Here is a 72089-nt window from a genome sequence, read left to right on the forward strand (position 1 = left end):
AAGGTCAAGCCCTTGCTGATTTCTTGGTCGAGTGCACCGCCCGGGATACTCGACCCCCTGAGGTTGCGGATCCCGAGGCTGAGTGGTGGTCGTTGGCTACTGACGGGTCGAGTAGCAAGAAAGGAGCAGGAGGAGGAGTGGTGGTCACGAGCCCGGAAGGATTCAAAGTTTATTTTGCTCTTATGTATCAGTTCCATCCGACCAACAATGAAGCCGAGTACGAAGCCTTTGTCAATGGCTTACAGTGCGCTCGGGACTTGGGGGCTGAATACATTCGAGCTCAAATAGATTCCGCGCTCGTGGTCGGGCAGGTTCTCAGAGATTATGAAGTCAATGGAGAGCGTCTACAACTATACCGAGACCTAGCCATGGAGAAGCTTGCTCAGTTCCGGGGGTATACCGTCCGGCATATACCCCGACTGGATAATGCCGATGCGGACATCTTGTCTAAGTTGGCTCAAGACGCCCCGGAACACATGTCAAAGATAGCTCGGATTCTGGTGATCCCGAGACACAGCATCCATCGCCTACCGGTCAATCCAATCCAGCCGGTAGAAGACAACTGGATCACCGATTTGAAGGAGTTCCTTGAGCACGGTCGACTTCTGGACGACCCCCAACGTGCTCGGAAGGCCAAGCTTAGAGCCCCGAGGTTCCAAGTCTTGGACGGTCGTCTTTACAGGCGATCGTACGGAGGCCCTCTTATGCGTTGCTTGACCGCATTTGAGGCCGATTTGGTTATGAAGGAATTGCATTCGGGTATTTGTTCTTCACACCAAGGAGGCCGATCGCTAGCCCGTTGTATCATGCTGATCGGGTACTATTGGCTGTCCCTCCAGCTAGACTGTGAAAAGTTAGCTCGGGAATGTGAGACGTGCCAACTATTTGCCCGGATGCTTGGACGACCGGCAACCTTCTATCAGCTGGTCACGACTGCAATTCCCTTTGCTAGGTGGGGGGTAGACATCTTGGGCCCCTTCCCTCAGCTCTCCGGTCGGAGAAAGTTCGTGATTGTCGCCATCGATTACTTCTCCAAGTGGATAGAAGCCGAGCCCTTAGCCACGATCACCTCTCAGCAGTGTGCTCGGTTCCTTTGGCGCAATGTGATTTCCCGCTTTGATGTGCCCGTGCATCTCATCAGCGACAACGACCGCCAATTCGTAAGCCAATATTTCCAAAACTTCTTGGCACGATCGGGACGACTCACGTCCGGTCGTCGGTGGCTTACCCGCAGGGGAATGGGCAGGTTGAAAATGCTAACCGGACGATTTTAGAAGGTCTAAAAAAGAAGCTACACTCGGCTGGTCGTAGTTGGGCCGATGAGTTGCCATATGTATTGTGGACTTATCGGGACGACCCCGAGGGAGGCTACCTTGGAGACCCCTTTCGCCCTGGTTTATGGAGCAGAAGCCCGACTCCCGATCGAGGCTTGGATCCCGACCGATCAAGAAAGAACTTACAACGCGGAGGAGAACGAACTTGCGATGGTCGTGGATCTCGATGGGGTCGAAGAGAAGAGAGAGCTAGCCGCTCGGCGTATGGCCGAGTATCAGAAGCGAGTCAAGAGTTCAAAGGACGTCCGGGTCAACCCTCGTTACTTTCAGGTGGGAGATTATGTCCTAAGACGAAGGGAGGCTAGTCAACCTTTGGAAGGCGGGAAGCTAGCTCAAAATTGGGAAGGGCCGTACATCATCAGTGCTATCATACGGCCGGGGACATACCGACTAGAGACGACAACCGGTTGGGTGATCGAGGGGACTTGGAATTCCGAGCACCTCGTTATGTTTAGGCACTAGCCTATTTTTTGTACTTTTTGGACGAAGTGGGGGCTGGACCTACGAGTTAGCCCCGGTCGTCATTTGTAATTAAATTTATTGTTGTAAATATTTATTTAACCGCCTGCGAGCGGGAAGGTTCAATGTATATACGATCGGTGATTGCTCGACCGTTTGCATACAGCGGCCCGGTCGGTTATTTTCTTTACCTTCATTGCACGCAGATCAATTCATCGTCAAGTTACATCGACTGGGCGAGTCTATCGACCGGTCAAATGCGCTCCTCTTCGGCAGACATTTGGGTCACGCCACCGATCGGGAAAGCCAGAGCTCTCTGCACAATTCCTCGATTCGTCCGACTTCTTTCCACTATCGCACCCACTCGTGCCTCGAGGGCACAATAGTGTGGGGGCTGGGATGAAGGAAGCATCTATAGGCCCGTCGCTCGGGAAAATCTCGACCGTAGAGGCCTACTTATTTTCAAAATTTTGACAAGGCCAGGAGATCGGATAAACTCGATCGGATAGGCCAGTTTGATGTCGAAATCTTGGATGCACGACCGGGCCATAAGGCCATAAGGTCGGGTGTCGGACGAGTCGAGTAGTGCATGACCGGGCCAAAAGGCCATGAGGTCGAGCATTAAGGGTCGGCACATGCATGACTAAAAATAAAAGTGCGAAAAAAGAGAACGAGCACAACAAGTTTGACAAAAAACGAATTTTATTAATTAAGAGAGAGTGCCCGGTACAAACTCGGGACCGGGCTCCCGATCAGCGTCGTTTTACAAAAAGAAGAAGTACTATTTCTACTTCTTCGCTTCCCGGGCTCCACCCTTCTCGGAAGGATCTTTCCCGCTTGAGGTGGCCGCCGTGGATCCGCTTGGTTCAGCCACCTTGTCTTTCGGGGCGAAGGGAGAGGGACCGGGGTCGGCCAAGTCCGGAGGAAGCGCAGAAAGAACCAGCTGGAGGTCGTCCCCTTCCAGGGCCTGCTCCATCCGATTCCGGGCCCGCTCGAGCATCTTCCTCCGCCCGGCTTTAAAGGCCCACCTACCGAACGATAGGATCAGGTCCTCCCCAACCTTCGTTCCCCGGGCCGCCGTAAGGAATGCTGAGCCCGTCTCGTTGTCCTTAAAGACGGACTGGACCAGCTCGTTCGGGTTATCGAGTCGGGCTTTCAGCTCTTTGGCCTCCCCGATCGCCCGTTGGGCGACCTTCTCGGCCAGGACCCGGTCTTCCTCGCTCTTTTTAAGGTCCTTTTGGACCTTCTCCAGCTCCGCCTGGACGTCCCGGACCTCTTGAAGGAGCTGAGCCGCTCGGGAGATCTGCAATAATCAAGGATGGTCAGAGTTACTCCGATCAAAGACACTTGTATGAAAAATCAAGTGGAGAATAAGCTTACCTCGGCCAAGTCAAGGCCGATCTTCTCGACCACCTGAGTCGGGGTCAATTTGCTTAGATCTTCCCGAGCTGGCCCTGCATTGCCGATTCGGGCAAGGACGGACGAACCATCCTTACTTCCCCTGGTTGAAGGGCTCGGGCTACGTTGCTCCCTGCGGCGTTTCATGCCGCCAACCTCGGCCACGCCCTTTTCGGGCACTTTCTCCTTTCCCCGGGCGACCTCCACCCGGGTGACCAAGACATCGGTCGGCTCGACCACGAAGCCCTCGGCCGTCGTGATGGTCGAGGTCCCGAGGAGTCGGGCCACCGGGACTTCCTTTTGCCCAGTTGGTTTGGCTTTTGGCTTCTTCTTGCCAAGCGAGATCTTAGCGGGCGGGGGAAGATGAGCATCGTCATCTCCGAACTCTGCCATGGCTGCAAACAAAGAAGAAATTTAGTTAGGTCGGGAAATTAAAGCAATGCTCGGGGAGTTACGGTCGGGAGGAGTTAGCTGGTGTTAGACCTTTCTTCTTCCGTTTGGACTGCTTGGCGACCGTCACGCCCATCGGCACGGGCAGATATTTTTCTGGCAGGTCGTACACATGGGGCGGGAGCCTAGCCGCCTCGAGACTCTCGGCCGTCCGAAAAATCGTATACTCGTGCAGTTCGCTCGAGATTCGAGCGACAGTGTCCTTGAGCGACTGCGTCTCGCCCGGCACAACTTGTTTCCGGTAGTGAGTGCTCCAAGCACGGTCGACCGGGAGGATCCAAGGATCGTACTTGATGGAGAAGATCCGGTTCTTCCATCCCCTGTTGTTCCCGGGCAGCCCTTCAATCGCGCACTTGTCTGCTCGGGACTGCAACATCAGAAAGCCGCCTCCGTAGCTGGCCGGGAGAACCTTTACTTGATAGATGTAGTTGAATAACTCCATCGTGCAAGCTGCTTCATGCCGAGCGCAGATTTGGGGGAAGCAAGCAATGATCCTGTGCGAGTTGGGGCATATCTGAGCCGGAACGACCCAGTAGTACCCCAAGAAGGCTGTCAGGAGAGGGGGGAAGGGAATAGCAATCGGGGCCATCAGGGAGTCGTAGTGCATCCCGATCCATTTGCCCCGATGCCGGTCGATGACATTCCCGAGCCTCCGGCTTGTGTCGAACTCTACCCGACCCCTGAGCCTCTCGGCGATCCTGGCCGCCTCTCCTTTGGTCAGTCGGCTCATTTGCTGTTCGACATTCTCGCTGTTCAAGAATTCAAACTCCTCGGCTGCTGGTGCGGCCGGCCCGGCTGTATCTTCCTCGGTCGGCTCGGGAATGTTCTCTCGGTCGTCTCCTCGAGGAACGGCTTCCGGGTGATCCCCAATCACCCAGGTTGGCGTTTCCCTAACGCCTTCGGTCGGGGAATCTCGTCCGCCTATCGAGGCTTCCTCTTCTTCTCCGCTGGAACTCCCCGACCCGCTTGAGCTGGAGCTCGATGACCCGGATGAGCTTGATGCTTCTCTTCGCTCGGGGGCCCGCTCGGGGGCTTGTACCGGTCGGTGGACGACCTCGGGTGAGTAGGACATGATGTCAACTTCTTCATCACTGAAGTGCTCGATTTCTTCGTCGTAGTCCGCGATCGAGGCGTTTTGGCTGTCAGAGTCTGTCATTTTGATCTACCTAAAGGTCGGTCGGGTTAGTATGGGACTCGAGACGTCCGGGACAGTTAGTTGCGACCTATCAGTTCTACGTATGAATATAAATGCTAAGTAAGAGAGGGGGCTGAGAACTTACCGATTAAAGGTGCTTGTGAGGAGAGTCTTGAAATCCTTTGCTCGATTGCCTTGCTAAAGTGCTCTGCTCGGGACTCTCTGAGGGTACCGATCGAAGCAGTAGATTGGAGAAAGTTCAAATGAGGGCCTCAAGGGCCTATTTATAGGAGGACATTTAGGCGGGAAACGAGTCCACTTGCATGACACGACCCGCGCTGATTCCGAGGCGACCGTTGCAGTCGCAGAGGCCGGCAGTAGCCGACACGTGGCGAGGGAAGGAATGACAGCTGGCTGGTCGGTTTGATGGCTGACGGTTGGGCTTCTTCATCCCGTCCCGTTTTTTCCCGGACGGTCAAAAAGGCCCGGGCTGGGGGGCTCTTGGTAGGGAATATCCCGACCGACATAGCTTTGCCCCGACCGGCGTGCCTTCGTCCTTTTCTCCTTGTCTTTGCAGGTAACAGGTCGGGTTTCTTGTGAATAACCCGGTCGGACCCCGACCGGGAGTTGCCCGAGCGGCAGTGTCAACCACCGAGCGGTAGCCCTTGGGCGAGAGAGCTGACAAAGGACACGTGGCGGCTCCTTGCGACGACAGACAGGGCGCCCGGGAGGATGACACGTGGTGGCTACGTGGAGAGCATGCCGAACGACCGGATTTGTGTCTCCGGCGCAGCGGCTATAAATACCCACGATAGCTACAGTGTGGGGGACTTTTGGACGATCGATAGGTTGTTGTTAGAGAATCCCAACTGCAGTCAGTCGGTACCCAGAGCAACCAAGTAGATTGTACTTAGAGCCTTCACCGTGATCAATAAAGATATTTACTTGCTTTAATTGGTCTCATATTTGCTTAATTATTGCTTACGTGGTAATTAGCAGTATCAATATATATCCTTGAAAATCACAGTTAACAAACGGTCAAATAGACATAGGACCAAATTGTGTTAAAATTACAAAGTTAAGGACTTAATTGGTTGAAATTGAAAGTCGAGGACCAAATTGTGAATTTAGCTATAATCGAGGGACCATTTTGGGTATTTACTCTATTAATAATGTAAATTACTTGCACTTGTAAAAAATAGTTGCACTTGTAAGTTAAAATAGTTGCACTTGTAAGTGAATTTACTTGCACTTTTTACTTTTAAAGGAGCATCAGTTATTTGACTTGTAACACATTTAATTGCACCAAAATTTGAATTATTTACAAATATGTCACCGTGTCATTTTTTAAAAATTATATTTGATTCATTGATCTGGACACGTGAACGGTTACGAGTGGTTCTTATTTTTCTCATGGACAATCGTTCTTATTTCTCTCATGGACAACATTGTTATATCGGCTTTTGAGTCTTGGTAAAAACAACGTACCTTCTCGATCATATCCTTTGCTGCATTTGTCGGCCACTCATCTGCATAGTTCACTGAAGGGCAGGATGGAATTCATTCTTAGAGAGAGAATTTTGATGAAAAGATCACAGCAGCTTTGGTGATTTAGCGTTGAGTTTTTATTTTTTAGTTTTTCAATTTATTTTTTAATTCTGGTTCGTATGATGACAATTGCAATGACTTAAGTGGAAGGAATTTGGTCTAAAAATATATGACAAAAGTCGAGATCGAATTAAAAGAAAGAAAGAAAATTTTATGGTATTATACGATTTTTGACAAGACTTAACTTAACAATAAAAAGAAAATTAACTAACGTCTGAGATTCTTACAACAGTATAGTTAATATAATGATTGAGAACACATACTACAATTACTGTACCAAATTAAATTAAAGCCCCCTATCTAACGTAACCAGTATAATACATACATCATGAAAACATACTAGCTAACTAGCTGCTATAACATCATATATTCATATCATCAATTATCATATCCGATCCGATCCAAAGGGACAATGTTTTCAACAAAATTGTACAAAAGAGGATCCCTGTATGGCTGCATCTTAATTGCGGTTATAAGTTCAAACGTCTTCAAATCATAACAGAAAAAGTAAGTAGGGATGCGAGGACAGGGAATATCCTTGCAGTTTAGTATGAGCTTGCCATTACCTGTGACGCCCATTGTTTCCACGTAATAAAGATCTGGTAATGTTAATCTCTTCTCAACCCAATTAACGTTATTGTTATCGTCTTCCGAAATCCAAATTCGGAGTTGGCTGACGAGCTCATAGATTCCGACGACAAGACTTAATTTCCCTCCCAAGTCGACTATATCCGTATTAAAGGTAATGCCCTCTATCCTTTGTGGAATAGCGACTTGTCCGAATTTTTCCTCCTTCAAATGGAAGAATGTTATAACCCTCTCCGCTACGTATCTGAAATAGATTCTGCCATTAATGGAAGCCATACCTCCGTGTCCGAATCCTTGAAAAATGAAACCTTCCCGAATCTTCCCTAACCCTAAGTCAACATCTGTAGCTGCGCTTCCTCGTACCTGCCTCCAGGTTTCGCTTCCCAACGTGAGCACCTCGTAAGCCCCTACTTCGCAATGGTAGTGTAGAATTTTGTACTTTTTTGAGACCGGATCGAACCCTAGATAGAATCTGCTGCTACGGTGGAGATTAGTTGTTGGTTTAGCAGCCAATTCCAAGCTTGGCGGCACTGGGAGGGCTTTCTTCTCCGTGGTCGTAAGATTGGGCACCCAAATACAAGGATGCAAGTGCCTGGAGAAGACGACTAAACACACGCAAACAAGGCCGTTGACAACGTTGGAGCAAGGTTGAAAATCTTCGCCAAAAGTATGCGACGGAAGTTGAGCGCTTAAACAAAGATCCTCGTTGGTGGCCGGGAAAATTGTCTTTATTCGTTCGACGGAGAATCTCAAGAAGCAGGCTAACAGAAGTTGGGAGGCGTCGGAGCGATGAGTTCGAGCGTGATTCAAGTGAGACTCTGCGAAGGAAGAGTCGCGTATTAGGTTAAGCCAATATTTCGAAACGCACTTCAATTTCATCAGGGTTTTTGCTGGGAGCCTTTTGAGAATTTCCAGGAGCATATCGGCAGGAAAATTTGATAGTGGAGGTGGATCAGAAACCACGGCCGTCAACCTCCCTCCGTCCATGGTGGCTCGGGCGACGTACGGCGGCAGAAAGCTAAGTATATATAGTTATGTACTTCAATTCGTAAGCTAATCAGCACATTGCGTAATGCCATATATAGGTATTATTGAATCAGATGATGGCATTCCTATTATTAATCTAACTAGGAAATTTAATTATAATTTGTCTCCTGGCATAGCTAGGGATGGAAGTAGGCTAGTTAAGCTGGACTTACTATAGAAATTTAAGGCACGAGTTTGTATGTATCAGGGAGTTGATCTGATAGAGTCAGGGTCAATGTTGCAAAAAACGTTAGGCGCCAAGGGGGCGCTTAGCGCCTAGGGCGCTTAGGCGCCGATTAGGCGTCGATTTTCTTTTTATTTTTTTTAATTAAAAATAAAATTAAAAATTAAAAATTTTTAAAATTTAGTAATAAAACATAAGGTTTGCATAGTTATTTCTTACAAACTATTTACGTAAGTGGTTGTAAAAGTGTTCAAAAGATTGTTTAAACTATCTAAATACATACAAAACTAAAATTAAGAGCAAAAGAAGCATTTTTTTTGAGAAATTAGTGGACCAAACTGCCTTCGGACAACCGACAAAAGTTATGCCTTCCCGAACTTTTCGCAATTTAAAACGCAAAAAAAAAATAAAAAAAATAAAAAATAAAAAATAAAGCGCCGATTCAGCCGGCTAGGAGGTCTAGGCGGCCGCGGAGGAGGCCGATTCCGGCCTTCTTCGCGGCGGCGGTCGGGCGCCTAGCGCCTAGGCGCTGATTAATCGGCGCCTAGGCATGATTTTTGAGGATCGGAGGAAGAACTTGTTGGGTAATAAGATGAAAAATTCCAAAAATAATAACCCTACGAAAAGATTATTATTATATGGGAAAATAGAAAACGTTCTTTTCCTTAAAATTAAAGTGTTAGGAGCGTTGTACCAACAATCCGCAACCGGCACACGAGATTAAGCTTGAGTAAACCCCTTTTTCAATTTGATTTGCACCCCCTATGCACGAGAGAGAGCCTATATGTTATACAATTCAATAAGTTTAAAAAGAGTTCTTGTATAAATAGTGGGACAAATCCACTTCCAAAACCAATGTGGGACAAAAACTTCACTTTTTCCCTTCTTTTTCCAATTCAAATGGGTCTACTTTGATAATCAATATCTCATTCACCTATTATCCGTTTTAAGCTATTTTTTCCAACAATCCCCACATGAATGAAAAATTGATTTTCAGAGTATTTTGAAATCGGAAACAATTGTGTTCAACGGTCGATCCCTACATAGGATAGGTAGGGTCACACCCTTTGAACCTTCCCTCGTGAAGATACATTTACTCTACTGGCTTGTACGGTAGAATGCGATGTCTTTGAACCGGCTGCCGTTTGTGTAGACAATGACATATCTCACACAGAAACCTCCCAACCATGCTCTGTGCTTCGTACTCACCACCTCTATCGCTTCTAACCTTCTTAATCTTACGATTAAGTTGGGTTTCAACTTCATTCTTATAAAGAATGAATTTTTCCTTGGCTTCGTCTTTGCTTTTAAGCAAATACACATAGCAATAACGTGTACTATCATCGATAAATGTGATAAAATATTTATTACCACCTCTCGTTTGTATCGATCTAAAATCGCACAAATCACTATGGATTAATTCTAGTAGTTCAATTTCCCTTTCAATTGATTTGAAAGGTACTTTCGTTAGTTTTGCCTCAACACAAATTTCACACTTGTTATTTGTGTTAATTTGAAAATTAGGAATATGGTTCATGTTAATTAATCTACGTATAGAATTAAAATTAACATGACCTAGTCTACCATGCCACAAATTGAAAGACTCAAGCAAGTAAACAGAAGTAACTTTGCTTTTATTCATGACAATAGGCATTACATTGAGTTTAAAAAGCCCATCAGTTACATAACCTTTGCCTACAAACATTCCTAACTTAGACAAAACAACCTTGTCTGACTCGAAAACCATGCGGAATCTATGCTTGTTCAGCAGCGAGCCAGACACCAGATTCTTCCTCAACTCTGGAACATATATACAGCACGTTGTTCAACGTCAATTCCTTCCCCGAAGTCATCTTCAGAACCACCTTGCCCACGCCTTCCACAGAAGACTGAGCAGAGTTTCTCATCCAAACCTTCTCGCCCTCAACGGTCTCAAAGGTGTTGAACATCTCTCGGTTGCAACACAAATTCCTTGTTGCACCAGTATCGATGAACCACTCTCGTGGGTTAGAGTCCACGAGGTTCACCTCGGTCACCATAGCCGAAAGTAAAATGACAGTTTTAGTCCACATGTTTAATTCTTATTCCACGACTATTGTTTTAGTACCAATTTTTATCCACAACAAATTTTTTAGTGCCAAAATTCATCACGTCAGCCATCCCTTCGTTTAATACATGCCGAAATATGAAATTATTAAGGAAATTTTCGTCTTTTATAAATTGAGATCTCAATTTGAACATAAATAAAGGGATTTAAGCCTTAAGATCGATCCTAGTTCACAAATATTCTCCTCAAATTAAGGTAGGATGAGGAGGAGAACGGCGAATTGAGATCGATCTTAGGGCTTAAATCCTTTATTCATGCTCAAATTGGGAAGTTTAAAAGGACTAAAATATCCTTAAAATTTTAAGATTTCAACATGTCTTAAATGGATGGGTTACCAACGTGATAAATTTTGGCACTAAAACAATAGTCGTGGATGAAAATTGGTACTAAAACAATAGTCGTGGATGAAAATTGGTACTAAAACAATAGTCGTGGATGAAAATTGGTAGGAATTAAACATGTGGATCAAAACTGTCATTTTGCTAATATTCGTGGGACTAAAATTGGTATTTGCTCTTTTTTTTTTAGATCTTACTTGCTAATCTCTGTCTTATTTGCGTGCTGTCAACGAACCGAGCTTTCGGTAAACTTCTCGTGGTTATGTTTGGTAAGTGTTCATTTAATAAGATAAGATCAACGAACATAAATGAACAAATTTTAGAGCTCGGTTCATAAATGAACAAAGTCTGAATGGTTGTAGGTTCGTTTGCTAAAAGCTCGTGAACAAGTTTGTTTATGTTCGCTTAATAATGTTCACGAACAAACTCATTTAGTATTCGTTTAACTTTACGGATACGTTCACACACATATATATAGTTGTTGTGATGTTTGTTTGGTTATTATTTGTGAATATAGATTATTTATTGTTCACAAACAAATTGTAATCATGAACATACATATTCTTTATTCTCTTCGTCTTCTACTTCTTTATTCATTTCACTGCTTCATCATCTTCATCTTTATTTATTTCACTGCTTCATCATCTTCATCTTTATTTATTTCACTTATTTATTATTATTGTTATTGTTATTATTATTATTATTATTATTATTATTATTATTATTATTATTATTATTATTATTATTAAATATGAGTTTGGAGTGATGGGGGTGCGATAAAAACTGGTGAGTATGGAGTAACGACGGTGGTGGAGCGACGGTCAGGATGTAATGAAGACGGTGGTGTGACGACGCCGGTGAAGTAAATGGGGTTGAGTGACGACACTGATGTGGTGAGGATGGAGTGGTTCTTATTCAGATCTGAGTTCGGAGCGATAGTGGCGGAGCGATTGTTTTCAGTCAAGTGGATGTTTTTGTTTTTGTTGTTGTTGTTGTTATTGACGTTGGCAAAGGTGGCGTTCCTAGGCGCAAATAGAATGCCAAAGGAGAAGCCTCGGACCTCTACACCTTCATATCGGCAAACGGCAAGTATACGCAGGGGCGGAGCCAGGATTTGTTGGTGCGGGGGCCGAGTTCACTGCGGTTGTCGTCGTCAACTGAGGAAACGAAAGAGAGGATTTAGGCATTTAGCTACCATTTAACTACAATATCTAAACTTTTTGTTGTTGTGAGGACGGATGAATCTGTCTCCAATAAAGAATAATTCATAACAAAAATTCAAAGATTTAAAGAATAAAAAAGAAATGAAAAATTACCTATAAACTTGCAGGTTGAAAATTGAAGAAAATCTACTGTCTACGTACTGCGTTTCAGGTTTGCAAGTTGGAATTTGGACGATTTGAGTGTAAAACTTACCCTATGTGGAGGTTATGTGACATTCCTTGGGAAAATTACACAACATGAACCAAACATGAGAATTATATTCCCAAATAAATATAACATTAATTATCTTATATAACTTTAACCAAACACCCCCTAATATATTGGTAAGGGCAGGGCCAGCCCAGGGGCATGGGCCGCCTGGGCACCTGCCCAGGGCCCATAGCTCATATATTAATATTATATATATATATATATATATATATATATATATATATATATATATATATATATATATATATATTATAATACTTCGTATTTAGTACTCCGTATATATTAAAAATAACGAAGAACAGATGAAAAGAGTGCAAAACGGGAAGACGGAACGAGTGGAAGACGGGAAGACGGAACGCGAAGAAGAGATGCAGTCCTCTGCCTCGCCGGTCGCACCTACACCACAGTCCACAGCAACCATTCAATTCTTACACCACAGTCCACAGCAACCAATCTCGCGCCCTCGCCTTCGACCTTCGCCACTCCCTAGTTCGGCCTAATCTCAGTAATCAACAATTACAAAGGTATTTTATGATTTGGGAATTTAGGATTTAGGAATTGCATATTACATTCTCAAAAAAAAAAAAAAAAAAAAAAAAAAAAAGTGAATTGCAGATTAGGTTTAAGATTGCAGATTAGGCAGATTACTAGATTAGAAATTGTTCATTTTGAAAAGGAATTTTTTGAGAAGAATTTGTTGAGAATGCAATCTGAATTTATGAATTGTTATTTGTAAATGAAATTAGGAATTGCTATTTGTTAATTGTTAGGATTTAAGAATTGCTGATTACATTCTCACAAAGATAAAATAAAGAATTGCAGATTACATTCTTAGAAAAAAAAAAAAAAAAAAAGGAATTGCATATTAGGCAGATTAATTGTTCATTTTGAAAAGGAATTTTTTGAGAATGTAATATGAATTTATGAATTGTTATTTGTGAATGAAATTAGGAATTGTTATTTGTTAGGACTTAGGAATTGCAGATTACATTCTTAACAAAAAAATATGAATTTTGCAGATTATGTTTAAGATTGCAAATTAGGAATTGCTCTTTTTTTTTTTTTTTTTGAAAGGAGGAATTGTTCATTTTGAAATTAGAAATTATTGATTTGTTGTTTAAGAGTTGAGAATTAAGAATTTTATTTGTCTTTTAATTCTATTTCTTAGGATTCTTATGTATAATGAAATTGTAAGTTTATTAGGTTTATTATATGAAGATTGAGTTTGTCAAAGTTGCAGATTGCTACCCAATGGTTTTTATTGCTTATCGAATGTTATTGACAATGCTTATCGAATGTTATTGACAATACCTATGACTGTGGCATTACAAGAAGTTATTCAAAATTGAAGTTATTGAAAACCTACTTGAGATCTTCAATGTCACAAGAAAGATTGAATGGTTTGGCGATTTTGTGTATTGAGAAAGATATGCTAGAGAATATTAATCTTGATACAATTATCGATGATTTTGCATCGAGTAAAACACTTAGAAATTTTTTGTCATGATTTTTTTTTTTTTTTGTATTTAAAAAATTGTTGAAAATTTTCTAATCTTATTTCTTGTTATTTGATATTCTTATTTTTTTAGTATTATTAAATTTAAATTTTAGTTTTCCATATAGGGGCCATTTTTTAAAATTTCGCCCCGGGCCTATAAAATGTTTGAACCGGCCCTAGGTAAGGGTACCACAAAATCTTTATCTTTTCTTTTTCTTTATCTTTATCTTATTATGTGTATTTATATTTTATAAATTATATTTTATTATTATAGCTCTATCTCTCTCTCTCTCTCTCTCTCTCTCTCTCTATATATATATATATATATATATATATATATATATATATATATATATATATATATATATATAGGGTCCGGATCAGGTGAGGACCTAATCTTAGGTGAGGACGTGAGGACTAATCTAGACCATTAAATCAGAATGATGTATGACTGAGATTAAAAGAAACAAATCACACGGATTAAGAAAACAAATCCCTTTAAAATATTAAAATATATAAATTTAGGGTAAATCAGTCTTATTAAAAGATGTGCATTCCTATACAAATGTTGTGCATTCCTATACTGAATGTTGTGCATTCCTATACTGAATGTTGTGCATTCCTATACTGAATGTTGTGCATCAATAACTTCATTGTTGTGCATTCAAACCCCGCCAAAAAATCATACAGTGAACATCCAATGTTCTACGATGCATAGAGCTATGTGTTATAATGCACAACTCCCTAGCCTATAGTGCACAACTTACAACACTAGGTTGCACAATCAGCACACACGAATGCACAATCGTACTACCCAGGCATTTATACATATACACGACAATCCAAATATAGACAATATTATATTCAAAAGAACAAGCGAAAAAAAATAAAAAATACTGATTAGTTTGAATGGGCGAACACTCAATCAATGATGAAGAAATCGCGGCTCCAAATTGCAACGGTGATGATCCAAGAAAATAGGAAACCAATTTGGCCAAGGATTATACATGCGTTCACACTTAAAAAAAAATTAGAAAAAGACACTATTATCCCACTTTAACAAAAAAATCAATCTATGTCATCTCAAAAACTCAAATCTGGACCATCCAAATAAAAAAACAAACGCACAAGATTAGTCTTCACGTCCTCACCTAAGATTAGGTCCTGATCCGGATTCTATATATATATATATATATATATATATATATATATATATATATATATATATATATATATATATATATATATATATATTAAGGATTAGGTGAGGACATATCCTTAGGTGAGGACGTGAAGACTTATCTGATCCTTTCATTTAATTAAGCCAACGGCTGTGATTTAATTATATGCAATGAATTTAATTTTTCGTACTCATTTTGTTGTGCATTCGTACTCAGTTTGTTGTGCATTCATTCTCAGTTTGTTGTACATTCTGTCTCAGTTTGTTGTGCATTCATAGTGTGATTGTTGTGCATCTATCCCACTTTTTTGTCCAGCGCGTTTTTGTTTTGTCGTAGCCTTCAGATCACTCAAAATGGATGATCTGGATTAGTCCTCACCTAAAGATAGGCCCTCACCTGATCTGGAACACATATATATATATATATATATATATATATATATATATATATATATATATATATATATATATATATATATATATATATATATATATATATATATATATATATAAGCATAATGAAGTATGAAAAAAAAAATTATTGTGTTCAAATTTATTGGTAAAGTTTTATATTTAATATAATTTGTGTATATATTCATTTAAACCTCAATTGTAATTAATTTGACTCCACATATATAAAGAGGAGAAATTAGATATAAAATAAATATAGTTCTTACATAAATAATCTTTTTCAAATGAATAAGTTTTTGGTGGAGATTTTTGACAAATATCGCCTGTTATTTTATTTATTTACAAGTTTTATTTAAATACGTTAGTTATATAATTAAAGTAGTTATTTCAAATTCAAATTCCTTTCACAAAAATTCAAATTCAAATTCCTTTCAAAAAAAAATTCAAATTCAAATAATAATCTAAGTAACAATAAATTTTAAAATCAACATAATAATAGCATAATTAAACTGTTAAAAATATTAAATATTACATTGTATAGTTATACTTACATTTTTAATCAAAATAATTCTAAGGTCAATAACTCAAGTACGTTTTTCTGTTTCCACAACCATTACTTTCTTTACTAATTCAAAAAATATTTTCTTTTGGGAGGCAAAGGCCGCCTGCTACTATAAGGTGCCTCCGCCCCTGACTACGTCAAAAGTTATAGCTCACAGTGAATCATATATCGCCACCACTTCTGGGCTTGGCCCTTCACCAGACTACTCCCAACAATCTGCTTGCCACCACCTCTGAACTTGGTCCTTCACCAACCTCCGCCCAACAATCCTCTAACCACTAATTATTGTTAGACTTGGCTCTTTATAGGCCACCGTCCCATAGTCCTAGTATAGTAGTATACATGTAGTTGACCACTTGTTAAGAGTAATAGACTTCAACGATTGAAATGCCTAGTGTGCAGACAGAGTAAGAAAAAGCCTTGAAAATGGCTAAAGAGATCTTTATGACAATATGATTATCTCTTAGCACGTATATTTCTGAAAGCAACAGCATGTAGGGTTGTTAATGAACCCAACATAAATGAATGGAAATTGTTCGTGTTCGTTTGTTAAGATTTTTGAAAATTCTATTTGTGTTCGTTTGTTAGGCGTTTATTAATGTTTGTTAACGTTCAAGAACGTGTTCGTTATCGTTAACGAACACGTTCAAGAACATGTTCATTAGCATTTGCAAACACGTCGTGAACACTTAATAACCAAACACATGCTTATGTTCATGATTACAATTCGTTCGTGAACAATAAATAATCTATATTCACAAATAATAACCAAACAAACAACACAACAACTATATATATATGTGTGTGAACATGTTCGTAAACATTATTAAACGAATACTAAACGAGTTTGTTCGTGAATATTATTAAACGAACACAAACAAGCCTGACGAACGAACCTACTGTTCAGACTCTGTTCATTTATGAACCGAACTCTAAAATTTGTTCATTTATGTTCATTGATCTTATTCAATGAACACTTACCGAGCACAACCACGAGTAATTTATCGAAAGCTTTGTTCGTTGACAGCATGCAGATAAGACATAGATTAGCAAGTAAGATCTTAAAAAAAAAAAAAAAATACCTCCAAATGTCAATTTAGATTCCATCTTTAGCCTAAAGAGAAGTTAATTACTCTAGTTGAGATAAAAAGTTGAACCTCAGAAAGCTTTTCAAACTAAACCTGACAGACCAGATCTTCCAAAAAATGCAATCAAATACAGTAATTGAAAACTCAGAAAGCTAAGGGATGAGTTATAGAGACCTCTGATTGGCAGCATTCAAGTTCTTCCTCCTCAGAATAAGACCATCTTATTTGTCTCCTCCTCCCCTGACTCTATCAACTCCCTGACTCCCAAATTCCCAAACTTCTCCGCCACCTTTTCCTCCTCTTCAGTCTGTTTCTTCTTCGCCATCGCCTCAGCAGTTAATCTCTCATAGTATTTCCCCAATATATGCTCAGAGGTGTACCCATCTACGTCATCGAACAACATGATACTGCCGTGCCAGTCCCAGACCCGGAAACCCGGCTCAGATCGATCGCAAAACCAAACGCAAATTTTGTGCTCGCCGATGGTCGCGGCCCAACCGGAATTGGGTCTGAGAGAGTCCGTCTTGCCACTCAGTGTTCTGATTCTTTCCTGCTCCTGGCTGCATTCTCCCCTCTCTGGAATGGAAGAGTTTTGTGTGGTGGGGGTCACATTTCCTCTCCCCTGAACTGTGGAACCGTGAGGAGGTGTTTCCATTACTGGTGCTGTAGGCCTATTGAGGCGGAATAACTCCATCATTTCAGCCCTCATGTCTGTCAAGGCTTTCATCATAGTATCTGAGTTTGTTCTTGCTTCTTGTCTAGAGGCGTGCACTTCCTGTATTGTGGCCTCCAACCTTTCATCAAACTCTGTTTGTTTTTCTTGTAGTGCTCTGAATCTATCTTCGTTGGTCACCATTTCTGCTCAGGAAAGGGGCTCTGATACCAATATGTGAGAACCTGGGGACTAATAGTAGAGTGACAGAGAGAAAAGAGATGAGGATTTGCAGAAAAGAGGTAAAGATGAAGAATTGCAGAGAGAATGAAGAAAGAAAAATGATTTCATTCATGTCATAGCCCTGCCAATCCTTCACAGTATCACTTAAAAGCTGATAAATAACAAACTCCTAAAAATAAGGAACTATTGATAGAATTTAACAGCTGTAGAAAACAACAAAACTGCAACAGAAAACAACAAAAGGGAAATAACAAAAGGAAAATAACTCTAAATAACCATATTGCTCAGATTAACCTCCTTGGTTCATAACACTCAGGATGATCCGGATGATTTCTTTCTTAAGCCGTGACGCTTCCCTAGCGAAGTAATCGAAATTGGGGGTGGCGATGAAGTTGAAGGAGGAGGTCATGGTGTGTTAGCGCCCAGCGGGTTTGAAAGATCCGATTGTATTGAATAAAATAATTACATATGTACATCACAAATATATATATAATGAGAGAATTACAGGAAGATTACGATAGAGAGTCCTAACTTAACTTAAATATACAGGAGTCTTTGATATTTCCTCAAATACATGGTATACTAGTAACATGTAATTTATCTCTAAGAAAAGAAAATTTAGGGTCAAGAGGAGTTTTAGTAAAGATATCAACAAGTTGATTTTTTGTTGGAATAAAATTAACTTGTCTCTAGTAGCAACTCTATCTCTGACAAAGTGATAGTCAATTTCCACATTTTTGTGCGGGCATGAAAAATTGGATTAGCACACATGTATGTAGCACAAGATTATCACACCATAACTTAGGAACATAAATATTTGCAGCACCTATTTCAAGCAGCAAAGAGAAAATCCTGATTACCTCAACACATACATCTGCTAGAGTTTTGTATTCAGCCTCAGTAGAAGATCTAGCAACAGTTCTTTGTTTCTTACAAACCCAAGACACAAGATTGATTCCAAGAAACACAACATAACCACTAGTATACTTACGATCCTCATGATTGAGCACCCAAATACAAGGCTGCAAGTGCCTGGAGAAGACGACTAAACACACGCAAACAAGGTCGTTGACAACATTGGAGCAAGGTTGAAAATCTTCGCCAAAAGTTATCCGATGGAAGTTGAGCGCTAAAACAAAGATCCTCAATGGTGGCCGGGAAAATTGTCTGTATTCGTTCGACCGATAATCTCAAGAAGTAGGCAAACAGAAGGTGCGAGGCGCCGGAGCGATGAGTTCGAGCGTGATCAAGTGAGACTCTGCGAAGGAAGAGTCACGTATTAGGTTAAGCCAATATTTCAAAACGCACTTCAATTTCATCAGGGTTTTTGTTGGGAGCCTTTTGAGAATTTCCAGGAGCATATCGACAGGAAAATTTGATAGTGGAGGTGGATCAGAAACCACGGTCGTCAACCTCCCTCCATCCATGGTGGCTGGGGCAACGTACGACGGCAGAAAGCTAAGTATATATAGTTATGTACTTCAATTCGTAAGCTAATCGGCACACTGCGTAATGCCTTATATAGATATTATTGAATCAGATCATGGCATTCCTATTATTAATCTAACTAGTATGTCACCCGTGGATGCTGCGTTGCTCCCCTTTTGTTTTCCCACTTTTCCCACCATTCCACAAAAGTGGAAATGGAGCCTCAATACTCCTTTCAAATTAGCATTTCGTTGCCTTGGCCAACAATGAGGAGTTCCTTGTGTGAAGTTTTTTTTTTTTTTTTTTTTTTTTTTTTTTTTTTTTTTTTTTTTTTTTTTTTAATTTTATATTACCATGGGTGTTTTGGGGAAAATTTAATTTTTTTCGAAAATGTCAATTACAAACGTTTCAAATTGCAGCGTTTGCAAAAGGCCTTTTGGCGTTTTGACATGGTTAAAACGTTAAAAAAAAAATTGGCTAATTTGCCAAAAAAAAAACTGGTAGATTCGTCATTTACCAAACATGACCAATATATTCTTAATTTCCTATTCCTAATACAATTTTAGATTAAAATTACTAATTGTAATAATACAGTGCATATACTTCCCGGCAAGAGGAAATAAAAACCACAATGCAGTTTTAATTATTTATATTTTTTATTTACAAAATTATTTTAATAATGTGTTATATGGGGAATCTAATTGCATCACCTACATAGTCATAATTTCTACTCATAGTGTTCTCACTCACTCATCCACTTCTCTCTAATGTTATTTGATGGGTTAATTTTACTGTTATCTTAAATTGCACATGGATAATAAATGGTCTCATTTATTTTTATTTTTTTCCCAAAACATAGTCTCATTTATTTAAACAATTAATCATTGACAATACATAATTTACGCGGTTATATTAGTATAATTACCTAATTAATAATTACATACTACAATTCTACATTAAAATTCCTTTTCGTATAACATTAATTAAAAGTGGTTATAGTATAGTTGTTATAGTTTAAAATTGTAACATAAATGTTATTTGGTCTACTATTACTATTAACATTTTTTATTTTTTAGTATTTATAAAAATAACATTAATGTTGTAGTAATAACAATGTAAAAATTGATAGTGACAAAATGATGAAAAATTAATGGATAGTAATGAATCAATGATGAGACTATAACTATCCCTATTTGAAAAATAAGATAAGATTTAAAAGTTCTATTGTTACAGAGAAAAATCTCTTCTTTTTTTTTTATTTAAAAAGCAACCAAAATGACATATATTAGAGATAAGCTGAAATAGAGTCAAGTGGGATAGTATCCCAATACATAGAAGTAGTCTAATCAAAAGCTAAACATGTTAAAGTATGAGCTAGTAAATTACCTGATCTAGGAACGAACTTGATAAAACAACAATCAAAATAAGTATAAAACAACAATCAAAATAAGTAATAAAAGATTTGCAACTATCTATGACATAGCCAACGTACGAACGAACTGGTCCAGTGGTGGAAGACAAATAGTGCTGAAGAGTTACCGCAATCCGTGTAGAGATGAATAAATCGCTCCGATTTCTGAGCCATGACAAGGCTTCCTTGCACTCATAAGCCTCGGTCATTAATGGCGAGAAACAATCGGGAAGGTTAGTGTTGAACGCTACAAGATATCCTCCATTCTCGTCTCGAAGTATCGCACCAACGGATGCTTTGTTTGTCGCGGGATGGTAGGCCACATCAAAATGGCACGTCCGTACCAAAGGTGGCACGGCATGGCTAGTAGCGGCAGGAAGTGTTACGGCAGCCTCGGCTGTACTTGGCACCGGAACAGTCGGTTGCTGGTTGCTGCCGTGGTGAACATGTCGCCATAAATGGAGCACAGTAATGGCCATCGCTACTAGCCTCCTCGGCAGGTAAGCATCCCAAACTGCACCATTTCTCACCCTCTAAATATAATAAAGAATTACAGCTGTGAACATAATTCCATTAGTGTATAGAATATTCATAACTTCACCACACCAAGAATGAAAATTATGTGTCACAATATTAGGGATTGGAAGGTGGGATTCACGCCATATGTGTGACAACCCAAAATTTAATTTTATAAATTTGGTTTTTAAGAAATTCCAAAATAGCCATTTTCACTCTATAATTTTTTTATTTTTTATTTTTTGCGATGAAATCGGTGTTTGAATAAATTATTTTGAGCCACTTTTAAGTAAATTCAACACCGGGACTTATTTTAAATCTAAAATCCTAGATTTTAAGGTACATCGCGTACCAAGTTTTTGATTCAAAAGTCAATCTGAGTGAAACCGGGAGAAATCTGAGAAACCAAAACTAAGTGGTGGTCTATAAAGTATTTTTAGGAAATTCCATTTTCAAACCCAAAGTATTTTACACTTTGATTTTTAAACCTTGGTTCATGAAACATGGTAGACCATCACACAACAAACACTTTGTCAGATACCTCTTGAACCAATCAGCAACTTTCTCTTTTTCATCAACCAATCATAAGAAAATTTCCTAGGGTTTTGCACCCTATTTAATCATCCCTTCTCCATCCAATTTTCTTATTTCCTCCTTGGCTCTCCAAACTCTCTGTAGAAGAAAGAAAACAAAGGCAGTAAGTTTCACCATCTCCATTCATTCATTTCACTCTCAGACTTTGCATTCTCCACCTTCTATCTCTGCGTTGTCTTAAACTTAGTATGTATCTATGTTTGCTTGAGGAAATATGTGGTGAAGGGGGGTAACATCTGAGATAGAAAGGAAAGGGAACCACATAAAGAGAAAGAAGAGGAAACAACAAAGGTATAACCCCATGATTCCCAATCTCTTTTTGACTCTGTGAAGTCACTACTTTGTAGTTAGAAATGACTAGAAATGTTGGAATATTGTTTGTTTAAGCTATTAGATGACTTGTTGATATTGTATAATGTGTTGGGGATGATTTCAAAGTGGAATTTTGTATGCAAATTTTTTACAGGTGAAGAAGAAGTCTCTGGTGCACAACTCAGTGTGCACCAGTGAGAGTCACGGGCCTAGCCAATAGCCCACGAGGGGAGCCGTTGGCTAAAGCAGTGGCTAGACGGCCCTAGGAAAGGGTCGTGGCCCGAGGCCGCCGCCGGACGGTTCCAGGCGGTGGGGCTCCCCTAGCCCCGTCGCTAGGTCCGTTGATGGTTACCTGTGCAGTGGCCGGGCCCTTGTGGCTCAGCTACGTGTCATTTCGGACCGGGTGGCTCGGTACCTTGGGGCCGTCATGACGCACGTTTGGACTCTGATTTCGTTGAATTTGGATTAGAAATGAGCATTATGTGATAGATTTTGTGAAGCAATTGTGTTACAGTAATGTTCCAGTGTATGAATTTGAGAAGTATCAGACTTGATATTGCGTATGTGAGTTGCATGATATTATTTGATTGTTAAATTGAGAAGCATGATCACTAAGTGTTTAGGTTTTGTTAGAAAAGAATGCCTAAGGAGTATGTTATGATTCATAGAGATTATTTGTCAAATTCCAAGTATTGAAGTGTACAGAGCATGTTAGTCTTGAATGTTATTATCCAGAGAATGAGTTTAAATTGAGTAATTTGAGTTCCAAATGCATGAGAATTATTTGCTAGTATTTGTCAGATTATGAATTCAAGCATGATTATGTGTCCTTTGAGAGTTCACAGTAATATATAGAATTGAAGTATGATGTACATTAAATTGCATTTCAAGCATATCATGTTTTAAAAGTGCATAAGTGGCCAACGTGAGCCTAAGTATTATTTTCCAAAACTCATGAGCATGTGGAAAGTCTTTATCTTGTTGCATTGAGAATTTGTTGAGAAGTTACATGCATAAGTTTGCATAAGTAGAAGAGTTGCCTGAGATATATATACTATCTATATAAGTGAGGTTTTGGAGGACCCGTTGGGACTATGTCCTTTCGGAGTAAAAGAGAAAGTAAAGGACATTGCGATCCGACAGATTTATCATGTAACGCGGTGTATTCCCACGTTACGAGGTTGGAGACTGCCCGCCAAGCTTGAAATCCTGGTTAGGGGTGCACACACTAAAAGTACGATACCTGATTCCACAGAGAAAGCAAGCAAGAAAGAAAGATAAAGAACCAAGAGAGTGGTTCTGTGGGCGAGTTGAGTATGTGGCCGGCTAGATTGCCGAGCCGGTTAGGTCCATTCACGATTCGTGAAAACCTACCTCCCCACGAGTTAGAGGTTCCATAGCTACGGATGTGGTGGATGCACGAGATTGCACCGTACGCTAGGGCTTCGCTGCGGCGGAGTACCTGCCTCACACAATAAGAGAAACGAGAAGTATGAGAAAGTTTGAGCAAGAAAGAAATCGAGTCAAGAGACTCAAGAGAAAGAAAGAGCAAGCGAGTCCTTGTGGCTCTAAGAAACTTCCACAGAAAAGTATTCTATTTACAAACGAGTGTATAACTATACTTATCCTATAACATCTTATTGCATTCGAGTATAGTATTGCACGAGATTGCATAATGAGAATGTTTGCACTAGATTGTATATTGAGAATGATTACCTGAGATTGTATATTGAGTATGATTGCCTTAGTTGCATATTGATGTTTGATATTTCTAGTTTTGCATGTTGAGAACTTGAAAGCATGAGAATAATATCTTATTGATTGATAGCACGAAATTGCTTGATAAGTTTATGTGTTAGCATGAGATTGTTATTGAAAAGTTATACAGGATTGAGATTTGCTATGTTAAGTATGCGATAGTATGAGCATGTTGTTAGGTTTGATATCGTTGGAGTATACCTATTTGATATTTTAGGTTGTGAGCATATAGAAAGCTTTGTGGTTTATATCAAGGTTTTGTTTAAGTGATTTAGATTGCTTAATTTGGGAATGTGAACAAATGTTTTTCCAAAGTATATACTGTAGTACTTTACAGGGTTGAGTGGAGTTATACTTAGCTTCGTTCTAACGGGTGTTTTCTATTTGTCTATTTGCAAAACTCCTTTCAGGTGGGCCCAGCTCTTGAAAGTGCTCGAGTTAGACTAGTGTAGTTAGTTGCTATGTAGTCTAAACTCTTGATCTATTATTGATGTTTTTGAGATTTGGATGTAGACACTTGTTATTTTGTTTGGTGATAGACATTGGGGTACTTATTTCCCCTAGTTACTTTAATGTAGTAAATTTCAGATGTTAGTTTGTCTTGATGTTTAGTTTTACCCTTAGCCTGTGCAATCACCGTGGGAAGGTGGTTATGACGGTGACATTCCTACTAAGTTTGTTAATCAAGTTTGTTTTTCCCCTGCTTAGTTTACCTTAATTTGGTTTTAGAACTTTAATTAATTTTAAGAAAAGTGGGGTGTTACAATATGGAGCCTGCAAAATCACACAAAACCAATGAATGCATAGTATCCTCATGAGTAATACCACATATAGCACAAGTAGGATCAATTTCCACCCTCCTTATAATCAAGTTGGTGGTAGTGGGCAGGATAGAGCCATTTATTAAAAGTGACATCATTTGCAACATAATTTCCAACAATGAGTCTGTATCCACTTTTAACAGAGTAACAACCCTTAGGATCCTCATGCCAATACCAAGTGTCCTCATAGTTCAGAGAAATTGGTATCTTCAAAATACGAGTCATGTCCGTAGGTTGAAAGATATCAGTTAGGATCGAGTGATCCCATAAACCAGTATCCTGATCAATTAATCCCACCACTTTTACGCCAGCCAGCTGTGGTGGCATCTCAGTATGTACTATAGGATCATGATCATCCTGGAGCGAGGGATGATCCCAAATTAGTGTCGCTTCCCCATTTCCAATTCTGTGTCTCACTCCACTACAAATTAAATCTTTAGCTGCCATAATACTCCGCCAACAAAAACTAGGATTATTACCCAAACATGCTTCAGAGAATGATCCCTTAAGATAGTACCTGGCCTTGAGTTAGTGTTTTGTTTAGACAGTTAAACCCCAACTATGTAATTAGCTTTATTACTATGGCAAATTAGATTAGGCTTAGTCAAAGTCAGTCTGAAGTTTCAAGGATGAAGACCTGATTGATTAGGGAATCTATCAGAAGCATCGATGAAGACTTGAAGCCGTTTGAAGACTGCTCTATGAAGAGCTTATACACTGGCAGAAGGTAGTTATGGCTTGAGGTGTTTTTACAAGAAGGTCCTCACTCATTTGGACACCTCAAAGGGTATCTGCGTAATCTGACTAAGATGCTGTTTGTTGAAACTGATTACGGATACCTCCATTAAACCAGAGATATATATACATTGTGCTTATTCAAGAAAAGGCTGATCATCCATTCTACATTCTCTTGAAAGCACTTGTATTCAAAGTCTCATTCTCTGGTTACATTTTTTTCTCAAGACTGGAAGTTCATGATGATTTGAGTTGATGAACTTGAGAAGAAAAACACTACGCTTAAACCAGTGGATGCTAAGATCACGCAACTGTGGGATACAGTGAAGGACTGCGTCAAGAAGCGGATTGCATCAGAGACAGATCTCCATTGAAGGGATTTCCACGGACCTTGAGTGCGTAGATCTCCGTCTTCAACAATCCACTAAGTTCATGGTAGATTGGATACTTACCTTGTGTAGCACACTCGGGTGAGATTGTTCTTCTCCACATTTGTACTTTGAAGTTGAGTTAGTGGATTGGACACATCGGTGATCGTCCCCCAGATGTAGACACACATTGTATCGAACTGGGTAAACAGATCTTGCGTTGTTTTGCTTTCTATGTTTACCTTTCCGCACTTTATCTTGTCTGGTGGTATATCTGATTGATTATCTGTTCTATCGTCTGAGTTATAATTGCACACCATCTGTTTGACAAGAAAAATAGGGTAAAACGTTAGTCTACCGATTCACACAAAATTACACCTTGTAAACACGAGATACCAATGAATTAGTTTTAGTAAGCAACCACCATGCCTGCTTACCTAACATGGCCAAATTAAAAGCTCTCAAATCTTTGAAACCCAGGTCACCATGCTTCTTTGAAATACATAATTTATCCCAAACTTTCTAGTGAATACCATGATCAGTTCCAGAACCCCACCAATAACGATTCATGGTCCTTTCAATAGCTGTGCAAATAGATAGGCAACAAAAAGACACTCATTGAAAAGGTAGGCATAGATTGAGCCACACTTTTCAATAAGACTTCCTTACCTACCTGTGATAATAATTTCTTGTTCCAGGACCTAATCCTTTGTCTGATTTTATCCTCAATATATTAGAAAACTGCCTTTTTATTTTTTCCAATAAAAGAGGGAAGTCTTAAGTATTTACCAAAATTAGGAGCCTGAACCACCACTACAAGAAAAAGGCACATAGACAACGGTTATTAACCGTTGTCGTAGGGATATACTTTCTGTTGTTAAAGCCGGTGTTGTTGTAAGTCCCGCGCATAGACAACGATTTTTTAACCGTTGTCTTTTATAAAAACAACAACGATTTTTTAACCGTTGTCTATTAAGTGTTGTTGAAGCCGGTGTTGTTGTAAGTCACGCACATAGACAACGGTTAATAACCGTTGTCTTTTCTAGAAACGACAACGGTTTTTTAACCGTTGTGTATTAAGTGTTGTTGAAACCGGTGTTGTTAAAAGTCACGCACATAGACAACGGTTAATAACCGTTGTCTTTTCTAGAAACGACAATGGTTTTTTAACTGTTGTCTATTAAGTGTTGTTGAAACTGGTGTTGTTAAAAGTCACGCAATAGACAACGGTTATTAACCGTTGTCTTTTCTACCAACGACAATGGTTTTTTAACCGTTGTCTATTAAGTGTTGTTGAAAAGTGTAGTTACATAATTGTGCACAAGCTAATAAGGTTCAAAATAACAAGTCAAAAGACTTCAATGACCAATTCTAATTATCATCCAAGTCATAATACTACTACACAAAAAACAATTTCCCGAACCAATTCAAGTCCAAATGATCACAACGTTCGAATGACCAAATCATACCTACTCTATATGACTTGATAGAATATCGGCCTATTCAGATCGCACCAGATCAATAACCTCTTTGTCATAATCAACTTGTTAAAACTACATGTAAAAAGTAAGAAAATAAATTAGTATAGATATAAATAATTTCCAATGAAATGAAACTGCCCTCTTACTCTCACCACATTCATACTCAAGCTGTTCATAACAAGATAATGAGTTCCCTAAAGAGAATCATAACAAGTGTAGCCAACAAGTAAAGAAAGACACTTGAAAAAGCAATACAAATGCACTCCCCAAAAAAAATGTTAACAGATCAGATACACATGATTCAGGTTCTTGTCTTAGCTAGCCAGAAAATAATAGAAAAGGAAATAAGCCAGAAATTGACAAAAGGCTTGAGCAGAACTTATGGAAAATGATTTATCTAGTGCTCTTAAAACTTTATAACTACAATATGAATGGAAGCTGAGTGATAGACCTTGAATCGTGTTCCAATAGAAGAAAACTTGGAGGACTTTGATGCTTCTTCAGGAAGTGGTGGAAATAAACCAGCCACAAATGAGCAGTTTGAAGCTGTTAACAGATCCTGATGCTCTGCAACCACATAGTCTTTGTTCTTCTCCAAAAATAGATCTACTTGATAAGTCACCTGTAGGTTATACAGGACAATCCAGCATCACACTGGCAAAGAGAATTATGAGTATTTGCAACTAAGAAGGGACTCTTGGTTACCTCCCCTACATAGTGTGATATTGTAAAACTAGTACGAGAAAGTTTGGGTTTGATGAAGCGTTTGTTTTTCACAAATGTCTGGTACAGTTTTTGAGAAAATGTTTCATGAGTTGATTTGGGGAACATGCTGCAGAAAGAAATATAGTGAGTACCTGAGCATAAAATAAATAAAATATTGTAAACCCAGCCTTCTACATATTAAATAAAACACAATGGGTTCTATGGTAGTGAATGAACATACCAAGCTTCATCTAAGAGTGCAACTCCAGGTTTCTGCAAATTGTCAACTCATTATAATTTGAAAGTAACACCTGGCTTCAGAGCTAACTATGTGGATTATCATGTATTTAATAATTGAATACCTCATAAGGTGTCAGACCATTAATTTGTTTTTAAAAATATTAAAGAATCTGCCATAAAAAATGTAATGAAGGTGTGGTTGCAAACCTTCTCAATAAGATCCAGCACATCTTGGTTATCAACAAACTCAATGTAGCTCCAGTTAATCTCTTCCTTTTCATATTCTTCTTGTTCCATCTTAAATACATGCTGCAACCATGATAACGATGATTTTAAGTAATAAAAAAATGACTATCCAAGAGCTCATTATTGGCCGGAAAAGATCAGTATATTGGCTTCGGTGGAAATTTAGCTCCCATCAAGTTACATCATTTAACTTGCATAACTGTATTCTCTTTTTGCTTTTATTCCTGAATTGGTGAAGCTTTTCATAAGGTGTCTAGAGAAGTTAAAACCATTTTTTGCACAACCATGGGAGCTACAACAACTTCTATAAGATCAGCATTCAAATTGTTGCTAGGCGGAATTATATTAAATACAAGCTTAAGTTTTGTGCCAATCTATAACTGAGTAGTTTATAAGAGAATAGTAGAAATATGACTAAAAAATCAAATCAATACAAAAAGCTATATGTATTCTTTGTTTCCACGTTTAGAATCTCAAAGACTCTCACAGATAATCATCAAGCTGGATAATTGAAAAGCAATTACTGAAAACACAATAGTATAAATGTTCAGTCTAAAGCTTATTAAGCATACATTTACCTGTTCAGCTGTGAGTAATTTGAATGTTTAGTGTAAAGATAGGGATAAAGAAACCATCATCACCATCAACCGAACAACCTCCGGTCAGACGAACAGCAGCTCAATCATCACGGCAGACGAACAGCAGCTGGGGAAAGAACGCACAAATTTAGTTTGAACCCAAACCCAAAATCCATCATCTACTGCCTATCACCGCCACTGCCTATCAAGCAACGCACAAAGCTCAGGAACAATAATTGAAAAAAGAAATTACCGCCGTTGGGTGAACTTCCGCGTGACCGACGCTGTCTATCATCGCCGCACAACGCCCTACTGTCTATCACCGCCGCTGTCTCTGCCATTCTGCTGTTGCTGTTGTCGCTCCGCCGTGGGCAATGGGTCGGCGACAAGAGAGTTGTGACCGCCGCCGGCTGTGACCGGCGTTGAGGAGCTTCGTCACGGCGTTGGAGAAGCTGGGGTTGAAGAGATTGGTCGCGGCCGGTTGAGCGTCGTTGGAGAAGCAGGAATTGGGAATTGAAGATTGAAGATGAATAGCCCTAAATTCAGAGGGCTTTGTTTTTGTTTTCTCTTCCTTAAGTGTTAATGAAAATAATGAGAGGGGATTTATTTTTTGAGAGGGAAGGAGATTGTTTTTTACAGAGTGTGCGAGGGAATATTATTTTTTTGAGAGGGAAAGAAATTTTTGCAAAGTGTGATAGTTTTTAAAGTCAAATTTTGAAGAAGAGAGAATTTCATTTTTTATCTTAGATTTATAGGTATCAGTCTATTTGTAATCCTTTTTTATCAAAATATTCAATTTTGGTCCTAGTATTATTTCGACATGATCAATTTTGGCCCTAATATTATTTCGACATGATCAATTTTGGTCCTCTATCAATAAAATCGTTGAAATTAAATTAAATTGAATGACATTTTGATATTTTTAATACAAAGTGCGTTGACCAGTTATATTTTTTATGTTTATTTTTATGAAAAAAATCATAATTGAAGAGCAAAATGTCATGTATTTAACGAAATTTCAATAATTTTTTTTATAAAAGACCAAAATTGGTCATGTCACAATAATATTAGGACAAAAAATGAATGTTGGGACCGGGTCCATCATAACCCGGGTATATAGGTACATAACGGGAGTAAGAAAATAATAGCTTTATTACCTAAGGCACTAGGCCCAAAATAGTAACGGGTATATAGGTACAGAACGGGGGTTAGAAAATAGTAACTTTATTATCCGGGGCGCTAGGCCTAAAATAGTACTTATAAAGTCCCAGGTACAGGCCCAGGCTGGCGGCCCAAATATAAAGATCCAAATACAAAGATCACGTCCCAATGAATGGGCTACAGCTAGATCTGTAATTGTGAATATAGAGTTCAATCATTATGAATATGAATTTCAAAAATTATGAATATATAGTTCAATAATTATTAATATAGAACAGTGTGCACCATGCATGGTGCACACGATTGCATAGCATAATTTGCCCTTGTTACAAAGATCGCGGCAAAATAAATAGGCTATAGCTAACTGTACGACATTAACTACTCTTTCATATCCATTCTCCACGTGTCTCATGCATGTCGCAAGGGTCGATTACCAACATATAACTAACCTTGTTAGTCATGCGTTAGCCGGAAGGGTCGATTACCAACCCCGACCCCTATCATACCGCCCTTAACCCCTCCACACCTAACCGCACCATTATGAACACCACACCGCACCACACAGGGCCGTTCTATGGCATGTAATTTAATGAATTGAAAATAAAACTTTAATGAATTGACATTGAAATTTTGGTGAATAATTTTATATTTAAATATGAACGAAAATAGAACTATTAAATTAACTTTTGAATTGTATTATTTCTTTGTTAAATTTTTATGCATTATATTTGGACAAAAAAATGTAATTACATTTTTATTTTTGTTCTAGATCTTCTAATTAAACATCTATTTTCATCTCGTAAAAAAAACAATGAAGGTCCAAATTATAGGTAAAAGATAAGGTGTAACACTTTAGTAAACCAAAGTTAGTGTGGCTTGGTGGGTTTAGCTTTGTTTGTTATGTTAGAGGTCTTAGGTTCTATCCTTAACTTATATTTTATACAATCATTGTTTTGGTTCTCAGAGACAACACAGAACCAAACTCGTTATATATTAGATGTTGCGTTTAAATATGTAAGTGTTGGTGTGGCTTGGTGGGTTTAGCTTAGTTTGTTATGTTAGATTATGTTAGAAGTTTTGGGTTCTATTCCCTAACCTAGTTTATAAAATTGTTATCTTGGTTTTCACAGACAACATAGAAGCAACCCAGTTATATACCAGATGTTGCACTTTAGTACATAAGAGTTTGTGTTGCTTAGTTGGTTAAACCTTATTTGTTATGTTTGAGGTCATAGGTTCGACTCTTGTTGTTAACATCATTATTTTTATTTTATACAACTGTTGTCTTTTATAAAAAACGACCAAAGACAAAACCGTTGTCTTAAACAAATAAAGAACGCGCAACGACAACGGTTATATAAAACCGTTGTCGTTATAGTGTTGTGTATTCAAGTGCGATTAAAGACAACACATAAATGACAACGGTTAAATAAAACCGTTTTCTTTTATAAAATAATAATGCGCAAAGACAACGGTTTTAAAAAACCCGTTGTCTTTGTAGTGTTGTGTATTCTAGTGCGCTTAAAGACAACACACCAACGACAACGGTTAAATAAAACCGTTGTCTTTTTTTAAAAAAAGAGCGCACAACGACAACGGTTAAATAAAACCGTTGTCTTTAAAAAAAAAAAAAAGAGCGCACAAAGACAACGGTTTTAAAAAACCGTTGTCTTTCTAGTGTTGTGTATTCTAGTGTGCTTAAAGACAACACACCAACGACAACGGTTAAAAAAACGGTTGTCTTTTTATAAAAAAACGCACATAGACAACGGTTTTAAAAAACCGTTGTCGTTGTGGTGTTGTCTTTTCATAAAATGCACAAAGATAACACACTTATAACAACGGTTAAGTAAAAACCGTTGTCTTTGACAAAAGTGTTGCACCAAAGACAACGGTTTTGGACCAAACTATTGTCTTTTATACAAAAGACAACACTTTTCTTAAAAACTGTTGTATTTCTAGTGTTGTCTATGTGCATTTTTCTTGTAGTGCACCCTAAGATCTGCGCCACTTCCTCATTATCTGCCTCACATGTATTCCTACTATAACAGATACGGGATTTGTGATAATTAACCACCTGCCCAAAAAAATCTCTTAAAATTATTATATTAAATATTTTGGATGATGATTTGGATGCCAAGTAAGCTTACCTCTAAAACAAACTAGTAATTGTCCTGTGCGATGCACGAACTATTATTATTTTAACAAATTTACCAATTAAATTTTTGACATCCTCTGAATTAGCAAAGAAAGTAATGGTTGTGGAAACATAAAAACGTACTTGAGTATAACTATACAATGTAATATTTAATATTTTTAAAAATTTAATTATGCTATTATTATGTTGGTTTTAAAGTTTATTGTTACTTGTATTATTATTTGAATTTGATTTTTTTAAAAAAGAATTTGAATTTGAAATAACTACTTTAATTATATAATATAACTAGCGTATTTAAATAAAACTTGTAAATAAAATAACATGCAATATTTGTCGAAAATCTCCACCAAAATCTTATCCATTTGAAAAAGATTATTTATGTAAGAACTACATTTATTTTATATTTAATTTCTCCTCTTTATATATGTGGAGTCAAATTAATTATAATTAAGGTTTAAATGAATATATACACAAATTATATTGAATATAAAACTTTACCAATAAATTTGAACACAATAAACTTTTTTTCCATATTTCATTATGCTTTAATATATATATAGAGATAGAGATAGAGATAGAGTTATAATAATAAAATATAATTTATAAAATATAAATCCACATAATAACTTCAAAAAAAAATGTATAAATACATATACCCAAACAATTAATGCATTCATACTTGCTAATCTTGTTTCTATCAAAATGCATTCACCCTTTGGAAGGAAAATTTTGTGGCTAGATTCTGCTTTATTATATATACTAGTTTTTTTACGCGCTTTGCGCGAATGGGATGCCCAATGATTATTTTTAAATAAGTATTTCAAAGTATATCAATACAATATTATATCGGAGATGTTCATGCATATGTAAATAAATATTGAATTTGTTTATTTAAATCGGTAATTCAAAATATCTAAATGCAAGATAATATTTATTGAATTTTCTAATCGATATTTGGTAGTGGACTAGTGGTAGTTTTCCCCTACATGTTTCATACATTGTGAGATGTGTGTCGTAGGTTATCATGTGAAAGTATTGAACAAAATATTAATATTTATTATATTTGTATAAAATACTTGATAAATAAATATATATAATGTATTTTGTATTATAACTTTGATATTTAATTACAAGATAATGTAAAAAAAAAAAAAAAAGACAATGGACAATGCAATGAATATAATAAATTGATAAATTTGAAGGTAATGAATCTTTGAATTGTAGAAAATAAAGATAATATAATTAATGAAATTATATCTATTTTTAAATTTTTTATAATGAATAATTTTTTTTTTTTAAATAAAGACATTATAGACATCTAATTTTAAATTAATTAAATGCATATGTATTATTTTTTGTTGTAGCTACTACTTTATTTAGTTTAATAAGAGTAATAAAGTGACGTATATACTTTTCATCAACAATAATGCAATCATTGATTTTTTTTTTTAAAAAAATACATACAAAAAATATTAATGCAAAAGTATAATTGAAATATTAAGGGGGCGTTTACTAACAGGAAATTTTCAAGAATTTCCAAGATGAAAATTGAAAACAGCCCAATGTGTTTACTATAGTTTTTTCTCATTTCCAAATTTGAAAACAATCTTCCGTGTTTTGCTAGAAATTAGAAAACAAAAAAAAACTTGTTTTCAAAATAGGAAACATGCGCGTGAACAGTAGATTGGACATCGAATCCTGCCAGCGATCTTTTTATTCTCTCTTTTCTCCTTTCTTCTCTACTTTGTCAGCCAACCACCTTCCATTTTCCTTCATTACTTTTGTCTTCTCCTTCACACCTACCCTCCTTCTCTCTACTTTACTTTCTTCTCCAACTGCGCTTCTGTCTGTTGCGACTCACACCCACCAGCTCTTCTGTCTATTGCGACTCACACCCACCGGCGACTCACACCCACCGGCCAAGCTGCGCTTCTGTCTATTGCGACTCACACCCACCGACGACTCACACCCACCGGCCAAGCTGCGCTTCTGTCTATTGCGACTCACACCCACCGGCGACTCACACCCACCGGCCAATCCTCATGTCACCGTGAATCTGACCGTCAGCTAAGTGTTGCTGACCGAGCTACCAGGTAAATTTTTTTGTTTTTTTTTTTTTTTGTTTTTTCTTTTTTCGAAATCTATTTATTGATGTTTATTTTGATAATTTTAGCTTGGTTACCATAGTTGTTAGATTTTCAGATCTTGAAAATTTTTGCTCCTGAATGTACATCGAATCTTGCCAGCGATCTGAAACTTTAAACATAATGTTTTTGTGGGTATATATGTGTGTGTGAGATCGAACAGTTGATAGATAGATACTCCAGTACTAAATAGATGTTAATGAGATATGATGGTTCAGATTTAGCATAATATAATAATGTGCAGACTAGAGGATCGGAGTTGATAGGTAGGTAGAGTTTTGTTTATCCATGGTTGTAAAGTTGGAACAAATGGATTCTGGAGAAAGTAATGTCAAAATAGTTATGAGCAAAACGAGGAAGAAGAAGAATGCATGATGAGGGAGGGGTAGCTTGAGCGTTAGCTTAGTTTAAGTGTTTGCAGAGAGGAATCTGATGGTGCAGAGAGAAATGGAAGAGAGGGATGGACCACTCTTTTTTTTTAAAAAAAAAAATAATATTGAGTTATTATGATTTTTTTGACTATTAAGAAAAACTTATAACAGTTATCAAGAATGTGTATACCTAGTAAAGTTGGACTATAATCAGTATAATTATTATTACAATTCCATATCACTTTCTTTCATTTATTGTTGGTTGTGATGCTAGCTTTGATATAGACAAAGATTGTTGGGATCCTGACTTTGTTTTTGGCAACAACGATTGTGATTCTAATTTTGGTGTTAGCATGGTTGGTGATGGTGGTTGTGATTGGGATTAACATTATTTGCCAAACATACACCAGTAGTAGTTCATCTAGTGGATGGTAGAGAGAAATGTGTGAATAGAGTGAAATGTAAACATACCATCATTATTGTCCATGATATGATTCACTGCGTACGTCTACATCTTTATTTCATGTGTGTCTTCTGCATGAATTAACGATACAAATGCATGAATTAACGATACAAATATTTTATTGTTTGACAATGAAGCACGCAAGACATAAAATGAACAGCAACAGAGAGCATCTATATTGCATACAGTAGCATATCATGACTATGCAGAGGATTCATATATACTTGCAGTTTGAATGTAATTGCATTGTTATACATGACAATTTAGTATCATAAATGCAATTAGTAAGTTTCTCATATATATAATATGGTGGATATAGAATTAAGTAGCATATAGCATGACATAGAACTACAGTTTGGCAAATAATGAGTAATGTATTATAGTTCTAAGTATTAAAAACAATGAGCAGTGAGTGTAGTGCGAGTTTACACAGTTATATATTATGATATATATTGATTGTATTTAGCAGAAGGATTAAAGATTTTACATTTACATGAGTGTGTTGTGATATATGTACATGATATTCATAAGGTATAGCACATATTCTAGATTATAGCCAAGCGTTGTCTGTGAACTTATATGTGATGTTCAGTATTACATGTTAGTAATGTTTGACCCTAACACCACAATTGACAAAAATGCATAAGATCACTAATAAAAATACACAGTAGTAATGTTTCTACATGATTTTAGGTTGAAATTTACATGATTTTGCTAACTTGGATTTGATCAGGTGGCTTATCTCATGATTATAACATAGCTTATTCACCCCAAAAGACGGAGTCACCAAAATCATCGGTTGGATTGTGCCCATCACCACGTTCCAGGGTAATGTCCTTTCTAAATCTGTTTTTTTTTTTTCTTCTTTTTTTACTGTACTTGAGTTTGTTTATTTGAGAAATAGAGCTATTATCCTTTTTTGATCAACTGGCTTATCTCATGATTATAACATATGGTAGCTAGAATTGTTGGTTATGAATTGAATGAATTTGCATTTGCTTAGATGAATAACGTTACAGAAACCAATGATGATGAGGCTAAATGGCCCGATACGGCCGTTGTACAATTTTTGAGTATTTTAAATGAAAGAGTCAAAAAAACTGCGGATGGAAAGCTTTCATTCAAGCCTTCAGAATGGCAAGAAATTGATCGTGAGATGATTAAAGCCACTGGGTTATGTTACGGGCCCTTCAAACTTAAAGGAAAGATGAATAGGCTGAAAATGTTGTACAATCAGTTTTCTGAGTTGATTGCTCATACCGGGGTAACATACAACCCATCTACAAACACTGTGCACACATGTGAGGATACATGGAATAAATTCTACGCGGTATGAAAAAGAAACTTCTTGTTCTATTAGTTTATAATGATACCGAATTATTTCATTCAATTGTATACTTTAATAATATATGTATTTATGGTTGAAACATAAGAATCCTTCTAAATTCAAGGCTTTTAAGCGAAATGGTTGCAAACACTATGAGCTAATGGCTGAGGTGTTTGCCCGATCTGTTGCTACTGGAGGTCTTGCCAAATCTTCCGCACAAAGGCCACCAAACTCTGATGAGGAACGTGATGATGAAGATGAGTTATTGCATAGTGCTAAGCCATCATCATTTTTTACTGAAGGTAGTACCAGTTCTAAAGGGAAAAGGAGTCTGGATGATTTGTTGAATATTGGTGGTAGCACCAAGAAGAGCAGTGCCAAGAAATTGCAGGAACAGTTTGGCAATGCATTGGATACTATTAGTATGAGTATTTCTTCAAAACAAATCCGTCGAAAAGCTAGGGAAGATGCAAGTATGATGAGTACGGCGGCAGTGGGTAACCCATACAGTATGAAAGCGTGTATGGAGATATTGAACAACATGGGTGACATTCCCTCTAAAGCCGTTAATGCATGTATCCAGCAGTGGGCAAATCCTGACATTCGTGAAGCGTTCCTAGAAATGCGACGACCTGAATGGCAACGTGACTGGGTGTTATCTTTCATTTGAATATGTTGATCTTATATGTTGTTGTTGTTCTTGTTACTGCTTAGGACTTTGTGACCTCCTTAATTTGCTAATTGATGACTATGTCTGTAATAACACTTATTTAAGTTTTAAATGTCAAGACTATTTTTGTTTTCACACGTGTATTACACTTCATATTGCAGGGATAATGTCAGAACAATGTTATAGTTCTAATAGCTCTAGTGACAGTGATGAAGAAGATTATGCACTAGTACTTATCATTATTGCTGCATGCTTATTGATGGACGATGTAGAAAGGACTCCATGTAGGACCTCAATCCTTTCAGGTAAAGATTACATAAATGAACTCTTGCATGGAAATCCTACTAGGTGTTATGAATCTTTTAGGATGGTGCCCCTTGTGTTCGAAAAGTTATGTGATAGATTGAAGGGGTTGGATGCGTTAAAAGATACAAGACATATATCACTGGAGGAGCAATTAGCAATGGGTCTCCTAGCTCTAACGCATAGAAGTTCACAACGTATAATTGCTGAGCGGTTTCAACATTCCACTAGAACTGTACATAAATGTGTGAAGCGTGTCATACGTGCACTTGTACGATTGGGAAATAAAATCATCAAGCGCGTGAATAGAGGACCGGTGCAACCAGAAATTTTAGCAAATCCCAAATGGTATCCTTATTTTGAGGTATGGTTGGTAGTTGTACATAACTTTAATAAAATTAATATAATTATTTATGTAAAATATCTAATACGAATATTTTACAATCTTAGTGATAGAAATGTATAGGTGCTATAGATGGAACACATGTCGCAGCTTGGGTACCTGCATCAAAGCAAAGCACATTCCGAGGTAGAAAAGGAGGAATGTTGACCCAAAATGTCATGGCAGTTTGCTCGCATGACATGATGTTTACATTCGTACATGCGGGTTGGGAAGGAAGTGCAAATGATTCTCGCATATTCTTAAATGCAATTTCAAAGCCTGGAAGTGATTTTCCTATGCCACCCGAAGGTAAGAGTATTCGAATAGCTATTAATTTCAATTATTTAACTTAGTGTAATTTAGTACTTCTTTAAGTATATTCTTTTTTCTCAATTGTATAGGTTATTACTACGTTGTTGATGCTGGTTACCCAAATGCACCCAGTTTTTTGGCACCATACCGCGCGGAGCGCTATCACTTGAATGACTTTCGTGGGCAAGGACGAATACGAAATAAGCAAGCCCTATTTAATTATCGACACTCATCATTGCGGAATGTGATTGAGCGGTGTTTTGGACTTTTAAAGGCAAGATTCCCAATTCTAAAGTCCATTAATGGTTACCCATTGATTAGGCAAAGACAAATTCCTCTTGCATGTTGTGCATTACATAATTTCATTCGGTTGGAAGATAAGAATGATCAATTGGGTATGATGTACGGAACACAGGACATGGTTTTCGATGAAGGTGGAAGTAGTAGTGGTGGTGGAAATAATACCATACAATTAGATATGAGTCAACAAGACCAAATGCTACAATTGCGTGAGGACATCGCAAATGCACTCTGGGCAAATTATAATCATTGATGGTGTACTCAATTTTATTTGCAATGTTTTGTAATCACATTTCGTCACGAAACAACTTATATTAAATTATTGCAATTAATATGTTTTGTATTGACATTTTAATTTGTCACGAAATAACTTATAAATATATGTATGTAGTACATTTTTAATTTAGTAAATGGAGAATGCATTTCGAAAATAAGTACAGGTAAACAAGTTTTCAATTTCAGTTTTCGAAAACAGAGAATAATTTTCTGTTAGTAAACGGGCCCTAAGTTTTTTTCTGATCTAAATAATCAAAAGAATATTAAGTTTTTTTTTCTGATCAAATGATTTTTAAAGTTCTTGATTTATAATCTTTGATGCTTAACTTTGAATGTTATGTATTTAGTCAGACTAATTATTTGAACAAAGTTTATGTTAAATTTTATATTATATATATTTTAAATATATTTTAACATATTCGTAGTATATGTTTAACAATTATGCCAACTCTAATTGGGATGTGGTTCGAAACTAAGACTTTTATTATAGAAATTAATGTGTAAGTTAAAATAATAAATACTTAACAGAATATTCCGTTACTAAAGTTTATGCTAACGGAATTTAGGTTATTTAAGGGAAGAAAATAATATAATAGAGGGCAAATAAGGAAAATCAATAAAAAATACTAAAATAAAAATAATATAAAATATTATTTTAAGAAACAATAGTATAATATGAACCATTCATTTTAAGAAACAATAGGACCGATATTTTTTTGTTCCAGTTAAGGGTCTAACATTATTGGCTCTTATTAGAATTGTATTGTATTGTATAGATAGATGTAGATTGTAGATTGTAGATTGTAGATATAAAGAAGATAAAAATAAAGATATAGATATAAAATGTCTAATTGTACTTTTGTATTCCTAAATTCAATGATCTCTTTAAAACTTTTTAAATTTAAGGAATTAATTCCACTTACTAACAAGTTTGAAAGCTTATATGACCCCTATTTCATAATTAAAAATGATTGTGATTTTATAGGCTCACTTATGAATACATCATTACTTTATTACTTCATTTGTTCGTTACGAGATTGCCCTTCAAGTTTCAGCGCAAACAATTCACATTGATACTCGCATGTGCCATGATTATCAACAAAATCCAGGGTCAAACACTAACTCATGTTTGGTTATTGCTGAAAAAATTGGTGTTTAATCACGATCAATTGTATGTGGTTTTTTTCCAAGTCACCCATCATGATGGCCTGAAGGTGTTAGCTCTAGACGAGGATGGACAAGATTTTGTTACTACTACCAATGTCGTCTACAAAGATATTTTCAATAATGTGTAATTCGAACCAGTACGGTGATATTATATATATATTTTTTCAAATATCACATTTTTGTTCAAAGTTATACAAATTCTAAACACTGATATATAAAATCCCCAAAATTTCAGCACCGAATACTTACATCTACACGTTAGTTATTAATTCAACAATTATTTGATCAAACTCAAACAATGATAATACTACAAAACATAATTGATCCAAATTATCTTTTCAATTACACTATATAATATTTGATATTATAATTTATATAATTATATATCGATTCAGATATTCTTAAAATATTGTAGCAAATTCATTTCTTGTCTCGGGTGAAAATAGTACTCCGTAATTAGGAGTAAAAAAGAAATAAAATTCAACGGCCGACCGGTGCTGACGTCCCCACAGTGGCTTCCCTCTTTCTTTTCCACTTCCCCGGTGAAGGTTGATTAGATCTTTAGATCTCATATCTCTCTCTCTCTCCCGGTCTCTCTTTTCATCTCTCGCTCTCTCATCTTTTCTCCACTTTTCTTCGATCCGGTCTGTTCACTCTCTCTCTATTTTTCCCTTTTTTCTCTTTCAATTACTGTTTGAGTATTATTTGGGATATTGTTTAGGTTTCATTTTCTGATTTCTTCATAATTACCTAGAATTACCCTCTTCTCCCCAACTGTTATACATTTTTCTAGGGTTATTGTTTCCATTTTCATCATTAGCACCTGGATATCTGAGAAATCAAATGGCTGCTCCGCCCGCTAGAGCTCGAGCCGACTATGATTACCTCATCAAACTCCTCTTGATCGGCGACAGCGGTGCGTGCCCTAATTTGTATTTTTTTTTTTCTTTAATTGGCTTTTGTATGTTTTTGCCTGTACTTATTTGTGTTTATTCTATCGCGTGAATGCCTACTGATTTCTGTTGACTGATTTATTTCGAGTTTTTGATAAATATGTTGTTGCATTCCAAATTGGATCTTAGTGGCGTTTCACTGTTTATTTGTCGCTATTATTTTGGTCTTTTCTTCAAATGTAATTGGTATTAAAATGTTTATTCATTATTTCAGTATCCGAAGCTTCTGGGTCCATTTGGGTAGGTATTGTATGGTGATTTTTGGATTGAGGATTTTTAAAGTTCTCCTTTTTGTCTGTACTATGAATTAAGCCTATGCGGGTTGCTTGAGAAATGAAGTTCCTTTGATGTTTGCAAATTTGAGGATTGTGTGGAGATATTAATTCTGCCAGAAGTCTAGAATAAACTGGTGCACATGCTTTCTTTTTTCCTTTCTTTCTGTCGGGTTATTAAGGGCCAAGAATTGAAATTTCTTTTTAAATTTTTATATTTGATTATTTGGAAACTGAATTTATCTTTTGAGGCTCTTTTATGCTTGTTTAAGGTAAGGCTCTTTTAACTTCTCAGGGAAAAAAAAATTATTTGACTTGCAGAAGTCTATTTTGTTCTAGGTGAGGATAACATTGAAAGTACGAAAGTTTTCTATATATTCTATAACATTTAGTTGCAGATATACAAATATACAATCTAAGCTTAAGTTTAATCCAGTAATCCAGGGTCTTTTTGAGGAGATGTATCGTGTGTATAAGATGGTGATAAACTGCATTTTGACTTTTGGAGAACTTTGATAGCAAGTAAAGCAGAGGACGTTGACATTAGTCAATGAAATAAAATAAACTGTAGCAAGCCAACCTACTTTTGTAATATGTTATAAAATTTAAGGTGCTTCCTTGTTCTGCCATTTGTTTCTTAGTATTGATAAAAGTTCACCTGACTTTTGAATAGAAGTACAGGTAGAAAATTTCTGAGTATTTTAGGGAGGGGTCATATCTCATTCCAAGTTTTTTCTTTTAAGTTCAAACTTCTGTCCCTGATTGGAGCTACAAGATGTGGTGGCCATCAGTTGCATTTCTGTTTATGCTTTGTTATTCCTTGTGATATACTGACGTTTTCAGTCTAAATGCGAATTTCAGGCGTGGGTAAGAGTTGCCTTCTTTTACGTTTCTCAGATGGTTCCTTCACCACCAGTTTCATTACTACCATTGGGTATTTATTTTTAACTTTTAAGGGTTATTTGATGCTTATTGTTCATTATGGGTCAATATCTAAAGGAAAAAAAATTGTATTAAAGAATATAAATTCCTTTTGTAGTGAGGAAAAGGCTTAGTTTAGTGATAAAAGAAATCACTTCTGAACCAATGTCCATAGAACATTTGTATATACTTACTAGAAAAGGTCAAAGTGGTTGTGAGAATGTTGATTCTAAGTGTTTCATTTCTGCAAACTGATAAAAAAAAATTATGCAGCATTGATTTCAAGATAAGGACTATAGAGCTTGATGGAAAACGGATCAAACTTCAAATCTGGGATACTGCTGGTCAAGAGCGGTTCCGAACAATCACTACTGGTAAGTTTGTGTTCATGATTACTCTCCTTACTAACATTGGCTAAGCAAATGCTGCAAAAATTTATCTGGGCAATTCAATTTTAATCATCCCAAAAATGTTGCTAAGAGGAAACAATGTCACAGGAAAACAGAAAACAAATCTTGGAGTGTGCCTGGTGTACAAAAGTGGTGTTATTAAAAGAAAATATATTGTTTATTGGTCTAAGATTTCTGGTTCCCCTACTTCATGCCATACTAATTAGTAATTACATCTCTATGGCTGTATATCTATTGTTATGGGGCTAGAAATTGGAACTGAGAAGAGCAGAGGTATTATATTCTGGATGGATGGATGCTTCCAAACGATTTTAAACAGTGCATGCACTAAGTAAAAATTGTAATCAGACTTTCACATTATCTCAAAATTGTAGATGCACTTTATATTGATTTATTAGGAATAAAATGTACTCTCTTTGTTCCATTTTATCTGTCCTACTTACTATTCATCGGTCAAACCAACTCTTTCTTTGTTTATTTTCTTTAGTACTTTTTACTCATTTTTAAAATTGACTTTTTGTGTTTAGTAGTACTTTTAGTGTAGTTTCTAAATATATAACTTTTGTATACTAATACTAAACTTAATATTATGAAAAATTGAATTAAAAATAACTTTAGTCAAGCCTCGTTAACTGAATCAGACACATAAAATGGGACGTTGGGAGTACCTTTCTATTGGAACTGCAGAAAGTACCCCAAATTTGTATCTGATTTAAAAATGGTGTGGGCATTCTTTGGTGTATGTTTATGAAATGACTTCATGGTGTTCTTTCCCTCTCTACCTCTCGAAAGAAAACTCTGTAGGAAGCTATTTATATTTGTGCTTTTGGTCAGTACATATGCACAAGGGAACATATTTGGGGCTTGGCTTAGTAATAGTGGATGTTATATATTTCTCTACACTGTGTTTTCCTTAAATTTCCTTAGAATATTTTTTCCATTCTATTTGAACACTAAGCATCTTCACTTGTTAACATTCATCATGCAGCTTACTATCGTGGAGCCATGGGTATTTTGTTGGTGTATGACGTGACTGACGAGTCATCATTTAACAGTAATTCCACATATGCTTTTATTGCCATCTCCAATGTTTATCCCCATTTATTCTCTGTAAATGTTCCTCAGTGCCCCCTGTCCCTCCCTCTACAACAAATCCCTCTCTATTCACTATACCCTTCCAACATTTTGTTAAGTAATTGACTGACTATATTAGTTGGCTCCTTGGATTTTTGCACGTTTAGACATCAGGAACTGGATTCGAAATATTGAACAGCATGCTTCTGATAATGTCAATAAAATTTTGGTTGGGAACAAGGCTGACATGGATGAAAGCAAAAGGGTGATGCATTTTTCCTCTCTTTAGCATGTGTATACTTGTGTACTTGCTTGCTCTTATTAGCTATTCTTTGACTGACCGCATGTGAACCTTCCTTTTTTAGGCTGTTCCCACTTCCAAGGGTCAAGCACTAGCTGATGAATATGGCATAAAATTCTTTGAGACGGTGAGTATTATGGAACTTGTCTTGGCCTTGTAGGCATTGGGAGTTACTAGCAAAGCATTTCTTAATTTCTATTGGCAATTTTCTGCAGAGTGCCAAGACCAATATGAATGTTGAGGAGGTTTTCTTTTCAATAGCTAGGGATATTAAAAAAAGGCTTGCCGAATCCGATTCAAAAGCTGAGGTACCTGAGCCCCTTCTTTATTGTTTCTTACTTTGTTGTGATGGATGAGAATTTTTGAAAAAAATGTTCAAATTAGCCCCCACACTACACACAAAAGTGCAATTAGGCCATCAAACCCAAAAAATGTGCAACTAAGTACCTCAACTGTCAAAAATTATGCAGTTTGACCAAATTTGACTTGTTCCTCAAGTCATCGTTGATGTGGCGGTCATTCTATTAAAAAAATATTATTTTTTAAATTTATTTTAATAATTTTAAATAAAATAAAATAAAAAACAAAAAAACCCACCCCTCCACTTCTTTGTCTCTGGCCAAACGAAGCGTTTTCTTCGCCTCCAGGCCGGAGATGAAGAGTTTTCTTTGGAGACAAAGACGGGGAGGTTTCTATTTTTTTTTAAATTTAAAATATTAAAATAAATTTAAAATAATAATTTTTTAATAGGGTGACTGCCATGTTAGCAATGACTTGAGGAACATGTCAAATTGCATAATTTTTAGATCGTTGAGGGACTTAATTGTATTTTTTTGAGTTGGATGACCGAATTGGACATAGACAAATTTATGTTACAAATTGAGTGAATAGGAATTATTTATTGGGTTCAACAAAGAGGAAAAAAAAAGTTTATGTTTCCTCTAAAAATGAAGGATAGGGCAATTAACTGCATTTTCTCCCCTGTGACAATATATTTTCAATGTTACTATCTTGAAATCTTCAATGCCTACTTGCTAGCCATGCTTAGTTGGCTTAATCCTTTCCATTCTTTCAGCCTCAGACCCTGAAGATTAACCAACAAGACCAGGCAGGAGGGTCAGCTGCTGCAGCCCAAAAATCATCCTGCTGTGGTTAATCAATCTGCAAGCTTGTGGTGAAGATAGGGTAATAGGAGATATTTCCTCTATGGCGACCATTTTGGTTGGAGGATCTGATCTTATCTGAAAATTGTTAGTGTTGGTTGTATTGCTTGACATCAAACATCTCAGTATCGACCATTTTGCATTATCTCACTGCTCTTAATTTTGGGAAAAAAGTATTTTGATAGTACATACATTATGTTCAATTCTTTTTGTGGAGTCTGCTTGAATTGTGCATTTTAGAATGAAATTTACTTGCAATCCTGCTCCAGTCTTGAGATTATTGGAATTTGGTGCATTTTCCACTTGTGGTTTTTGTGTTTTGTAAAGAGATTTTACATTCAAAGAACCAAAAAATGTTAAGTCTACAAAATTTCTAGAAGCTACAGGGTACAATGATAAATACTTTGAGCTATCAAAATCATATCACTTCTTGAACACCTTACCCTACCTAGCATAATAAACGAGTGTACTACCCTTGTTTTACAGCTGAAGTAGTATACTACACACACCTTTATCTTCATCTCAAAAGCCTAAAAAATTCCAGGGCATTGGGTAACGACCCATCCAGGTCTAATCCATTGAGAGAGGATTGAATCTGCCTCTCCATAGGGCGGTTATTGACATATCTCAAGCATGTAAAGTATTTTGCGAAGAAACTCAATATATTATTGATTCCATAAAAGGTAATCTTGTAGATACGGTAACAAATAAAATAAGTTAGCCATCCATGGTATCCTAGCTTATCATCGATCTGTATTGTTTAGAAAATTAAAGCATCAATTCAAACAAATGTTATTAACATGCACTTACCAACTCAGAAGTGAAATTATTCTCAATGGATCAAGTTGCTTTTATGTTTGGATTGCATCTATACTACCTCAACACCCAACTAGTCATTCTCTTTCTCCGGTAATCATATCTCGCTCTATTTTGTACTCCACAATTTGTGGTCATCATTGTCACAAAAAATTGCCTCTTCAAGGGCTAATGCTTTTCCACCGACGATCAAATGTCCTCCATCATACAACTCTACAGGTCGAAATTATTTTCCTTTGTGGGTAAAATAATAATATGCCTCATTCATTCTCCTTCCATCCTTAGACTTCTCCTAGTTGTGTGATAATGCAACTGCATTTGCAATTGAACACATTTTCTATATATACTCAATAACAGGACGCCCACTTAACGGATTTTTTTTTTTGCTAATTTTGCTTTGAGCATACAATACTAGTAGTTAAGCGTTCCAAACCGTACGAGCTGTTGAAGCAGAGGATATCAATGGTTGAATTGTATTAGAGCAGCTACTCAGTATGGCGCTGATGACAACTTAATCTTGCCTGTACTAAATGGTATAACAAGGATTGGTTGAGGTTTGCCTTGCATCAAGAAATTGTGCAGGTGCTTTGATTGTATATCCTATATAAGGTGTAATCAAATGAGCGAGTATTGAATCTGCCTTCTCCATACGAAAAAATTGAAGGCGGTTAGTTTGGTAGTAAAGTTCGTAGGGGCATTTAGCTGGGTAACTGTGTTTTAGAGGTCATAGACATATCACAAGTAAGAGGGAATTTTTTTTTTGTTTTTTTTTTTGTTTTTGTTTTTGGTTCTTGTTGGAGTATGTTAGGCTCTGATACCATATAAAGTATTTTGTGAAGAAACTCAATATATTATTGATTTCATTCAAAGGCTTTAATTTTATACAAGAATTGTACAGAGATAAAAGACAGCCTTGTAGTTAGGAAGCAACAACTAGCTCAAATAAGAAAACAAAGAATAACACCTCGCCAATACTAACATTAATTTTATCACATATCATCAATCAAATTTGGAGGTTGAACTCATTTTTTAAGACCACGCAATTTTAATTCTGAAATAATTTTAATCAAACTCACATACATCAAATTAAAAGAAGTTAGCTGCCCATGGTGTCCTAGCTTACCATCAATCTGTGTTGTTCAGAAAATTAAAGCATCATCAATGGAACTGGTTGCTTCCAGGTTTGAATTGCATCTATACTTCCTCAACAACCAACTAGTCATCTTATTTCTCTAGTAATGGTATTGCTCTCTTTTGTACCACACAATTTGGTGGTCGTCACTGTCACAAAAAATGCCTCTTTTAATATCAGTGCTTTTTCACCGTCCATCAAATGTCTTCCCCCAAACAGCTCTCTAGATTGAGATTTTTCCCCTTTGTAGATAAACTAATAATATGTTATTGTGAATAATAATAATAATAATAATAATAATAATAATAATAATAATAATAATAATAATAATAATAATAATATGTTATACGTTGAACATCTCACTGGTGTTCTATTTTAGTTGTTTATATTTTGAATTTAAGAGAATTATGGATGTTGTGTATTCAATTGTTTTGCATGTGGTATTTGAGTATTTCTCATTCTATTTTTATCATTTGTATATACTTGTACCTAACTTTCTGGTACCAGTTTTGGAAAGTAATATTTTAGCCAGGTGTCCAATGCTTAGTATATTGTAATTTAACTCTCCATGGATAACTTATATAGATAATATAGGTTTTAGTATACTTGTTGTTTTTCTTTCATTTTGATCTGTTTCATTGGCTTCTGTACACTGTCATAAAATTTACATCTCATTTAAATTAGATTATAAGTTGTGTCATATGGTTATAGGGGTGTGTATATCATGTAGGGAAGTGTCTTCTATATTTGGTCATTGAAGATTAACCTTAATACCTTATGCTTGTAATAAGCACTTGTATAATATTTGAGGCAAGTACTGTCCCCTTAAGATATGGATGATCTACTTCGGAGTGTTAATAGTGTCGGGTTTGATAGTTAAAACATTAATAAAGTAGTGTACAAGCAAAAAATGATCATTTTGTGAATAGAAATACATCAGTTTGATTTGAACATTCAACAATCATATTTTAGATGTTAGATAAAAGTTCACAAATAACATTTGAAGATTAGTGTTACTATAAATTGTAATGGTGGCCAAGCACTTTGTGCACAGATGGCACACGAGTTGGACTCTCATATGGGAGGTTGTGAGTTCAAGCCTCAATTGTAATGGTGAAATTAGGTAATATTTGGACAAGACTATGGAGGACCTGGACTAGTTGGTTTGATGTACGAGTCCTCTCATGGTCGAGACCCTAGCATGCAAAGAGGTTCTATCCTGGTTGAAGGATCGCATGATAACTTCTATTCACTTGAAAATTGATTGCTCAACTCTACACCGTATTTTAACCTTCGATCTTATGTTTGTTTTGTTGTAAGTCACTGTAGAAACTTTATTCACTCTATTTCCAATTTTACTGTTTGTTTAATTCCTAGAAATGCTAATTTCATAGCTCATTCTTTAGCTACTAAAGCCTATTCACAGGCTGATTCATTGTATTGGGACTGTGTCCCTCATGACGTTGTTTCATTTCTTCTAGAGTAATCTATATTGCTCATTTTACTTTCAAAAGAATATGTGATTGTGCAAGCCTACTTCAGAAAATTTTCTTCCTTTACTAAACATGTAATGTTTGCAATCCAAGAATACTGACATCTGCATGGTCTTAATCCTTAAACTATGTGATAATATGATATGTTTGTGTGTCTGCATTTTTTGAATTTGCTAATTTCTTGATTTTAATTTGTTTTAGCTTTATAAAATTATGAAAGAGCATAAGAATCCTAAAGTTCTTAGTGAAGACATACTATGGATGGTCACATCAGTTGATGATTTTGACGTCTCTTCTCTAAAACTTAAGGTAATCTTAGCCACCCTACTATATTATATTTGGACAAACTGTGCATCGATTACAAACCAATTTGGATGTTTTGTTTCTAATTGCATTTGCATTGCCAGGATGAATTTAATTGACTTTTGCAAAGAAATTGGCTTGCAATCCAGTGCTGCTGCTGGAATGCTACCATAAAACTTATTGGGACTTTACACAAATTTGTTGGTCCAGGTGACATGTCTGCTTTTGAAAGTTCTGAATAATTTGAGCGCCTTGCTAAGGCTAAAATGAACTTGACTTTCCCTTTGTGCAGATATAAGGGATTCCTGTTAGATGTAAAACCTGCTCTTCTTAGTGCTCTCGATGCAGATTTAATTATACAATTATGTTCATTTTTTAGAAAATAAATCAAACATACCAAGATAGTTTTATAAAATGCAACCAAACACTGGTTATAAGAATGAAATACTCTCTATCAGAGCTTATAGTAAATGTGACATATGTACTGAGCCTTTAACAGAGATATCAGAGCTTATAATAGGGGTGACATATGTAACATCTAGGGTGACATATGTAACAGCTTAGTAGAGTTTATAGTAAAGGTGACGTATATAACTCAGAGCTATCAAAGCTTATAGTACGGGTGGCGTAGATAACTGAGCCTTTATCAGAGCTTATAGTACGGATGATGTAAGTAACTAAGCCTCTATCGGAGCTTATAATAGGGGTGACGACTGAGCCTCTATCAGGGATATGTTTGACAAACTCATATCAATGGTATCCTCAGAAACCAGATTTAATGATACAATTCTGCTCATTTTCTAAAAAATTAACCAAACATACCAAGATAGTTTTATGAAATGCAAACAAACAATGATTATAAGAATGAAATGCTCTTTTACTTGTTTTCATAGTGAATAAAATAATTAAGAAACAATTAATCAAACAGAAGTCATATTTAAACATAAAATTATTAAGTTATAAGAATACTTTTAAAAAATACAAACCTGGAAGTTATCATAATGCCATATTTATGTGAAAAACATTTAAAAATAATGAATTCCTCTAATTACAAAATAAAGAATAAAAAAATAAATTGATGGACATCCTATTTTGGCAAAGTGTGTTATTATTTGCTATTATGTTGATATTCATATTAATTATTTAATTAATGCATTTGCGAGTACTTACAGAGTTATCCCGCGGTTCAATCTTCATATTAGGTATAGACTTAGAGTGTACACAACGGATCGAATAAGTGGTATATGTTTGGACTTCAAATGCGTTTAGGCCTATAAAATATACGTAGCATATTTCCTTAGTCGTTAATATCTTACCGATAAAGAACCATATCCAAGTTTTTAGGTTTTGAGTATGTTATAGACGGTGAACCACGGTTGGACGAAAATTAAAGAATTTTTAAAATTAGAGACAGATAAGTATGGAAAACAAATACTAGCTGCCATAAGAGGAGTCCAATATTAGGGGTGACGTATGTAACTGAGCTTCTATGAGAGCTAACGTATGAAACTAAGCCTCTATCAGAGCTTATAGTAGGGGTGAAATATGTAACTAAGCCTCTATAAAAGCAACCCGAGCTTATAACAGGGGTAACGTATGTAACTCAGAGCTATCAGAGCTTATAGTAGAGGTGAAATATGTATTGAGCCTTTACCAGAGATATCAGAGCTTATAATAGGGGTGACGTAGGTAACAGCTATGGTGACATATGTAACAGCTTAGTAGAGTTTATAGTAAATCTGACGTATATAACTCAGAGCTATCAGAGCTTATAGTACGGGTGACGTAGGTAATTGAGCATCTATCAGAGCTTATAGTACGAGTGATGTAGGTAACTGAGCCTCTATCAAATGTTATAGTAGTGGTGACGACTAAGCCTCTATCAGGGCTATGTTTGGCAAACCATATCAATGGTTTCGTCGAAAACTAGATTTAATGATACAATTCTGCTCATTTTCTGAAAAATCAACCAAACATACCAAGATAGTTTTATGAAATGCAAACAAACACTAGTTATAAGAATGAAATACTCTCTTACTTGTTTTCATAGTGTGTGAAAATTCATCTTGTGTGAATAAAATAATTAAGAAACAATTAATCAAACAGAAGTCATATTTAAACGTAAAACTATTAAGTTATAAGAATACTTTTAAAAAATACAAACCTGGACATTATCATAATGCCATATTTATCTGTAAAACATTTAAAAAATGAGTTCCTCTCATTATAAAATAAAGAATAAAAAAATAAATTGATGGCCATCATATTTTGGCAAAGTAGGTTATTATTTGTTAGAATTAATTCACACAATGGTCCTCCAACTATGGCAGATCTATTCTAATTTTGTGGGTTGAAAAATCTTGTTAACCCAAACTTTTGTGCTCATTTTATTCTTAAAATGATTTGTGAGCAATGAACGGATGATAGAAATTTGATGATTATGGGAAGAGTACCATTGATGGTTGTGTGGAAATGGGAAGCTATTTATTCGGTTTTACCAGAAAAAAAAAAGAATAAAAAAAGAATAAAAAAATGAAAAAAGATGAAAAAGAAATTGAGATATTGAAAGTTGTTTTGAGAGTTTATAAGTGAAAAGAAAGAGGGAGAATGAAGTAGAAGTGATGGCTTGTTTTGGTAGAGTTCATTGCATTGGTAGAATACAGTTTCTTGCTCTTGATATGGTGAAATTATGGCTCTACTGATTCCTTGGACTTTCTTTGTAATTCCTTATATCCTTTCTTTCTTAAACCACATACCCTTGGCCCCATTACAACCCAGAAATAAAGACTTTTTGACTCATGTTTTTCATATAATTTTGGTAGTGGAGTTTTGGTGGACAAGCAAGCCTATGGCAAGTGCACAACAGAATAGAGTTACAGAAAAGTATATCAAACTATACCACTAATATCTCATGACTAATAGACTAGTCACATAAGACTTATTTTATTGCAATATAACTCTAAACTAAGATAATAATAATAATAAAGAGTTTTTTGCACTTTTGGTCCCACGACTATAGTGGCACTAGCAGAATTGATCCACGACTTTTGAACCTTGCAATTTTAGTCCACAACTATTGATTTTTTTGCAAAAATGGTCATTCCGGTCACTTTTTCGTCAAAATTCCACCGGAAAAAAAATTCTCCATTTTTAACAGGGTTAAAATTGACATTTTACTTATATCAACAAAAAAATAAATAAAACTTGACATTTGACTACATACTAACAATATTACTGAGCGTGCAAGCTGTGAGCTTCTCCATTTTCTCTCATCTTGCTGATGAGCTTCTTAATCTCATTCTGAGTGATGAGTTTTTACTCCTCTCCATCTTACCAGATTTCCTCTTGATCTCCTCCATTTATGTTCCTTCATTACAGCTTTGTTTGCACATGTTCTATCTCTACTAACTTCTAGAGTGATGAGCCTTTACTCCCTTTCCTCCTACCATATTTCCTCATGATCTTCTCCATTTAGTTACTTCATAACAGCTTTGTCTGCAAACCACTTATTATCTCTACCCACTTCATCCATTTTCCACAAACCTCGTACTTTAAATGAGGCACATCCAAGCCATACATCCTTCAACCCTTTCTCACTACAAATTGCCTCGCAACCTCCCCAAACACTGCCATCACACTATGGCTTCCAGCAGCAAACATCACACGGACTTGGCGGATGATTACTCAGCAATGTCGTTAAGAGACGAAGAAGAAGTCGAGTTCCCCATCGATGATGGCGACAACACCGACTCCGAACTCGATACTCCCTTCATCCTTGTTGGAAAGCTTCTCACAGAGAAACCAACATGCTTCAACTTTCTGAAAGACACCTTGGCCTCCACCTGGAGACCCAAGAAAGGGATGGTTGTAAGAGAAGTCTCAACATTCTGATTTCATCCTCAGTAGCTGATTCAATAGACTTGATTCCCTGCAGTTTGATCTTATCTTGATGTAAAAGATTTATTGTCATCACTTTTTGATGTTTTTATCTCCCTCGTTAAAGGTTCAGCGAATCGATTTGCACACTTGTCTTTCCATGTCTGATTGTAGAGTTTGATCTGTCCACCCCCCGATTTATTGTTAGCTCTTTGTCTGCTGATCTTCATTAATGAAATCTTTTAATTTTTTTCTTTTATTTTTTAGATAAGTCAAATGTCAATTTTAGCCTTGTTAAAAATGAAGAATTTTTCCTCCAGTAAAATTTTGACGGAAAAGTGATCGGAAGGACCATTTTTACCAAAAAAATAATAGTCGTGGACTAAAATTGCAAGGTTCGAAAGTCATGGTTCAATTCTGCTAGTGCCACTATAGTCGTGGGATCAAAAATGCAAAAAACTCTAATAATAAATGTAACAATAATAGTAACACTAACACATATGTCACCCCAACTGTTACATACGTTACCCCTACTATAAGATTTGATATCTCTGGTAAATGCTCTGTACATATGTCACATCTACTATAAGCTCTAATAGCTTTGAGTTACATACGTTACCCCTATTATAAGCTCTGATAGCTCTTATAGAGGCTTAGTTACATATGTCACCCCTACTATAAGCTCTGATAATTGTGATAGAGGCTTAGTTTCATAAGTTAGCTCTGATAGAGGCTCAGTTACAGACGTCATCCCTAATATTGGACTCCTTCATATGGCAACTAGTATTTGTTTTCCATACTTATTTGTTTTTAATTTCAAAAATTCTTTAATTGTTGTCCAACCGTGGTTCACCGTTTATAACATACTCAAAACATAGGAACTTGGATAAGATTTTTTATTGGTAAGATATTAGCCACTAAGGAAATATGCCTCATACATTCTATACGCCTAAACGCATTTGAAGTCCAATCATATACCACCTATTAGAGCCGATGTGTACACTCTAAATGTATACTTAATAGGAAGATTGAACTTCCAGATAACTCTGTAAGTACTCACAAATGCATTAATTAAATAATTAATATGAACATCGACATAATACCAAATAATAACACACTTTGCCAAAATAGGATGGCTATCAATTTATTTTTTTATTCTTTATTTTGTAATGAGAGGAACTCATTTTTTTAAATGTTTTTCAGATAAATATGGCATTATGATAACGTCTAGGTTTGTATTTTTTAAAAGTATTCTTATAACTTAATAGTTTTACGTTTAAATATGACTTTTGTTTGATTAATTGTTTCTTAATTATTTCATTCACACAGAATGAATTTTCACACATTACGAAAACAAGAGAGTATTTCATTCTTATAACCAGTGTTTGTTTGCATTTTATAAAACTATTTTCGTATACTCGTTTGATTTTTCAGAAAATGAGCAAAATTGTATCATTAAATCTGGTTTCTGACGAATTAAATCTAAGAGGAATGTGTTTACGTGTGGAAGGATTAAATCTATACTTAGGAAAAATATTCGTAGAGATTGATTGAGGTTTTAGAATAAATTTCATTGTGTCACATTGATATCTCTGGTAAAGGCTCAGTACATATGTCACCTCTACTATAAGCTCTGATAACTCTAAGTTACATACGTTACCCCTATTATAAGCTCTGATAGGTTTTATAAAGGCTTAGTTACATATATCACCCCTACTATAAGCTCTGATAGAGACTTAGTTACATACGTTAGCTCTAATATAAGCTCAGTTACATACGTCATCCCTGATATTGGACTCCTCCTTATAGCAGCTAACAATATGATTTTTTAAGTTTGGATTAGCTAGTGCTTTAAAATTTTTGTTTAGATTTTTTGTTTATTCATATTAGTCTTTAGATGTCATTATATTAAAATCAATTGCTTTAATTTTTTATTTTTGTATTTTAAAAACTTTTATGTCCATTTTAAAAAAAAACTAATCAAAATGTATTATTTACATTTACTCAAAAAAAAAAAAAAAACTGTATTGTTTAGATATACCCCAAAAAAACAAGCTGTATTATTTAAGTTTACCCAAATAAATAAATAAGTAAATAAATAAAACTAAACAAACTATATTATTTACATTTATCTAAAAAAAAAAAAAAAACTAAACAAACTGCCACCTTTTTAAAAAAAAAAAAAAACAAACAAACTGCCACCTAAATACAAATGGAAGGAAGGAAAAACAAAACAGAATCATATTTATAATCTTAGGTTACACAAATAAAAATGTGAAATAATATAATAATGTCATTATTAATTTTTGCATAATATCATCATATCAAATGCAGTAGGTTGTCAACCAGTAAAAAAGATCCTTTCGCCCCTTAGCACCCATTTTTTAATCAGTTAATACAGCAGTGATATAGAAAGAACAAAATTGTCATAGAAGTGAAAAACCATTGGTAAAACATATACTCCGTAAAACATTAGGAAAAGTGCAGTCATCATTTTATCTATCGAGATGAACCACAACTACCCATGAATCGAGTGTACTTACACTCTCTCATGTGTTTTTTTTTATTATCACTAAGACATTTTAAAATTTTTGTGAGAACATCCTGCCTACAAAGAAAACACAACATGAATCAATTTAATTTATAAACTGACAGAGAGGGGTAATGGGGCAAAAGAAAGATGAAAATTCTTCGGCTCTACTATGATGTTACATATGTCACCCCAGCTGTTGCATACGTCACCCCAGCTTTTACATACGTCACCCCTATTATAATCTCTGATATCAGCTCTGGTATCTCTGGTAAAGGCTCAGGACATATGTACCTCTACTATAAGCTCTGATAGCTCTGGGTTACATACGTTGCCCCTATTATAAGCTTTGAATGCTTTTATAGAGGCTTAGTTACATATGTCACCCCTACTATAAGCTCTGATAGCTCTGATATAGGTTTAGTTTCATACGTTAGCTTCTATAGAAGCTCAGTTACATACGTCACTCCTAATATTGGACTCCTCCTGATGGCAGTTAGTATTTGTTTTTCATACTTATCTATCTCAAATTTTAAAAATTCTTTAATTGTCGTCCAACCGTGGTTCACCGTTTATAACATACTCAAAACCTAAAAACTTGGGTATGGTTCTTTATTGATAAGATATTAGCCACTAAGGAAATATCCCTCATATATTTTATAGGCCTAAACGCATTTGAAGTCCAATCATATAGCACTTATTAGATCCGTTGTGTACATTCTAAGTGTATACCTAATATGAATATTGAACCGCGGGATAACTCTATAAGTACTCGCAAATAAATTAATTAAATAATTAATATGAACATCGACATAATAGCAAATAGAGTTAATCCCCAAAATGGTCCTCTGACTATGACCTTTTCTCAAATTGGTTCATCGATTTTTAATTGCACACAAAGTGGTCCTCCGACTATTGAATTTTAGGCCAAAATGATCTTCTATTTATTTTGGTGTTAAGTATGTGTTAAAATGAAGGGAAAAAGGGACAATTTATATTATTTGTTAAAAAGATTGTTTAATGCACGATGCGAATTTGACGTTTTCGAGAAAATCCTCAAGGTGAAAAAGAGTTTTTAGTCATTGTTTTTGCTCTTGACAAATTTCGCTCTTATCTTGTTGGATCAAAGGTAATTGTCTACACAGATCATTCAACCATTAAATATTTGTTTCTTAAAAAGGATTCCAAACCTAGATTGATCCGTTGGGTTTTGTTATTGCAAGAATTTGACTTGGAAATTAGAGATAAGAAAGGAACTGAAAACTTAGTGGCTGACCACTTGTCAAGGTTGGAACATATGGAAAAATCTAATGTTGAGGAGTCCATAAATGATGAGTTCCCTGATGAGAGACTATGGTTTATTAAAGATAATGTTGTACCTTGGTTTGCTGATTTTGTTAACTTCTTGGTTGCTAACATTGTTCCACATGATTTTAATACTTACCAGAAAAAGAAGTTTTTTTTTTTTTTTTTTTTTTCAGAAATCAAGCACTATTTTTGGGATGAACCGTTGCTTTTCAGGAGATGTGCTGATGGGATTGTTAGGCGATGTGTACCTGAAGAGGAGATGGTCCAAATACTCTATCACTGTCACTCTTCTCCATATGGTGGACACCATGGAGGTAACAAAACTGCTGCCAAAGTCTTACAAAGTGGTTTTTATTGGCCAACTTTATTCAAGGATGCACAGAGCTACGTCATGGCGATAGATGCCAACGTACAGGCACAATTGGGAGGTAGAACTTTTTGATGTTTGGGGTTTAGATTTTATGGGACCTTTTCCACCTTCTCATGTAAGTCTTATATATTGGTAGCTGTTGATTACGTATCCAAATGGGTAGAGGCAATTGCATTGCCTAATAACACCGCTAGTAGTGTAATTAAATTTGTTAAATATCTTTTCTCACATTACGGTGTTCCTAGAGCTTTTATATGTGACAATGGAGTGCATTTTAAGAACTCACAATTTAAAACTTTGTTGTTTAAATACGGTTGTCATCTCAAGCACGGGACCACATACCATCCTCAGTCAAGTGGTCAAGTAGAGGTCTCTAACCGTGAACTTTAGAAAATTTTGGAAAAAACAGTTATTTCATCTAGGAATGATTGGTCTTTGAAATTACTTGATGCATTATGGGCATACAGAACCGCCTATAAGACACCCTTAGGGATGTCACCTTATAAGCTAGTTTATGGTAAATCATGTCATCTTCCTGTTGAATTAGAACATCGTTCTTATTGGGTAGTTAAAACTTTGAATTTTGATTTGAAAGCTGCAGGTGAAAAACGATTACTACAGTTGAATGAGTTGGATGAGATATGTCGTGAATCTTATGAGAATGCACGCATTTACAAGGAAAGGATCAAAGCGTGGCATGATAAAAGGATCTTGAGACGAGAGTTTGAAGTTGGGCAAAAAGTTTTATTATTTAACTCACGCTTTAAACTTTTTCCAGGGAAATTGAAGTCTAGATGGTCAAGTCCTTTTGTGGTCACTAAAGTTCATTCTAATGAGGCCATAGAGATTGAAGGAGATGAGAAGAGACCTTTCATAGTCAATGGGCAACGACTCAAGCATTACAAAGAAGAGGAAGCCAAGAGTTCTAGCCGAGAATCATATTTGAATGTATAGAATGTTCAAGAAATAGCATTCTGGAAATTTAAACAAAATAAAGTAAGGAAGGGAAATAATTCAAGACTAAGAAGATGATAGCCGCGATCGAAGCTCGGGAATCCCCTGCTACGTACGCTTTGCAGCTGCAATCTCTCGTTGCCCAGACCTTGCTCTCTTCCTTCGTATTTTTTTCCTCCTTATTTTTCTGTTTTGTTTTCGTATGTATTATGCCGTCTCTTCAAGCAAAAGCCAAAATCCCTAAACCTTCTCTCTTTAATTTCCTCTACTGCCATTAAAGAAAGCAAAACCACCCTTTAACCTAATTCCCCTTTTTTCCTTTATTACTGCTGCGCAAATCCTTCAAGAAAGAACAAAACAAAATTAAGTTAAAATAAAATAAGATAATGTCACATGGGGTCCTTCGAGTATAGTGGTTTTGCCACGTTTAGTCCTAAACTTTCAAATTGACCAGCTGTGGTCCTTCGACTTTCAAATTTAACCATCCGTGGTCCAAGTTAACCACCCATAGTCCTTCAACTATTAAATTTTAACCAACCATGGTCCTTTCAAGAGGACTACGACTGGTTAAATTTCGAAACTTGAAGGACCATGGATGGTTAACTTGGACCACGAATGGTTAAATTTGAAAGTCGAAGGACCACAGATGGTCAATTTGAAAGTTTAGGATTGAACGTGGCAAAACCACTATACTCGGAGGACCTCAGATGGTATTATCTCATAAAATAACTATAACCTAATGACATCACTTATTAGACTTAATTATTAAAATACTTATTTAAAATTGAAGATATAATTACCAAATAAATCTAATACAATAGCTAAAATAAAACTCCTACTTATATTAATAAAAATGCTAATATTAGCCTAATACTTATTAAAACCAATCTAAACTAGTAACATATAAATAAATGTAATATTTATAATAAAATCAACACTAGAACCTAATTTATTTATGCAAAACACTAACTAAAATTACTCTAAATAATGCCTAGAAATTAAGCTTATCAAACTTCCCCACACTCAAGGTTTTGGTTGTCCCCAAGCAAACTTATGCAATGAAGTCAAACTATCAACCATAACTATGTCAACTGGACATTCAATTAAAGGAAATTGGTGAACACATAATACTTCATGAGACTTCAAAGTCATATGCACACATGACAATAGAGAACAGTAGTTCTCACGGTTGTTCACTCAATCTCTCTAATATATATAATAAGAAGTTCAAAAAATTTAGTACATCATATAAATGATTTGTTATTGATTTATAGATTTATAGATTTAACACATTATGTATTTGATTAATCATTTATATGATGTACTAATTTTTTTGGACTTATTATTATTATTATTATATATATATTTTTTGAAAGGTGCCAGTGCGGTTGAGTGCTTCCCGTGCGATTGATTAATGTGCGTAAGTTTTGTACTTAATGTGCGTGAGTGTGTAATGTTAATGTGCGTGAATTTTGTACTTAAGGTGTGAGTATTGTGCATAAGGTGCGTGAGTTTTGTGCTTAATGTGCGGGACTGTGTACTTAATATGAGTTGTTGTGTGAGTTGTTGAAACTTTAAAGGGCATGAGTTTTATGCTTAATGTGCGTGAGTTTGTGCTTAATGTGCGTGAGTCGTGTGCTTAAGGTGCGTGAGTTTTGTACTTAATGTGCGTGAGTGTGTACTTAATGTGAGTTATTTTTAAAAACTTAAGGTGCGTGTGTTTTTGTGATTAACATGCGTGAGGTTTGTGCTTAACATGCGTGAGACTTGTACTTAACATGTGTGAGGCTTGTGCTTAACATGCGTGAGGTTTGTGTGTTTAATGTGCGCGTGTTGTGTACTTTAAGTGCGTCAGATTAATGCTTAACGTGCGTCCACCCGCACAACCGCACGGGAAGCCTCAAATGCACATGATCCCTTCCATATATATATATATATATATATATATATATATATATATATATATATATATATATATATATATATATATATATATATATATATATATATATATATATATATATATTGGTAGGGAATACCCCGACCGACATGCCTTCGTCCTTTTGCTCTTGTTTTTGCAGGTTACAGGTCGGATTTCTTAAGAAGAACCCGGTCGGTTCCCGACCGGACCTACCCGACCAACGTTGTCGACCACCGAGCGGTAGCCCTTAGGCGAGAGAGTGAAGAAGAGACACGTGGCAGCGCTACGTGCTGACAGGCAGCGTACCCGGGAGGGCGACACGTGGTTGCTACGTGGGCGACATGCCGGACGGCCGGATTTGTGTCTCCGGCTCCACGGCTATAAATACCCGCGATAGCAACAGTGTGTGGGGTTTTTGGACGATCGACAGGCTGTTATCAGAGCATCCCGACCGCAGTCAGTCGGTACTCGGAACAGCTATTTAAATTGTACTTAGGGCCTTCACTTGATCAATAAAAGTTCTTTATTTGCTTCAATTGGTCTTCTTAGTTTAATTATCACATTTCGTGGCAATTAGTACTATCATATATATATATATATATATATATATATATATATATATATATATATATATATATATATATATATATATATATATATATATATATATATATATATATATATATATATATATAGGCTTCGAATCCGGTGCACCCCCTCTAATAGATGAGACCATGAGGCCTCCTAATATCCATTGATTCAATTTCCATCAATGGTTGAGATTATAAGAGATTAGGGTAGTAATTAAGGACATTTTCCAATGTAAAGGATATATTAGTAATTGTAATTCTAATTTATTTATGGACATAATATTATTGGAATCTGTAGCATTAAATTAGGGAGTTTATGGATGGAAATTAATACTTTGAATTACTATAAAGGCTGATGAGGTGAACTTGGCGTGAACAAGGCTTGAGGAGAAAACGAACGGGTAAGTGCATTTACGTGCCATCGTCTGTGCATACGCTGAATATTGGGGTTTTTTCTGTTGGGATGGTGGGCGGGGTTGGGGGTTGGTGAACGAACTAGAAGTTATGTGATGTGCATAGCGTATGTGTGTTCAGGTGGGTGCATACACTTCACTAATGGCTTGTAGCAGCACAGGTAGGTGCATATGCGTGTCTAGGCATGTGCGTATGTCGTTTTTCCCCCTCATGTACTGTTGGTGTTGTGTAATCTTGGAGTGAATAAATGACGGTTAACGACTAAGTGGATGCATTATACGGTAAACAAGAGCTGTTAATAAATACTAAAATGGTGCATATGCATCTCCGTGTACTGCTATGTGCGTAGCAGGTGACTAGTCGGTGCATATCGTTGTGGCTGAATAAAGACATGTGTCGTCGGGTGCGTTAGTGAATTCAAGTTACTGCATAGTACTTGTTGGTTTTATTTCTTGGATTTAGGTTAGTTTTGTGCTGGCACCCATGTTTGCACGACGTGACAATTGTTTTTTATTTGAAATTATGCTTAGTGCGTAGTTGTGAATAGGTGAATGCATTACACTGTAAGCAAGAGTTATTATCAAATAATAATATGGTGCATATGCAACTCTGTGCACCGTTAAGTGCATAGTATGCGACCAGTCTGTGCATAACGCTGAGTCTTATGCATGCATTTATCGGTTTGTGCATTAGGGGATCGAAGTGAGTGCATATTGTTGTTATAGTGCATGCGCTATTCTTCTGTTTTGGGTTAGTTTTCCCCTGGCACACATGTTCGCACGACCGTTAAAAAACTAGAGTGAAAAAAAAAACAACCACAAATTGAAAGTGAAATATGGGATACATATGTAACACGCAATGTCAACGTGAAAATTCATAAACCAAACAAACATCCAGGAACACACAAACGATGCCACTAAAAACATTATCCTTTGGCAAGCATTAAACCGCTTCATCAGTTTAACCAGATGCTTCAGAAAAACGCGAATCTTCAAAGGGGGGAACAATGCCTCATCAACTTCATTAGGCTCAACATCTGAGCCGTCCAACACCAGGGCTGGCTGTGCGGGCTGAGGCGGTCCTTCGGCAGCATCGGTCCGTGGCAAAGGTGCCACCACATCGACAGCAACAACCGGCTCTTCCAAAACAGCGACTACCGGATCAACCACAAAATCACCTGGGAATGGCAAAAGTAAATCACTGAAACCAAAAAAAAAAAAAAAAAAAAAACACCATTACATACAAAATACAACTGCACGACATCATAGAATTGATAGAAAAGGACATACGCACCAACCAAAGACCTATAGCGCGCACCCACTTAAATGCAAAAAACATAAAAAAAACAATCGCGATGCACAAGCCCAAACCCCAAACCCACACACAGAAACTGGACCATGTCCTACAATGCTCCAGCTAACACGTCAGTCTTGGGCGCATAAATTTCACCAATAGTCTACAATGATTGGATACAAAACAGTTAAAACACGCGAGAAGAAAAAAAGGAAAAACTGAATATAAGCACACATGAATTCGGGACGCACAAGCCCCCCGCCAAAAACAAATGACAAACCCCCTCCACACAGAAAATGGAATCAAAATGAGGTAGCCAAATAATTCCAAATATAATTTGCACATATCAGAAAAATGCACGTAATATAAAATGCAACCCCCTATAAACAGTAGAATGCACACGCTAGATGCTTTATACGCACATACATTTGTATTTTAGAAATTTTGCATCTCGTGAATGTTAAGAAGAACGCGCATCCAATCACCACCATCACACCAACTACAACCACCCCCCACCCTTGCTGCATCACCCACAAAGCCCTTGTCGCCGACTTCCGGCACCACAGTCATACATTCAGACATTCATCCATCCCCTACTAAACCCCCCATCCCAAGACCCAACTCCCACAAAAAAATTCCTGGAGAAAATAGAGCAAACGACAATGGCGGCGTGCACCAACACCCCGGTCGAAAAAACTCCCCTCCCCGCCACACCAAACCCGTTCCGCTATGCAACAACAACCCCCACCCCCAAACGAAAAATAAATGACACAATCAAACTAAGAAAAAATAGGCATTGAGTAGTAGAAAAATACCTTGACCAACACTGAAAGAACTACCCCTTCGACGCTTTGAGCGCTTAACGGAGGACCCAGCCATGGAGAATCGGAAAGTCCGGTCACCGGCGCGACGGAGTTAAAGCTGCTGGGTGACGGAGAAGAAGCTGTTGAGTGACGGAGTTGAAGCTACTTGGCGACGATTCCTCTTCTGCATTTTCTGTGGAGATGAATCGCTTAGATGAATACAAATTCTACACAAATACCACCACCACCTATAAGGAAATAGAATATTTAACCATATATTTCACACGGAAAGAAATAAATGCACTGCAAAAATTACATCACTACCCCTAATTATATTCAATACCATCCATTTACCAATAAAACAAACAATAAATCCTAACCGTTAAAATATTAAAATGAATGTTCAGGATCAGTGCTCACGAACTCACCTAATTGGGGGGGTTGCACCGGATTCAAAATCTATATATATATATATATATATATATATATATATATATATATATATATATATATATATATATATATATATATATATATATATATATATATATATATATATATATATATATATATATATATATATATATATATATATATATATGGAAGGGATCAGGTGCATTTGAGGCTTCCCGTGCGGTTGTGCGGTTGGACGCACTCACGCACCTTAATCATTTACATGACGAATCTTAAATACACAAATCACCACGCACCTTAAGTCCACAAACAAATCACCTTAAAGAACACAAATCACTCACCTTAAGTACAAAACTCAAGCACATTAAGCATAGAACAAAGCACTTTGAGCACAAAACTCACACACTTAAGATTTTAAAATGTCTCACATTAAACACAAACTCACGCACATTAAGTACAAAACTCACGCGCATTAAGCAGAATCTCACGCACATTAAGCACAAAACTCATGCACTTTAAGTATTAACTCAAAGACCTTAAGTTTCAACAACTACTGACATTAATCACTAACCTCACACACATTAAGCACAAACCCTACACACATTAAGCACAAACTCCACTCACATTAAGAACAAATCCCACGCACATTAAGCACAAAAGTCCACACTTTAAGTTTTAACAACTACTCACATTAAGCACAACCCCACGCACATTAAGCACATAACTCACGCATCTTATATACAAAACTCATGCACATTAATCACAGCACTGCACAACCGCACCTGGACACCCTAACCGCACCAGAACCTAATTCTATATATATATATATATATATATATATATATATATATATATATATATATATATATATATATATATATATATATATATATATATATATAATTTTGTTTACAGTTCACTGTAAACGGGCACTAATTATATATATAATTAGTAACAGTTTACAATGAACTGTACACAAATTTTATATATATATATATATATATATACACTAATATTATATTAAAAATATAAAATTGAATTATTATATATCTGGGGGCCTATACACGTTACCCATTCCCAATTTGTCTCCTTCCGCGTTTCTCTCCGCTCGAGCTTTTGTGTCGGTCTGGCATGATTGTTTGGGCCATCCACATCATCGTGTCCTCAATCAAATTTTTCAATCTTGTTCGGTCAGTGAGTCTAGTAATAATATCTGTTGTAATTCGGGTTTATGTAATGCGTGTCAACAGGAAAATCTGCACACTTTCCCTTGCCACGTATTGAGTCTTCTAGTTCGAACATTCTTGATTTAGTTTACACTGATATTTGGGGACCAGCTCCTGTGTTATCTAATGATGATTATCGTTACTTTGTTATTTTCGTGGAAATCTAACACATTAAATGGCATTTTGTTGATTAAATAAATAGTAGTCTCAAATGCAAAATTCCAAAACTTAGACGGAACATAAGCGCGACTCAAGATAGTTAAACCTGTTTCAACAATATGTCTATGCTTTCTTTCAACACGTCATTTTGTTCATAAGTATATGCACATGATTGTCTATGGATGATCACTAATTGAACAAAGGAAGAATGTAACTTTTTATATTCAGCTCCTAGATCATACTGTATGGATTTAATCTTTCGATTAAAGAAATGTTCAATCACAATACGAAACTTATCAAATATGGCATAAAGATCATATTTTAATTTCATGGGGAAATGTCGAGTATCCTCATCTTATGCTACATAAATCCCCTTCCACCATATTCTTTTCTTCGTATCTTTGGTTGTCTATGTTATCCATACTTACGACCATACAATCGTCACAAAATATCCTACAAGTCCTCTCCTTGTGTTTTCTTTGATTATCCTGAGTCTTTCTGGGCGTATATGTATGCAGACATGTACGGTTTGATGAGGAGGTCTTTCCTTTTGCTACTAAAAATATTTTGCAGGCACCTTTGGCTTCGCAGAACCAGTCGTGGGCCAAGTCTATTCTTCACCCACATAATGTCGTGGCGCCCGTACCGGTTCAGATAGATCAGCCCGAGCCGGCTCCACCGGCGACAGCCACGTGGGCGGTCTACGAGGCCTATCACTCGTTCCCATGCCATGGCCACTCGGTGTCAGCCTCAAGCTCCACCTACAGTTCTGACTGCTTAGGTTTGTCCCACAGAACCCACGTGTTATACATATGCGGTTAAATATCCTGAATGCCGCAAGGCAATGGATCAAGAGTTTAATGCTCTTCTTCAGAATGAGACATGGTGCCTTGTTCCGTTTCAAGCTAAAGGGTTCAATCAAGTACTTAGACAAGATTTTTTTGACACATTCAGCCCAGTGGTAAAACCCACTACTGTCAAGTTACTTCTATCTTTAGCTATATCTTCTGGTTGGATTATTAGACAGCTTGATGTTCATAATGCCTTTTTAAATGGGAAGTTATCTGAAACTGTCTATATGCGACAACCTCCTATTTATATTGATACTCAGTTTCCTGATCATGTCTGTCTCTTGAAACATTCTTTATGTGTTAAAATAGGCTCCTAGAGCTTTTTTTCGAAATGGGGATCTTGGGGGTGGGAAAAAAAAAAAAAGACTCTGGAGCTGCTTGGGCAGAATAGGCTCCTAGAGCTTAGTTTAATCGTCTGCATACGTTTCTTATGTCAGTTGGTTTTAAAGCTTCGAAAACGGATGTGTCTCTATTTTATTATTCACAAAATTATACTTTTGTGTATGTTTTGGTTTACGTTGATGCTACACTTGTGATGGGAAGTGATCAGAATCTAGTGATTGTGCTACTGACAAAATTATCAATTGCATTCAAGATTAGGAATCTTGGTGAGCCTGTCTTTTTTCCTTTGAATTGAAACTATTAAATGTGATGATGGAATTTTACTTTCCCAGCAGAGATACATGACAAATATTTTGAAACGTGCTGGTATGACAGACTGTAAACCCTTAGCTACTCCTATACTTGTCTTGAAATCTACCTCTTTCAGTGCAGACTTGTATGATGATGCTACACATTATAGGAGTTTAGCTGGAGCTTTACAGTATCTCACAGTCACATGTCCAGATTTATCTATTGCAGTCAATAAACTCTGTCAACATATGCATGCTCCTACAGTCTCACATTGGGAATAATTGAGGCGTGTACTGATGTATGTTAAGGGAACTATTACTTATGGTTTGCGTATAAGGAAATCAGTGTCTAGAGAGTTGCATGCTTTTTCTAATTCTGATTGGGTTAGCTGTCTTGAGGACGGTAAGTCAACTAGTGGTTATGCTTTATTTCTTGGATCCGATCTTGTATCTTGGGTGTGTAAGAAACTAAGAACTGTTGGTAGATCTTCTACTGAGGCTGAGTATAAAGCTCTAGCAGATGTCTGTGTTGAAGTAATCTGGATTTATACTGCTGCGTGAGATTCATGTTCCTAATATTTCTGTGCCCAAGTTGTAGTGTGATAATCTTGATGCTATATACATGTGTGCAAATCCAATCTTCCATGCTCGCACTAAACATATGGAGATTAATTATCACTTTGTTAGAGACAGAGTTGCTAATGGAGATATTCAAGTCAAGTTTATTTCAACTAAAGATCAACTTGCGAATATTTTTACTAAGGCTCTACCTGATCAATTTTTTTTTTTTTTCACTAGCTTACCCTGTATTTAAGGAAATATTAAGACTATGTATTTGAATTAGATTATGACTCCGATTCTTTCTTCTTTTTTATTTTTTTATTTTTTTATATACACTTGTAATTTGTATCTTTGTAATTATGAAAAAGTGTCAAATTAGCCTCATAAGTCAATCAGATAGTGCAATTAGGCCCCCTAAGTAAAAAAGGTTCCAATCAAACTCCCTAAACCGGTAAAATCATTCAATTGAGTCCAAATTAACTTGTTTAGCAGGTTAGTACTTCTCAGATTTTGCCACGTGTTCTGTAAATTTTTTTTTTTTGTTAAAAAAAAAAACATTTTTATGTTTTTTAAAAGTTTTAAGCTTCTGGGTCTTATTTTGCAGAAGAAAACGATTGTTGTGTTGGTGTTTACCTCAATCCCTGTTGCGTCTAATACAGAGAGAATAATAATCCTTCATTCTATATTTTCTCCATGTTCTTGTTGCCCAATACTTTGCTTTATCTCCGCTCTTAGTCTGTAACGATGCCGCTTAGGTACTGCGCCACATTGGCCATCCTCGTATATATTCCGATCAACTACTTCCTTTTCAATCTGGGAATCAAAGGCGTGGCGATGAGCAGCATTTGTTGTAATTTCAATACAATTGTACAATTCTCATCAAAGGAGTAGAAGAAAAGTGAGTCTTGGCAGGGGTTGGGATTCAACCTTTTGGAAGAAGAGAAAAGTGAGTCTTTCAGAGTTTATATTCAATTTTCATGTTCTCATTTTTAGTTTTAATTAAGTTTCTTAGATCTACTGATCATGATTAAAAAAATTTTTCCTAGTTTTCTCTTGGTGATCATTCCTGCTGTAGATATGGCTAGAATTATTGTTATTATTCTGGTTGCTTGTATATTAATCCAAATTTTTCTGTTGTACTCAGGCATTACTGCACTCCTCACACATGTACCATGAAGCTACACACTCATTTGCCAACCATGGTGTGAAGTTTTCTTCTGTTGAGGTTGATTTACCTGCCATGATGGCTCAAAAAGATAAAGCTGTGTCTAACTTAACAAAAGGTATTGAGGGTCTATTGAAAAAGAACAAAGTGAACTATGTCAAGGGATATGGTAAGTTCCTCTCACCTACAGAAATTACGGTGGACACTATTGAAGGAGGTGAAACTGTTGTGAAAGGGAAAAATATTATAATTGCCACTGGTTCTGATGTCAAAGGTCTTCCTGGGATAACCATTGATGAGGAAAGAATTGTATCATCTACTGGCGCTTTAGCGTTAAAGGAAATTCCTAAGAAGCTAGTGGTTATTGGAGCTGGGTATATTGGACTGGAAATGGGGTGGTCTGTCTGGGGCCGACTTGGCTCAGAGGTCACTGTTGTTGAATTTGCAGCTGATATTGTTCCTAGCATGGATGGTGAAGTTCGCAAACAGTTTCAACGTACCCTTGAGAAGCAGAAGATGAAATTTATGCTTAAAACTAAGGTGGTCTCAGTTGACAGTTCAGGTGATGGTGTTAAGTTGACACTTGAACCGGCAGGTGGTGGTGATCAGACTGTTATTGAAGCTGATGTTGTTCTTGTTTCTGCTGGTAGAACTCCATTTACTGCCGGGCTTGAATTGGACAAAATAGGAGTTGAAACTGACAAGATTGGTAGAATCTTGGTTAATGAACGGTTTGCCACTAGCGTACCCGGGGTCTATGCCATAGGTGATGTTATTCCCGGTCCCGGGCCTATGTTGGCTCACAAGGCAGAGGAAGATGGTGTGGCATGTGTGGAATTCATTGCAGGCAAGGAAGGGCACGTGGACTATGATATGGTTCCCGGGGTTGTGTACACACACCCTGAGGTGGCCTCGGTTGGAAAAACCGAGGAACAAGTGAAGGCACTTGGAGTCGATTATCGTGTTGGGAAGTTCCCTTTCATGGCAAACAGCAGGGCCAAGGCAATTGATGATGCTGAGGGACTAGTGAAGATCCTCGCTGAGAAGGGAACCGACAAAATATTGGGCGTCCACATCATGGCACCAAATGCGGGAGAGCTCATCCACGAGGCCGTGCTGGCATTGCAGTATGGAGCATCCAGCGAGGACATCGCTCGTACATGTCATGCCCATCCAACAATGAGTGAGGCTCTTAAAGAAGCTGCCATGGCCACTTATGACAAGCCAATTCACATTTAGACCGTTTCCAACCAAATTTGGAGGAAAAGATGGCGGACCAATGCGCCATTGCACCAAATATTTTGTTAGTACATACATTAATGCTCAATTCTTTTTGTGGAGTCTGCTTGAATTGTGCATTTTAGAAGGAAATTTACTTGCAATCCTGCTTCAGTCTTGAGATTATTGGAATTTGGTGCATTTTCCACTTGTGGTTTGTGTGTTTTGTAAAATGATTTTACATTTAAAGAACCAAAAAAATGTTAAGTCTACAAAATTGCAAGAAGCTACAGGCTACAATGATAAATATTTTGAGCTATCAAAAGCCTGAAGTATAACAAACAAGTATACTACCCTTGTTTTACAACTGAAGTATTCTACACACCTTTATCTTCATCTCAAAAGCCTGAAAAGTTCATCTATTCACAGGGCATTGTGTTTTTGGGTAATGCCCCACGAGGGCATCCACCGCCCTTGCCCTGGAGCCTTGTGGAGGAGGTAAATTGCAGGATGTGAATCGAACTCGTGACCTCACTGGGGCACCTTTTTTTTTTTTTGTTATCCAAAGGTATTCCTCCAACCGATAGTCAGAAGAATAATCTCCCGTCCCTACTGTCAGCACACTCGTGACCTCACTGGGGCACTGCCATCAGCAGGTTCACTTTTTGCCACTGCGCCATATGCCCCGGGGGCATAGGGCATTGTATTGTTAGAGGGAGGGAGGGAGCTAACGATTGATGTCGTTGGGTAGCAAGAAAAGGGAATACACGGGCCTGTGATCTGAGAACTTGGATTCGCCCCGAACATAACAAATCTGCTTTAATCCTTCCCCTTTCCATAGAATCCTATCACACCTGACAAACATAATAACATGTTTGTGAAAATTTATAAGGCAAGAAGTGGGGCATGTTTTGTAGCACACATTATTAACTTATTACCAGGCAGGAGTCCTTTGTTTTTGCTTGGAGGGAGCAGAGGTTTGGACAACATAATGTTCAGAATTGGAGAGGTACTTGTATGTTGGAGGGAAATATATCCTGCCTTCCTTCCAACCTTTGAACACACGGCCCGCCTTTCGTTCCATCTTCAACTGATCTTTCTCCAGAAGTGCTTGCCAATCACTCTTTTTTAGCAGCTCAAATGTGTCCTCCTCACTGCCCGATGCAAGCCGGTAGTTTAAATCCCCAAGCCAAATGATCTTGCTACATACACACAAAACCCGAGTGTCAGAAACCGAATGCAATATAGTTGTTACAACGCTAAAAACCAAAACGCTTACTCGTGATCCAAGATTTTATCAGGATGATGATGAGGAGGAGATGATTGTCTTCCCATTCTATTCAAATGATTAAACCTCGTTCTTCTCAGGATTTCCATTACGTCTAAATTTCTTCTGACCTCGTCGCCCTCTTTCTCCCCCGAGGCCAAGTGGGTGCACACAAAGCAAAATGTTGTTTGGTGCAATGTCATGCTGATTGAGATTGATCCCTGCAATCATATCATTCCATCATTTCCATATGTAATAATGACAACCAATGTTGCAGAATGCACTAGATGCTAGTAGGGCGCCGCCTAATTTTTGCCTAGCTGGCCAGTCGACTAGCAACTGCCTATACCCTTTTTTGCTTAGGCTGATTTTTACAACACTGATTACAACTATACTGATATCTTACCTTATTTCCGAGATATCCCATGATACCTCTGCCAACACATGAAACCTTTAGATTTTGTATATGTTGATGCAAGTCAGCAAGTACCCAAATGCATAGGAACAATCCCACCATTTGCTTGCTTGCCACTAGGCAATATTGGTTTTGTTTTGTGCAATTGGGACTGGGTGAAACTTGGTCCCTAGAGAAAGAAACCGAGTTGGTGCTAACAAATCTCTCAAAATCATCATCTTCTTCTTCAAGTTCATCTTCTAATGAGATCAAATCCGAGCAGTTGACTCTTTGCTGGATGACATTGTGGATAGGAGGAGGAGGAGAAGCATTTGAGTCGGTTGTGGCATTATTCAATGTTTCTCGAATCAAAGACAGCCACTTGGCAGCTGGACCGCTGTCCTCGGCCCCTAGCACATTGCCTGCATTTAGAGGGACAATTTCCTGGAACCTGGTTTCACCAAGCAGGGGTAAAATGTCAAAAATTGTTTTTTTTTTTTTTTTCAATTTCATTTCTGCCAGTCAAGGACTATAGGGGCATGCTAGGTTACTAGGGTAGGAGTTGACTTTGCAAAACCGATAAGATTGGAGTGGTTAGATCGTCAAAGTAACAATGTTGTAAACATCGGCCTAAGCAGTCGCTTAGGCGCCCCTAGGCCGAGACAAAAAGGGATTTAGTCAGTCAGAATTTTATTTTTTTAATTGTTTTTTTTTTGTTCAAAATGACTGTCGTGTTTTACCTATAGATTTAAAGAATAATAAATGTAACAAATTAAAGCAAGCAAGCATGCATACCCAAGGACATAGATGTGGGCAGGGAGAGAAGTGTTTAACCATTCCCTCAAGTCTGATCCATTGTATGGGGTCTTGCCTCCTACATTCCATGTTCCCACAAACATCCTATATACAAACATGGCAAAGTGTCATTAATTTTAAGTTGAGATAAAAAGCAATTTTCCAACCACTAATTTTTTTTGGAAAAAAAAAAGAAAAAAAAGAGCAATTTGCCAACCACTAATTTTAAAATGCTTGTTTCAGAGGTTAAATTACTTTGTATATAGTAGTCTTCTGTAAAACTTGTCTTATTTGAGATGCCTAATTTTTTTTTTACAACTCATATATAATTTAATTTTCTTCATGTTACAGAAGATTAGACTAAAGTCCATCCACCAAGACTATGTGATCTAATGGTACCCGGGTTAGACTTCCATTTGGAAGGTTGTGAGTTTGAGTCTGGCTGGAGGGGTTATTGGTTCTTTGTGCCTTAGTAGGCTGAGAGAGTATATGTCTCTACATTGTCATTGTCATAGAGTCGACTAAAGTCCATCCTATGGCATAAAATGATTTAACAATTTATAAAAAAAAAAATTAATATTTTTGTTG

The 72089-nt window shown here is 36.7% G+C and overlaps 6 protein-coding genes across 11 annotated transcripts in view; 2 read left to right on the forward strand and 4 right to left on the reverse strand.

The window, feature by feature from the left end:
- Nucleotides 1-6762: 6762 nt before the first annotated feature.
- Nucleotides 6763-7959, reverse strand: LOC109158037 (putative F-box protein At4g21240). The gene has a single exon (XM_019305857.1). The coding sequence runs from the start codon at nucleotides 7957-7959 to the stop codon at nucleotides 6763-6765; it is 1197 nt and encodes a 398-aa protein (XP_019161402.1).
- Nucleotides 7960-16741: 8782 nt separating this feature from the next.
- On the reverse strand, nucleotides 16742-18134 carry LOC109158116. 2 transcript variants are annotated; one of them, XM_019305937.1, is made up of 2 exons: nucleotides 18012-18134; nucleotides 16742-17335 (listed from the first exon to the last, which is right to left on the reverse strand). In XM_019305937.1, the coding sequence occupies exons 1-2, from the start codon at nucleotides 18102-18104 to the stop codon at nucleotides 17006-17008; spliced, it is 423 nt and encodes a 140-aa protein (XP_019161482.1). In that variant the 5' UTR covers nucleotides 18105-18134; the 3' UTR covers nucleotides 16742-17005. The 2 variants fall into 2 exon arrangements, with proteins under 2 accessions (XP_019161482.1, XP_019161483.1); XM_019305938.1 differs by having other exon boundaries at nucleotides 16742-17328; nucleotides 18005-18134.
- Nucleotides 18135-27160: 9026 nt separating this feature from the next.
- Nucleotides 27161-29450, reverse strand: LOC109158270 (myosin-11-like). Of its 2 annotated transcripts, XM_019306180.1 has the most exons (7): nucleotides 29142-29450; nucleotides 28889-29015; nucleotides 28272-28373; nucleotides 28066-28097; nucleotides 27825-27951; nucleotides 27571-27741; nucleotides 27161-27191 (listed from the first exon to the last, which is right to left on the reverse strand). In XM_019306180.1, the coding sequence occupies exons 3-7, from the start codon at nucleotides 28359-28361 to the stop codon at nucleotides 27186-27188; spliced, it is 426 nt and encodes a 141-aa protein (XP_019161725.1). In that variant the 5' UTR covers nucleotides 28362-28373; nucleotides 28889-29015; nucleotides 29142-29450; the 3' UTR covers nucleotides 27161-27185. The 2 variants fall into 2 exon arrangements, with proteins under 2 accessions (XP_019161725.1, XP_019161724.1); XM_019306179.1 differs by lacking the exon at nucleotides 27161-27191 and having other exon boundaries at nucleotides 27260-27741.
- Nucleotides 29451-40434: 10984 nt separating this feature from the next.
- On the forward strand, nucleotides 40435-45281 carry LOC109158269 (ras-related protein RABE1c-like). Of its 2 annotated transcripts, XM_019306177.1 has the most exons (9): nucleotides 40435-40566; nucleotides 40716-40838; nucleotides 42009-42081; nucleotides 42342-42442; nucleotides 43467-43532; nucleotides 43720-43817; nucleotides 43918-43980; nucleotides 44069-44161; nucleotides 44929-45281. In XM_019306177.1, the coding sequence occupies exons 2-9, from the start codon at nucleotides 40766-40768 to the stop codon at nucleotides 45007-45009; spliced, it is 648 nt and encodes a 215-aa protein (XP_019161722.1). In that variant the 5' UTR covers nucleotides 40435-40566; nucleotides 40716-40765; the 3' UTR covers nucleotides 45010-45281. The 2 variants fall into 2 exon arrangements, with proteins under 2 accessions (XP_019161722.1, XP_019161723.1); XM_019306178.1 differs by having other exon boundaries at nucleotides 40435-40838.
- Nucleotides 45282-67797: 22516 nt separating this feature from the next.
- On the forward strand, nucleotides 67798-69253 carry LOC109158038 (dihydrolipoyl dehydrogenase 1, mitochondrial-like; the record flags this gene model as incomplete). The annotated part of the gene is made up of 1 exon (XM_019305858.1): nucleotides 67798-69253. A coding segment is annotated over one exon (1269 nt), but the record flags the coding sequence as incomplete, so codon positions are not given.
- A 412-nt stretch (nucleotides 69254-69665) lies between these two features.
- Nucleotides 69666-72089, reverse strand: part of LOC109158332 (type I inositol polyphosphate 5-phosphatase 8-like) — a 5862-nt gene continuing 3438 nt past the window's right edge. Inside the window, exons 5-9 of one of the 3 annotated variants that reach the window (XM_019306274.1) lie at nucleotides 71502-71606; nucleotides 70719-71157; nucleotides 70325-70533; nucleotides 69984-70247; nucleotides 69666-69899 (exon numbers count right to left, since the gene is read on the reverse strand). In XM_019306274.1, the coding sequence (XP_019161819.1) occupies nucleotides 69773-69899; nucleotides 69984-70247; nucleotides 70325-70533; nucleotides 70719-71157; nucleotides 71502-71606 (1144 nt within the window). In that variant the 3' untranslated portion in view covers nucleotides 69666-69772. The remainder of the gene's footprint in view (nucleotides 69900-69983; nucleotides 70248-70324; nucleotides 70534-70718; nucleotides 71158-71501; nucleotides 71607-72089) is intronic. The other 2 variants (XM_019306273.1, XM_019306275.1) reach the window with 2 other exon arrangements.

This window comes from Ipomoea nil, unplaced genomic scaffold (genome assembly GCF_001879475.1).
Source record: "Ipomoea nil cultivar Tokyo-kokei standard unplaced genomic scaffold, Asagao_1.1 scaffold2805, whole genome shotgun sequence".
In the NCBI taxonomy this organism is placed as follows: Eukaryota; Viridiplantae; Streptophyta; class Magnoliopsida; order Solanales; family Convolvulaceae; genus Ipomoea; species Ipomoea nil.

Excerpts from the sequence above, each read along its gene's own strand:
- LOC109158037 (XM_019305857.1), bottom strand. The coding sequence starts at position 7,959 with ATGGACGGAGGGAGGTTGACGGCCGTGGTTTCTGATCCACCTCCACTA.
- LOC109158116 (XM_019305937.1), bottom strand. The coding sequence starts at position 18,104 with ATGACCTCCTCCTTCAACTTCATCGCCACCCCCAATTTCGATTACTTC. Across the intron at positions 17,336-18,011 it reads AAGAAATCATCCGGATCATC|CTGAGTGGCAAGACGGACTC; the intron begins CTGAGTGTTATG and ends AGAATCAGAACA.
- LOC109158270 (XM_019306179.1), bottom strand. The coding sequence starts at position 28,361 with ATGGAACAAGAAGAATATGAAAAGGAAGAGATTAACTGGAGCTACATT. Across the intron at positions 28,098-28,271 it reads TGCTGGATCTTATTGAGAAG|AAACCTGGAGTTGCACTCTT; the intron begins GTTTGCAACCAC and ends GACAATTTGCAG. Across the intron at positions 27,742-27,824 it reads TATCACACTATGTAGGGGAG|GTGACTTATCAAGTAGATCT; the intron begins GTAACCAAGAGT and ends TATAACCTACAG.
- LOC109158269 (XM_019306178.1), top strand. The coding sequence starts at position 40,766 with ATGGCTGCTCCGCCCGCTAGAGCTCGAGCCGACTATGATTACCTCATC. Across the intron at positions 42,082-42,341 it reads AGTTTCATTACTACCATTGG|CATTGATTTCAAGATAAGGA; the intron begins GTATTTATTTTT and ends AAAATTATGCAG. Across the intron at positions 43,981-44,068 it reads GCATAAAATTCTTTGAGACG|AGTGCCAAGACCAATATGAA; the intron begins GTGAGTATTATG and ends AATTTTCTGCAG.